Source organism: Gavia stellata, chromosome 12 (genome assembly GCF_030936135.1).
Source record: "Gavia stellata isolate bGavSte3 chromosome 12, bGavSte3.hap2, whole genome shotgun sequence".
Classification (NCBI taxonomy): domain Eukaryota; kingdom Metazoa; phylum Chordata; class Aves; order Gaviiformes; family Gaviidae; genus Gavia; species Gavia stellata.
This window is the reverse complement of record NC_082605.1, coordinates 8,965,908-9,031,470: the sequence shown is the minus strand read 5'-3', so window position 1 is coordinate 9,031,470 and position 65,563 is coordinate 8,965,908. Positions and strand designations below refer to the sequence as shown.

At 67.1% G+C, this 65,563-nt stretch overlaps 7 protein-coding genes across 8 annotated transcripts in view; 5 read left to right on the top strand and 2 right to left on the bottom strand.

The window, feature by feature from the left end:
• The window catches only part of GRM2 (glutamate metabotropic receptor 2), a 7,093-nt gene extending 5,289 nt beyond the window's left edge, over positions 1-1,804 (top strand). The window contains exons 3-5 of one of the 2 annotated variants that reach the window (XM_059823086.1): positions 1-170; positions 1,057-1,231; positions 1,731-1,804. The exon at positions 1-170 is cut by the window's left edge and continues 894 nt beyond it. In XM_059823086.1, the coding sequence (XP_059679069.1) occupies positions 1-170; positions 1,057-1,231; positions 1,731-1,804 (419 nt within the window). Of the gene's footprint in view, positions 171-1,056; positions 1,238-1,730 lie in introns of both variants that reach the window. The other variant, XM_059823087.1, reaches the window with a different exon arrangement.
• Positions 1,805-17,774: 15,970 nt separating this feature from the next.
• NAA80 (N-alpha-acetyltransferase 80, NatH catalytic subunit) lies at positions 17,775-21,059 on the top strand. Its single transcript, XM_059823469.1, is given in 3 exon segments — positions 17,775-17,995; positions 18,660-18,955; positions 20,071-21,059. Coding segments are annotated over 3 exon segments (1,245 nt in total). The 3' UTR covers positions 20,799-21,059.
• Positions 21,060-21,732: 673 nt separating this feature from the next.
• HYAL3 (hyaluronidase 3) lies at positions 21,733-23,491 on the top strand. Its single transcript, XM_059823264.1, has 3 exons — positions 21,733-22,676; positions 22,780-22,869; positions 23,043-23,491. The coding sequence occupies exons 1-3, from the start codon at positions 21,780-21,782 to the stop codon at positions 23,385-23,387; spliced, it is 1,332 nt and encodes a 443-aa protein (XP_059679247.1). The 5' UTR covers positions 21,733-21,779; the 3' UTR covers positions 23,388-23,491.
• A 394-nt stretch (positions 23,492-23,885) lies between these two features.
• Positions 23,886-26,022, top strand: LSMEM2 (leucine rich single-pass membrane protein 2). Its single transcript, XM_059823115.1, has 4 exons — positions 23,886-23,954; positions 25,146-25,286; positions 25,371-25,580; positions 25,677-26,022. Exons 1-4 carry the CDS (start codon positions 23,933-23,935, stop codon positions 25,811-25,813), a joined length of 510 nt encoding a protein of 169 aa, XP_059679098.1. The 5' UTR covers positions 23,886-23,932; the 3' UTR covers positions 25,814-26,022.
• Positions 26,023-26,056: 34 nt separating this feature from the next.
• Positions 26,057-30,103, bottom strand: IFRD2 (interferon related developmental regulator 2). Its single transcript, XM_059823114.1, has 12 exons — positions 30,076-30,103; positions 29,623-29,739; positions 29,398-29,482; positions 29,141-29,265; positions 28,900-29,057; positions 28,620-28,670; positions 28,133-28,302; positions 27,914-28,019; positions 27,520-27,657; positions 27,241-27,369; positions 27,071-27,166; positions 26,057-26,929 (listed from the first exon to the last, which is right to left on the bottom strand). Exons 1-12 carry the CDS (start codon positions 30,101-30,103, stop codon positions 26,849-26,851), a joined length of 1,284 nt encoding a protein of 427 aa, XP_059679097.1. The 3' UTR covers positions 26,057-26,848.
• A 3,120-nt stretch (positions 30,104-33,223) lies between these two features.
• LOC104255679 (2'-5'-oligoadenylate synthase 1) lies at positions 33,224-35,359 on the top strand. The gene is made up of 6 exons (XM_059823179.1): positions 33,224-33,415; positions 33,590-33,884; positions 33,964-34,139; positions 34,222-34,463; positions 34,551-34,683; positions 34,763-35,359. The coding sequence occupies exons 1-6, from the start codon at positions 33,224-33,226 to the stop codon at positions 35,267-35,269; spliced, it is 1,545 nt and encodes a 514-aa protein (XP_059679162.1). The 3' UTR covers positions 35,270-35,359.
• Positions 35,360-37,062: 1,703 nt separating this feature from the next.
• Positions 37,063-49,528, bottom strand: SEMA3B (semaphorin 3B). Its single transcript, XM_059823310.1, is given in 19 exon segments — positions 37,063-37,503; positions 37,592-37,731; positions 37,805-37,860; positions 37,972-38,129; positions 38,233-38,274; positions 38,445-38,536; positions 38,626-38,845; positions 38,954-39,098; positions 39,181-39,250; positions 39,343-39,457; positions 39,552-39,697; positions 40,015-40,134; positions 40,234-40,327; positions 40,402-40,521; positions 40,608-40,670; positions 40,750-40,907; positions 41,773-41,906; positions 49,375-49,448; positions 49,451-49,528. Coding segments are annotated over 19 exon segments (2,466 nt in total).
• Positions 49,529-65,563: the final 16,035 nt, after the last annotated feature.

Genomic DNA, 65,563 nt, shown 5'->3' with positions numbered 1-65,563 from the left:
TCACCTACAATGTCCTCTTGATCGTCCTCTGCACGGTCTATGCCTTCAAGACACGGAAATGCCCCGAAAACTTCAATGAGGCCAAGTTCATTGGGTTCACCATGTACACGACCTGCATCATCTGGCTGGCCTTCCTGCCCATCTTCTACGTGACCTCCAGCGACTATCGAGTAAGAGCCTGAGTTCTGGGGGGCTTTATCAGGACCTGACCTGAGTGGTCCTGGTGATCTGGGCTCCGTGGGGTTTGTGACCTGGTGATGGTCATCTCTGCATTGGGGTGTTTGGGACCAGGTGAAGTGTGACTGAAGGGGCATGACTGAAGGGGCAATGAGTCCTGGGGAAGATGAACGCCCAACGCCCCACTCTCCCACACTCTTGGCAGACTTTTTGCTAGGGTGAGGATAGGAAATGTCCCTGAGACCTCCAGAGACCCCCCCCGACCTGACCGCGGAGGAGCGATTGCCATCCTTCAGCCTCGCAGCGTGAAGGCACAAGAGACACACACACCCCACCCCCTCTCCAGGGCACGAGTGCCAACCGCAGGGCCAGCCTGGTCCCCAGGGAGCCGAGAAGTGCCGGGGACAGGGGCGCACAGGGTGCACCCTGCAGCACCTCACCCCCTCCCCGGGGCAAGGGTGCCCAGCCACGTTCTTGCTGGGCCTGGAGGACTCGGTGGGGGTGGCTGCGGCTGGGGGCTTCTGGAGAGGCACTGCATCCCCCAGTGGGAGCGGGCACGGGGGTGAGGGGTGCCCGGCTCTGGCCCTGGGCACTGCCCCAAAGCAGCACGTTGGCAAGGCTGGGGGTGCTGCTCAGGGCGCACCCCCCTTTGCAGGAGCAGCGTGTCCCGATCAGGGCAGTGCCCACCCTCTGCCCGTGGGTCTCCAGCAGACCCACCCTGATGGAGGGACCCGGGGTGGGGTGGGATGTGCCTGTGGGGCACAGGCAGCAGCCTCTGCCTGGTGGGGGTTGGCCGGTGCCACAGCGAGGGCTTCATCCCGCCCTGCTCGGGGCAGAGGGCGGGTGGCAGGAGCACCTGACGCCCACTCCTGTCTCCAGGTCCAGACCACCACCATGTGCATCTCAGTGAGCCTCAGCGGCACTGTGGTCCTTGGCTGCCTCTTCACCCCCAAGCTCCACATCATACTCTTCCAGCCCCAGAAGAACGTGGCCAGCCACCGCGTGGGCACCACTCGGTTCAGCGTGGCGGCCGCCGGCTCCAGCCAGTCCCACGGTGAGTGCAGGGGGGCTGGGGAAGGGCTGGGGGGCAGGACCCCGGTCCCAGCAGGAAGATGGGGGCATCCCAGCACGGGCCCCTGAAGGGAATTGGGGTGTGGGGTAGGGCACAGCTTGAAACAGGAGGATAGAGGATGCTGTCCCCCCACTATGGCTCATCCCTGGCTCTGCCCCAACCCCTCATCTCCCCCACCTCACGTGGCTGTGAGCCCCAAGGCTGCAGCACGGTGTGCTGAGGGGGCACCACTCCCAGGGGCCCGTTGTCACCCCAGGGGGACATGGCCACCCTGGGCACCCTCCACCCCAGCCCCAGGGGATGCAGCCGACCCAGGCCCCTGTCACCAACCCAGGGGGGAAACAGCTGCCCTGGGCACCCTCCACCCAGCCCTGGGGGATGCAGCTCCCCAGGCACCCATCACCCACGGCAGTGGGATGCCCTGGGGGGGGCTGCTGCTGCCAGACCCCAACCTGCCCCTGACTGCTGCCTTCCTGGCCAGGCTCGGCCTCGCAGTACGTGCCCACAGTGTGCAACGGCCGTGAGGTGGTGGACTCCACGACGTCATCCTTGTGAAGGATGGGGGAGCCAGGCTGTGGTGCCACTGCTCCTGCCCGTGGCCACACTGCACGCCGGCTCCCTCCCCAGGGAGAGCAGCGCCCGTGGCACAGCCCGCTCCGGGGCCAGAGGCAGCTGGGAGGCTCAGCCCCCGCCCCAGCATGAGCTACACGTCCCACGCGCTGGGTCACGGTACGTGTCATCCTTCCCTTGCACTGAGCCACGTTACACATCCCTTGTCCCCTGCACTGAGCCCTGGTGCACGACCCCCTCTCCCTGCACCGAGCCATGGTGAACATCCCCAATCCCTTCAACTGAGCCGTGGTGCACGACCCCCCCCCGCCCCCTGCACTGAGCCATGGTGCATGTCCCCCCAACTCTTGCACCGAGCCATGGTGCACGTCCGCTGTGTCACCTGCACTGAGCCATTGAGCACATTCCCCGTCCCCTGCACCGAGCCCTGGTACACATCCGCCTCTCCCTTGCACCAAGCCATGGTCCAACTCCCCCCGTCCCTCGCACTGAGCTGAGGTGCACATCATTGCCCCCGACCCCTGCCCCGAGCCATGGTGAACGACCCCCTCCCTTGCACTGAGCCATAGTCTACCACCCCTGGCCCTCGAACTGAGCTGTGGTGCACGTTCCCCATCCCCTGCACCACCTGTGGTGCAAGTCCCCTGTCCCTCGCACCAAGCTGTGCTGCACAGCCGACTCCTTCCCAAGCCACACCAAGTCATGCTTCGCTTGCGCCGAGCCACGCTTCACCTCCCGCTCCCTCCCCACCGAGCCCTGTGCCGGCACACGCTGCCCTCGCCCTATCGCCCACCCCGCTTGCCTGGTCCAGGGCCTTTCACCTCCCTCCCTGTGCCAAGCAGTGCCCCACGTCCCCCCTCCCTGGGCCAGCGGAGCTCCCCCCCCTCCTTGGGGCCTTTGCAGTTTCACCTTTTCCTCCTCATTTTTGGCCCTGGGAAAGCCACTAAGTGCTCCCTGGCTGGGCCCAAGCCCCCTCCATCCCTCCCCTCGCTGTGTGTAGTGCTTCTCACCCCTTCACGGGAGACAGGGCAGGAGCGGGGGCAAATGCTCACTGCCCCCCCGCCCCAGCCCCTGCAGAGCTCAGGGGAGGTCGGGCAGGGGCTGAGGGCAAGTAACAGGACCCAGGTATTTGAGCCCAACCAAGTTTTTAAGAGATTTTTTTCTGTGAGCAAGAGTGTGATTTTTATTTTATTTTTTTTGGTAATTTATGTAAATAAAATGGTTTGGGGTTTGTGGTTTTTTGATTTTTTTTGTTTTTTCTTTTAAATGGACTCTTCCAGACCTCAGATCCGGCTGAACCTGAGGGAAGGGGGCAGACCCTCCTAGAGGGCAGAGTCATGTCATGATATGGGGCCACCAGGGCCAGGGGGCCAGGCGACACCCCCTGCTCACGTCCTGCTGGCCCCAGGAGGGTGGCTGCACAAAGGACGCAGCTCCAGGGACAGGGGTTTAATGACCCGGCTCCAGTGGCTCGGGGGCCAGGAGGCTAGGAGCTGTCGGAGGCTTCAGGGCTGGGGGCTGCAGCCCTCCGCTTCAGGGGGATGATGCAGATGCTGTTTTTGGCTTCTTTGACTCTCCACCACCGTCCAAGCCTGCAGATGAGAGAAATGGGGGGGTCACCCTCCACCAAGCCCTGGGGGAGATGGGGCTGTGCCCCCAGGCAGGGCCAGGGTGGGGGAACAGTACCGGTGCTCCTGCCCGAGGCCGGCCACCAGGAAGTCACCGGCTGTAGAGAACTTGAGGCTGTTGACAAAACCCACCTGGAGGGGACAGAGCAGGGTAAGGGGCTCCTACAGCCTCCTCCGGCTGCCTGGGGAGAGGCCCCCCCAGTGAGGGACCCTCCTGGCCCAGCTCCAGCATTCCCCAACCTCCCCATCCATACCAAGGGGATGTCCCAGAGGGGCTCCAGCTTCCGAAATCCCTCACCACACTTCCAGAGCTTCACGCTGGCGCTGTGGGAGCCTGGGGCAAAGAGAGTCTGCCATGCACCCCAAGCCAGGCAAGGGAGCAGGACGCCACCCTGCACCCCCAAACCCCTGGTGCGAAGCAGCTGCCACACACCTGTAGCCAGGAGGTCACTGTTGCGCAGGGCAGCCACTGCCGAGATCCAGTATGGCTGCTGCAGGCCCTGGGCGTCCTGCATGCCGTGCGCCTGCCGGGCCAGTGCCAGCGGCTTCTTCTTCGTCAGCCCCCACAGGGCTACGGAGCTGCCAGGGAAGGGAGGGGTGAGGGGGCCATGCAGGCACCGCCTGCCCACCCTGGGCCCCATCCCAACCCTGTGCTCACCCGTCATCAGCGCCCGACACCATGTGCTCCTCATTGATGAGCTGGATACAGTCGATGGAGCCCCTAGGAAGGGAACAGGCAACTACCATCAGTTACGAGCATGGTTTAGAATCCCACTTAGGGCTCACTGGGGCATCAGCATCCCCAGGATGCTGGCAGGCTCCCGGTGATGCTTGGCACCCACACACCGCTGCCCCAGCCAGACCTGTGGGCCCACAGCCCCCTCTCCCACCCCAGACCTACTGGTGCCCATAAAACACGAGCTGTGACTCCTCAGGGATCTTCCAGAGCCGCACGGTGCCGTCCCGTCCCCCTGCCGTCACGCAGCACTCCCGGCTCAGGCTGTCCAGCCCTGTGATGACGTCCTGGTGCCCGAACCTGGAGGGAGAGATGGGAAAGAGCTGCAGCAGGCACGGTCCTCTGCTGCCTCACATTCCCCGGGGCTGCCAGAGCATCCCATGGCAGCAGGGCGTCCCCCCCCAGGTCTTACAAGGTCTCCACATATGCATTCTCTGCCACGTTCCAGACCTTGACGCAGCGGTCATGAGAGGCACTGTACAGCTGGTGCGTGCCCTTCCGGAAGGACAGGCCCTGCGGACGAATGGACGGATGGACCCAGGGGCAGCGGCAAGGGGCGCTGGGGAGGGCGGTGCTGCCTGGCCCCGCAGGCGTTGCGGCTGATGCCCCCAACTCACCGAGACAGCATCACGGTGCCCGGTGAAGATGTGCAGGCGCTTGCATGTGGCTGCATCCCAGATCATGATCAGCTTGTTCCTGTCTCCCGTGGCCTGGCAGACAGCAGGGGATCCCAAGACCTCCCCATCGGGGACCCACAGCCCGCCCCAGCCTCCGCTCCCGCCCCATGCACTTTGGGGCATCCCAGGGACCCGTCCTTGACGGTGAGGGTAGGGGTTGCTTTAACCCAGCAAGGTACATCTGGGCATGAGACACTGCCCCCCAGGGCCCTGGAAGGAGATGCACCCCCCCATGGCCACCTCTCCGCCCCACATGGCAGCGCCAGCCCCCTCTCCCCGTACCAGGTACTTGCCGTCCGATGAGATGGCCATACAAAGGATGTGAGACGCGTGACCCATGTGCTGCTCCTCGGTGCCCTTCTTCCCCCCGGGCACCACGCACAGCCTCTTTCCGCTCTCCACCTCCCCTGTGGGAAAGGCATCACCGTCACCCCCTGGGAGCCTCCCACCACCCTGGAAAGCACCAACAAGCCTCCCACAGAGCCTGAAACGATGCACGTGCACATCCCTGGAGGGGCTGAGGGCCAAGCCACCTCCATGGGCACCTGCGGTCCTGCTGCTGTGGGGTCCCCTGGCTGGGGGAACAGCCAGTCGCAGCCCCAAAGGAACACTTGCATTTGATGAGGGAGCCATCCTTGGAAGCGGAAAAGATGAACCTGTCATCCGGAGAGATGACCAGGCAGGTAACAGGCAGCTGGTGCCCCCGCAGCACACGGATGCTGGCTGGATCTGGAGGCTGCACCTGCAGGGAGAGCGGGATGTGAGCTGGGCTGCCCTGGTCCCCTCCCCAGGCACGGGAGTACGTGAGCACAGCACCCTCCCTTCGCCGGGGTGCCAGCAGCAGGCACCCCGGGCAGGAGAAGGGCCCTAGTCCCGCAGCTGGCACGGCAACCCGGTGTGCCTGCCGTGGCTGTGCCCGAGTGTCCCCCAAAGCTGGCACTTACAGTCCGGCACCCGCCCCGGCACCCCCAGCGCTGGGCACTTACGTCTTTGGCAACCAGGCGCTGCAGCCGGCCCTTCTGCTCGAGCTGGGGAGGAAGCGGGAGGCTCAGTGGAGGCAGCCCCGGCCCCGCGGGAGGGGGGCAGAGCCCCCCGCCGCCACCGGGACAGAGGGGACGCGCCCGCCCCGCTGCTCACCACGTCCTCCTTCAGCCGGTCGCCGATGAGATCTGCCGGCTGGGTCTCATCCTCCTCCTCTGCCGCTGCCCGCTCCTCCTCTGGGGCGGACACAGGGTGTGAGGGCCAGGCTCGGCACCGGGGGCTGCCCGCCCCTCTGCCCCGCCGGGGCACCGGGGGCCGGGCGGGACTCACCGTGCTGGCGGAGCTGCTCCAGGTACAGCTTGGCCAGGCGCAGCTTCTTCTCCTGCGGCGTCTCCTCCACCTCCTCCTCTGCCGCCTCCCGCCGCCGCCGCCCCAACGACGGGCTGGGGGACAGACGTGAGCACCGCCACGGCACCCCCCCCGGTACCAGTACCGGCACTCCCCGCCGGCGCAGCCCTTACCTCTCCGGCTCGGAGTCGCTGGACACCTCCTCGTCGACAGGCCGACCGGCCGCCGCCCGCGGCCTCCCCTCGGCACCCGGGACCTGCGGGACGAACCGGGGTGATCCACGGGACGGGGACGGGGACGGGATGGGACGGGACGGGGACGGGGACGGGACGGGGACGGGGACGGGGACGGGGACGGGGACGGGACGGGGACCCCCGCCGCAGCGACCCCCGCCGGGGCAGCCCTTCCTCGCCCCCCTCCCTCTGCCCCCGGCCCGGCCCTCACCGCCGCCCGCGGCCGCCGCCGTCCCGCCGCCCCGCGCGGGGCCTTGGCCCTCCTGCCGCCCGCCGCCGCCGCCGCCGCCATGCTGCTGCCGCCGCCGCCGCACGTGGTGTCAGCCCCGCCCCGCCCCGTCGGCTGCAGGCGGCCAGGCCACGGCCCCGCCCGAGCCTATTGGCTGCAGGCGGCCGGGCCCCGCCTCCCACGGCCCCTGCGGCCCCGCCTCCGCTTCCCCGGAAGCGCGCTCCTACCCGCCTCCGCGTCCTAGCGGCGGGCCCTGCTGTCACTCGGGTAGTGACGCCATTCGCTCCGCGGCGTCCCCGCCCCTCAGTGCTGAGTCCCGCCCTCTCCACGCCCCCCTCGGCGCCATGCCCCGCCCCCGGTGCTGTCCCCGCCCCCTCCGTGGGCCTCCTCCGCTTGGGGTCCGCCCCTTTCCCCAGGGCCCGGGGCTGGGGCCCTCCGGCGGCGTGGGGGGCGCGGGGCTTCCCCGCTGAGCCCCCCCCGTGCTGCCCCAGCGGCGGGGCACGGCCTCTGGTCCCGTCCCACGGCCTAGGGGCGGCCCCGGGACCCGTCCCGGGCTGTGCCGGCGGTGGTGGCTGTCTGGGAGGGGTGGGCGCGGAAGGGCCTGTGCTGGTGATGCTCTAGAGAGCGAAAACCTGCTTTGGGGCCCAAACTTCATTTCGAGTGCTCAGTCTCTTTGCTCTTTGGCACCTGGGGAGGCGTGGAAGGCCAGCGGGAACACCCTTCTGCTGGCGTCTGCAAGGGGACAGGCTCGCTTCCCCGGGGATAAGCAGCCAAAGAGCATCGCCATGCGTGCCCAGAGCACCCTGGAGGGGCTGCTGACTGCCGGCGGGTGGTCTCCCTTTTGGAGATTGCTCAAAGGCGGCGGCTCCACAGAGGGCTTGGTTTTGCAGAGTAACCTCTTGCCCTTCCTCTTGTGACTTCGGACGTCCCCGGGCAGGAGCGGCTGCGCAGCCGGTGGGGACGGGTGGCGTGGGCAGGAGGCAGAGCTGCCCTTCCTGCTGGGGACATGGAGGGGACGATGCTCCTGGAGCCGGAGCATCAGTGGCTTTGTAGCTCCTGGGCTCGGCCATGTCGGCCCGGGGCAGCACAGGCTCCTTGGACAGTGGGAGGCAGAAAAAGTGATTTATCCCAGCGTGGCCCTGGGGAGGGAAGGCTTCAGTTTCAAATTAAGCTTCGGCTCTGGCTTGGGCTTCTCCTTCCCTCTGTTTTGCAGCCCAGCAGAGCACCTGGTGCTTTGTGGCAAAGACGAAGCGTGTGGGCAGGCGTTGCCCTGGACCACTGGCTGTCCTGCTGTTCTCCGGAGGATGCCAGCTCCTCTGGGGCTGAGGTCTCTTCTTTCCTTTTAGACTTTGGGAAGAGGAGATACGCCTGCAGAGCGTCCTAGGGCTGGGGCTGCTGCTTCGTCTCTGCCTAAGCAGAGTCCTCGCGAGGGGCCGAGCAACACCTTGTCCATGCCCTCCGCAGCCGTTGTAGGTTAAACCTCGACTTCAGCCTTCCTTGTCCGAGGATAAGGACCGTCTGAGTCGCCAGGGAGGAGACCAGGTGGCTGGTGTCTTTCTGTGCATCTTGAAGGACTGCGGGGACAAGGCAGCAGAGGTGAGGTGACAGCCCTGTGTCCCCTCCAGGCAGGGCACATTGCACCCCGTGATTCCCAGGGCCAGGAGGGAGCCAGGGCGCAGGTGGCTCATCTGGAGGCTGCTGGTCAGGAATACCCCCCTCCAGAAACATCCCCCTCCCCATAGACGCACTGGGAGCTGAGCCCCCCCTCACCCGCGCTGGGAGGGAGCCTCCGTGCTGGGGTCCTTCCTCCTCCCCACTGCCCTCACTCACCCTCTCTGATGTCCTCCATCATCTCGTGCTCATCCACCTGCCGTCCGATGAGCCCTGGGGGGACACAGCATGTCAGGGACCCCGCGGCGCATTGGGGACCCCACCACCCAGCCCGCCTGGCCGCACAGCTTCCCAGGGAGGGCTGACCCTGGGGTGCAGCATCAGGGAGGGGATGGATGAGCCTCCTGCCAGCCCCACCTGCACAGGCAGGGGTGGGAGGGGGTGAAGAGGTGCCCCACAGGTCCTGCACCAGGACACAGGGACCCTGGGAGAGGGAGGGACCTTGGGGCTCATGGCTCACCGATGAACCTGACAGCCTCCAACTGCAGGGGCTCCTGCGGGCTCTGCAGGTAGGGCTGGCTCTGGCGCAGGTAGTCCTTGGCCCTGCTCCTGTTCCTGGCCAGCTGGAGAGGAGAAGGGCACAGTGTTGGCGCAGAGCTGCCCCAGAGTCGGGACGTGCCCCCGCCCAGGGCCACCCTACTTCCCCCCAGCAGGACATTCCCAGCTCCCTGCTGTGTGGCATCAGGGTTTGGAGGGAGCAGAGGGCTCCCCAGGGGTGCCGGGGTGCCATCCTGATGGCAAGGACCCCTTTAGGACCCCAGGGGCAAGGACAGCCTGGAGCAGAGCCTGCTCCAGGAGGGTGTGTGCAGCCGCGGGTGCACAGCCCTCCGTCCCCCCTCCCCGGGCACAGGGGGATCACGGTGGATCACCCACGGCGGATCCTGGGGGCGTTGGGGCTGTGTTTACCAGGCACTCGCTGATCCTCCATGCCTGCGCGGTCTCAGCCAGCTGCACCAGCTGCCTCCACTTCAGGAACCGGCCAGCGCTGCAGAGGGCTTCCTGGGCGGCCTAGTGAGCAGCAGAGATGCCACCACCACCGGGGTGACAGGACCCAGTGTCCCCCCTGTCTTGGCAGGGCCCAGAGCCTGCCCCAGCCCATGCAGGGAAGACGCACCAGCCAGGGACTGATGCTGCCACCAGGTTCAGCACCTTAGGGGAAGACAAGGGTAACCACCCTCTCTGGCTGGAAGCCCGTCGGGGCTTCAACATTTTGGCCTTGGTGGCCCCAGGCTGCTGCAGAGCCATAGCCCAGTCTCTAGGGATGCAGGGACCCATGCCAGGGGCTGTGCGGAGGAAGCTGGGTGGAAAAGGACCCACCTCCCCATCCATCCAGGCAGCAAGACGAGAACAGCATCAGTGGGCAGGGAGGGGGGTTCTGCCTGGTCCTAGGGAATCAGCAAGCTAGACCTCATGGTGACACACATTTGAAGGGTCTAGTGTCAGCATTGCCCTGCCTAAAGGACCGGTCAGGTTGGGATTCCCACCTTGGCCACGCTCCTGTTTTGATCGTGCAGGTGAAAGAGCAGTGGTAGCAGGCTGTCCCACACCTCCTTCTTCATCATCCTCTTTTCGGCACCCACCACGAGCCCCATCATGTTTTGGAAGAGACGGATGGAGAGCTCCCGCAAAGTGTCCAACTCCTGGAGGAGGAGGGGAGGAGGACCTCAGCCCCAAGCCCATGGCAAGCAAGGGGCTGACGTGGAGATGGATGTCCCCAAAATGGCCACAGGCAGCCCTGCTCCAAAAGGGAGCGAGCTGCAGCGTGCAGAAGGTCTGCCCAGGGGCCTGGGGTCCCCAGGGCGGGGGCCGGAGAGGGAGACCTGGTGGAGGGCTGGGGAATACTGCCAGGGTGGGGTGAGCATCGGTGGGGCTTAGCATGCCTGCCGCCGTCCTGCCACCACCGTCCCCCACGCAGCAGGGAGGCCAAGCTGGGGTGAGACCCTGCGGGGGGTTTGGGACACAGCACGGAGCTGCCGAGGGCAGTGATGGGGTCTGGGGGCTGCAGGACAAAGCATCCCCCTGCAGAACATGGGGGCTGCAGTGGGAGGCATGAATGCAGGTGCATGGTGAGGGGGGCACGGAGCTCTCCCCCAGCCTTACATTGTAGAAGAGTGGCCGGAGCTTGTCGGCCAACGCCAGGGCGGTGAGGCTGGGCATCTTCCCCTCCAGCAGCCGGATCATGTTGTCAAGCACAGGCAGGGCCACGGCGCTGGCATCACTGTCAGCACCCTGCAGCCGGTCCATGACGTACGGCAGCAGGACGAGGGTTTTCCTTGCCTGTGTGAGACACGCCACCTCCTTTTTGTGAAGCAGTGACTGATCACAGGGGTGAAAACCCTCTCTGCGAACACTAGCCTCCCTGCTGGCTTCTCAGCAAGCAGCACAGGTTATGAGGGCAAGGTCCCACCAGACAGGGCTCACCGGCATGGCCATGGGAAGAACAGGGTGCAGAGGGGGAGGACAGACAGCACCGGCTCCTTGCCAGCCCCTTGGCTGCCACCTTCTCTGCTAGACCCCCTGGCCAGGCTGGTGGGTGACCAGCACGGCCTGGAAAGCTGCCCGAGCTGCCAGCAGCCCCCACCTCGGCCACTGCATTTCACACCTGGGCTCAGCACCCCGTCGTCAGGCTCTGCAGACCCCACGCTTGGGCTGGTCCCTCTGCCGCCAGCATCCCTGCCGGGATGTGCTGGCAGCAGGAGCGCATTCCCTTCAGCACTGCTGCCTCTATCCTTGCATGGCACAGCCATGGAGTAGAGGGTCAGGGAGCCAGGAGAGCTGGCAGCAGCTGGCACAGCTCCCGATGCCCAGAAAAGCCCGAGCTGCCGCATTACCCACTAGCCGCTCCTCCACCCTGGGCTGCTGTCCTGGCTGCCCCCTACTCACTGTGTCAGGCCTCTCGGTGAGCCTGAGGATGCCCCTAAGCACCAGGCTGGGCATCCCCAGGCACTGGCTCCGCAGGTACATGGGGAAGATTTCCAGGGCATGGTCCAGCTCTTCACTGAGGTCGGTGCAGTCCAGCATCTGAAACACACACAGCGGAAGCTTGGCGAGGTGCAGTGCTGGCTCCAACCATCAGCTCAGGGCAAGGACGCCGGGGCAAGACCAAGCCCAGGTGGAGATGGCAGGGATTGTGGAGAGCCACCATGCCCCACACCACACTGCACTGGTTTCTCTCCTGCTCCTCCACGGTACCAACTGGAGCCCACTTACCACCCCAGCTCCCCCTGCAGCGGTGGGCATGGGAGAGCCGAGCATCCGAGAGACCTTGGAGTGGTGCCATCAGGCTCACCTCAATGAGGAAGACCATGGCGACCATCTCCCAGGTAGGATCCTCCACGCTGAGGAGCTTTGCCAGATGGCAGAAGATGGTGGAGCGCAGGGGTCTTGGGGTCTTCATCATCTCCCTGGCAGGGGGAAGGAGGCACCGTCAGGCCTGAGCCAGGTGGGCACATCTCTTTGGGGTTTGCACCAGTCTGGACATCACCAGTCTGCGGCACTTTCTCCAAGCAACAGGGACCCCCCTGCCACCAGCCCCAAGGGAGGGGGTGCCCAGTCCCCAAGGAGCAAGGAGAAGAGGCTTTCACCTGGCCACGATGCGCACTCCCATGAGGTGCGTCTGGGTGCTGAGTAGGGCGTCCCAGCCACCCTGCTCTGCGATGGCCAGCACCTGGATCTCAAAGCCCATGCTGCAGAGCAGCACTTTCATGGACTGCACCACAGACCTGCACAAGGAGAAATGCTCAGCTCCCACTAGGACCCCTGGCTTGGCTCCAGGTGGCTGTCAGGGATGAGAGAACAGGGATGGAGCACCTGATGGGAGTGAGCAGATCCTGTTGGTGCTCCCTCCAAAAAATGTGCACCTCCTGCAGTGTCAGCTCCGTGGTGAACGACACTTGGAAAAGCAGCGCCAGGAGAAGCTGGGGGAAAATCTTCTCCACCTCCTGCAGGCAGGTGGGCTGCAGGAGGATCTCACTTACCGTCCTGGCTGCCTGCAGAAAACACCCAGACACCGAGATGTCCCCACTACTCCCCTGCAGAGGCCAAGGCTTGGGGTGGGCAGGGAAAGGGAGGAGGGGCCCCAGACAGCTGAGAGGAGCCCCAGAGGTCAGTGAGGCCTCGTCTAGCAACTCACAGCCAGGGAGAGGATGCGTGGGTTGTCCTTGGTGGAGGTGGAGGTCTTGCGCAGCGACTGGTTCATCAGCATTCTGAGCAACTCCTGCAGCACCTTCTCCACAGCCTGGGGTTCAGAGAGCATCATCTTCCACATGGCTATGGCAACACTGTGGGGACCCAGGGCTCTGTCAGCAGGGACAGCCCGGAGGACGGCCAGGCTGAAGTCCCTTGGAATGGCCTTGGGGCCCGTCTCCCAGTGTGAGACGAGCCCCAAAGGGTGGTGGGCCCCGTACCGGCTGCACATTGGGGAGCACTGCAGCAGACTGGCCACCACCTCACTGGGGTGTTTGTCTGTCAGCACCAGCAGGGCCCTGTCCAGGCTGTTGAGGGCTATCACCGCCTCGATGGAGGGCAGGTTTCTGTAGATGGTCCACACGATGTTCAGCACCTGGAGGGGAGACACGGGTGGGAGTGGGGATGTCAGCAAGACAAGCACGGCCATTTCCCCAGCTCCCACTGGGAGCTGCTTCTGTTCCTGTTGCGGTATGCCTGCTTGAGATGGCGTCAGTGCTGGCCAGGTGCAGAGCCAGGGGAGAAACGGTCCCTCAATGGGCTGGAGCATCAGCCGTGCCACCCATGGACTACTCACCTGCCCTGGCTGGAAGGCAAGGTCTGCCACAAGGACATCCACCATGTGGGTAGCCATGCTGATGCTGTAGGCGCTTGGGGTTCTCAAGTTCTTGATGGCCATGATGATGATGTCTACCCGGTCAGAGGTCTGGAGGTATTTCACAAACGTCTGCGGGATGAAGGAGAGATTTGCCACCTAGAGCATCACCCAGAGCATCTCAGCTGTGCAGTGAGAGCAGGACACAGAGCCAGACTGCACTGGGAAGGAGACCGATGATGGAGGCCAGGGTCCTGTGGGGAATGGGAGCCTGCTGGAGGCCTTTGCCTAGCCCCTGCTCAGGAACAGTGCGAGCCCCCGTCATCCCCATGCACTGGATGTCCCTTCACTCACACTGACCCCCCCGGCCGGGAGGCAAAGGCACTTCTTACCAAGAAGACTTTGCTGGCGCAGATGGTTTGTGAAAGCTGCCAGGGCTGCCACACTTGCCAGTTCTTCTGCAGCAGGAGCTGCCCTGTGTCATGCAGCCAGGGCCACCTGCCTGGGGAGGAGCAAAACCGGGGTGTTCAGAGAGAGGGTGCAGAGCTGGAGGTACAGTCTGAGAGCATCAGGCTAAAAAGTTGCTGGCAAAGAAAGAGGGCACCCAGACACATCCAGGGAGCAGATACCCAGGGAGGGTCCAGGGCTATTGCAAGCCGGGATGAGGGGAAATGGCTCTTCAGACTGCAGGCAGACAGGCAGGTTGGATCAGCTTTTCTCTCTCCAAGGAGAGTGGCCCCTGGCTGCCCATGCCTGAGGGGACCCAGCCCGACATGGCTTCTCTTACTTCTCTGCTGCAGGATGAAGGTGTGCAGGTGGTGGAGAGCTTCTGCAGCCTCATGGTGGGTCCCCTTGTCCTTGCAGGTGCAGCAGAGGGTGAGGTGCCCCACCAGCCTCCCCAGCATCGTAAAGTGATGTGTCTTGGAGCACTGATGTCTGAGGACTGTGGCTTGTGCAAAGCAGGGGCAGACCTGGGGGAAGAGAGGCAGCACAGGCACAAGGTGAGCCCCGGCACAAGGTGAGCCCCAGGTGCTCCCGGAGCAGCCAGGCAGCAGCCCAGAGCAGGGCAGGGCTGCCAGACCCAGGTTCCTGCCTGTGCCTGGGGCAGCCCTGCCCTGTCCTGGGAGAAACCATGGACAGGACAGGGGCAGGGCAAAGACCCCTGCTCCCGACCTCCTGCTGATTGGGTGCCCAGCTTCCCCCGGGGGTGTTGGGGCTCAGGGGCACAGGGATGGGGGACTGGGGCTGTCCAGACCGGGAGCTTGGTACCTGTGGCAGGGGGTAGGTGGTGATGAAGTCGGCCAGCCTGGCAATCCGTGCCACGGCCCTCTCCTGCACCACTGCCAGCCGGGAATTGGTGAAGGGCAGCAGGAGCTGGGAGGAGAAAAGATGCTGATGTGCCAGGGAGGTGGCATGGCAGAGCACAACACGGCCAAGCTTGCTCTGGGGCAGTGCCTGGGATGGGGCATGTGTCCTTCTTGCCCCTCGCAGCAACCTGCTGTGGCCAGGCAAGTTGCCACATCCCACTCCTGCTGCTGCCTCTGCTGCCTTCCACTCACTCCCCCCAGAAAAAAGTCCCTCTGCCCCCCACCCAAGGACCCCAAGGCTTTGGGGTGACTACCTCCCTGGAGACCTGCAGTGGGGGCTCTGGGATATGGCCCATGGTGAAGCTGGAGGGGGAAAGCCCCAGGCCTGGGCTCCTCTTGCCAGACAGGCAGGTCCATCTGGGAGGGAGTGTTGGGCAGGACAGGCAGCGGGTGAGGCTGCAGGGGTGGGTTGGGCTGGGACAGGAGGAGAAGGGGCTCTGGCAGCAGCCAGGAGGCATGGAGCTGGGACGGGGGGCACAGCAGGGAAGGAGGGACATTCCCTGCCTCCCTCCTTGCACCAGGTACCGGGTGTGGCACCGCTTAAGCCGGAGGTCACTGTCTAAGGCCAGACCTGCAAGATGTTCTGCAGCTCCAGGATGCCAAGGGTGCCGGCGCTGCGTACCAGCACCTGCAGCATGCTGTCCATCGCGGCCAGCGTCTGTGAGGGGGACAGAGTCTTGGGGGCAGCTCTGGAAGCCTGGGAGGGGATGGCCATGGCCATGTCCCTGCAGTGCCCAGGAAGGGGCCTCAGGGTGGGGGAGCTCCCCGTTGTTCACCCCGTGGCATACCTTGGAGTAGAGAGGAGCCTTGAGGTCCTGGGTGTCCTCCTGCGGAGGCAGGTGGAAGATGCTGCAGAAGCAGGCTTGGAGGAGGCTGTTCTTCTTCTCCTGCAGAAGCAGCCTTGCTCTGCTGTGGGGACAGAGAGGTGCTCTTCGGACCCAGCAAGGAAGAGGAAGACCCTGGGGCTGGAGACCTGGGCTGATCCCCCACACCATGGGGGACATAACCCCCCATGACACTGACACTCGCCTTTGGGGGGAAAACCCTGTGGCACCTCCTGCCCTGCAGTCTGCCTCCCTCTCGGACCCAGGACTGGGAATGCCCCCCACCTTGGCACCAGGAAGGCCAAGCTGGGGGCTGGGGCAGGTACCTCATGGAGGTGATGGCCAGCATGACTTGCTGCCGCACTGGTCCCAGGTAGTCAGCGGGCTCCTCTTGTAGCAGCACCTGTGGAGCACAGCGGGGTGGGATGGATTGGAACGGCACAGTGTCCCTTGCCCAGCAAGAGCCCACAGGGCTGGCAGAGCCCAGGTGCCCCCATCCAAGCACCCCCTCCCCACCCAGCACCCCGTGGTTCCAAGCCCTGTGGTGGGAAGGGCTTTGCCCATCACAGAGCCACGGGCTGGCCGAGAGACCTGCAAATGTTGTCGGGTCCAAGCCCCGGCTCCAGCCGGGCCACCCGGGTGGCTTTGGAGCATCTCCAAGAATAGAGACCCAGAGCAGCACTCATCTGAACCCCACTGCCGGGCCAAGCCTTCTCCTGCCCCCAGGGCTGTGCCACTGCCCGCTGCCCCTGCCTCAGGCTGGCTGGCCGTCCACTTACCTCGATGGTCTCCACCAGCTCCAGCTGGCAGAAGTAAAGCAAGTCCCACATGGTGAAGTCCATGCTGGTGGTGCCACAGACGGTGCAGACGGAGGCCAGAAACCTCAGCTTCTCAGCCTCTTGCTGCCAGCCAGGGAGGGGACAGATGGACAGACAGTGTCAGGGTGGAGAGACAGCTGGGGGGAGGCCCAGCACAGCCCCCAGCACCTGTGAGCACAGGATGGGGGCAGAAAGACCAGCCAGGAGACACGGGTGCAGCCACGTAGAATTGGCCACAGATACCTTTGGTCTGCTCCTGAGGAACGCTTGGATGATGTCCAGACTATTGTCTTTCTCCCTGGCCAGAGGCAAGGTGGAGCAGCATGGATCTGGTCAAGAGAAAGCAGGCAGGGCTGGGGGGCAGGCAGGGGGGAAAACGCAAACCCTCTGCCCAGCTCCCAGGGATGTCACCATCCCTGGCTCAAGGCTGGGACACTGGTGTCCCCTGTGCGCCCCAGGGGTGAGGGCGTGATGCTGGAGGGCAGCACGGGGAGGGGGCACCAGCATGCCCCGGTGAGGGACGTGCTGGCACCAGAGGGCAGGGAGGGCTCCTGTCCCAGGGTGCCATGATGAGGCTGGCTCCCTGGCCACTGCGCAGTGAGAGCCCCGATGCCAGCCTGGCTGGGGGACGCGAGCCTGGGACAGGGCTGGGCAGGGTGGGCAGCCCCACCCACACCTCACCTGACTGCGGCAGCTGGACCTTGCACATCTCCATGGTTTTTGGCCCAGAGCTGGGGGCCGGGGCAGCTCCAGCCTCCTCCTTCCAGGTCTGCTTGGGATGGCCAGGGGGTGTCCCCGCCATCCTGCAGAAGGGAGGGAGGAAGGGGGTTAGGGGGACCCCGCACCACGCAGGGCTGCCCTGCCAGGGGTGATGGGGCAGAGGTAGCTGCACTCAGGGGCTCCTTGCTCCCACCCTGTCCCAACACTGTCTTCCCAGACACTGTGGGGCCAAGGCCAGGTGACACAGGGTGTGACAAAGTGCCCCAATGTCACCCCCCCTCAAGCCCCTGATCCCCCCCCCCCCCCGCCCCAGGACTCCTCCTTGCCCCGGGGGAACAGGACTGACTCCCTCTTCCTCCTCCTCCCGCTATGGGGCTGGGGTTCATCTGTACCGGGGGCGTCCCCCTTGTTGCAGGGACCGCTCTGTCCCCTGTCTCCTCGCTCCCAGGGCCTGGTGCCCCCCCGAGTTGTGGCCAGGCCGAGCCGGGGCGCAGCCCCCAGCCTCTCAGTGGAGGCTCTTCCCTCGTCCACGAGGCCCGCGGGGCTCTCCTCGCTCAAAGGCTGCTGGGCACACAGGGACGCCAGACGCCCTCCTGCGCGCTCAGCCTGTGCCCTCAGCCGCAGCCACAGGGACCCGCGGCTGCTGGGGTCGGCTGGGTCCCCCGGTTACGGTTGCCATGAGACGTGGGAGGGTTCCACCAGCGCTGGGCTGGCACCAGGCACCGGGGCCTCCCCGCCCCCCTCCCCGGGGCCCACCGCCCCGCTGGGCCCAGCCCGGGCCTGCTGGACCGTAGGCGGGGGAACGGGGGCCCGGGGGGCGGCGGTGCCCCGCGGGTTGGTGGGGCCGGGAGCGAGGGGGTGTGGGCACAGAGGGGTCGGTGTGCGGGGACGGGCGGGAGCGGGGCGAGAGGCCCGCGGGCAGCGGGAGGCAGCGGGGCAGGCCATGGCGGCGGGCTCCGCTCGGCCCTCCGCCACAAGGGGGCGACCCCGGGCTCACACCGCCCGCCGCATGCGCACAGGCGGTGGGGCGCGGGGACGCTGCCTCCGGCCGCCAGGGGGCGCGGTTCGGGCGCCCAGATGTGGCGGCAGCGGAAGTGAGCGCTCGACGGCGGAAGTGGCGGCGGCGGCGGCGGCGGCGGCGGCGGCGGAGGGGCCGGCGGATCGGTACGGGCGGGACGGGGCCCTGGAGCGGGGGAGAGGGAAGGGGAAAAGGGGTGGGGGAGAGGGAGAGGGGTCCGGTGATGGGGTCAGTGATGGCTCAGTGATGGGGTCAATGGTGGGGTCAGTGATGGGTGAGTGGTGGGTCAATGGTGGGGTCAGTGGTGGGTCAGTGGTGGGGTCAATGGTGGGGTCAGTGATGGGGTCAGTGATGGGGTCAGTGATGGGTCAGTGGTGGGGTCAGTGATGGGGTCAATGGTGGGGTCAGTGATGGGTCAATGGTGGGGTCAGTGATGGGTCAACGGTGGGGTCAGTGGTGGGTCAACGGTGGGGTCAGTGGTGGGGTCAGTGGTGGGTCAGTGATGGGGTCAATGGTGGGGTCAGTGATGAGCTCAATGGTGGGGTCAGTGGTGGGTCAATGGTGGGGTCAGTGATGGGTCAACGGTGGGGTCAGTGGTGGGTCAACGGTGGGGTCAGTGATGGGGTCAGTGGTGGGGTCAGTGGTGGGTCAGTGATGAGCTCAATGGTGGGGTCAGTGATGGGGTCAATGGTGGGGTCAATGGTGGGGTCAGTGGTGGGTCAATGGTGGGGTCAGTGATGGGTCAGTGATGGGGTCAGTGATGGGTCAATGGTGGGGTCAATGGTGGGGTGGGGGCCGTGTGTTCGGGAGGTGCAGCTGTGGGGTGGGGGCAGTGATCAGCTGGGTGGTGCCGTTCAGGTTTGTGCACTATGTGTGGGTGCCGTGTGGTTTGGAGTGATGAGGTGCAGGCAGGGTTGGGTGCTCTCTGCAGGGGTGCAGCCTGGTTTGGGTGCCGCGGGGGAGGCGCCATGTGGGGCCCTGGACAGACGTGTCATTCACGGCGGGGAACCAAAACCGGGCGCTGCGGTTGGCCATGAGCGTGGGGTGCTTCCTGCCGTGCTGCTGCGCAGGCATCGAGGGCGCGGGAGCCGGCAGCAGCAGGCAGGGTGAGTGTGAGCAGGGTGACTGTGAGCAGGGTGAGCGGTGGGAGCAGCGGGCAGGGTGAGCGGCGGGCAGGGTGAGACGTGGGCAGTGTGAGCACAGGCAGCATGAGCGGCAGGCAGGGTGAAGAGCAGGCAGGGTGGGCAGCCCTGCATCCCTGGGCAGGGACTGGAGTGGGGTAGGCATGGGACGGAAACAGGGCACTGGGGTGGGCGAAGCTTGGTGGGGCACCGCAGGCAGAAGGGCAGGTGTTGGGGGGGCTTTCCCCCCCCACTCAGGGCCCCCTCAAGTGCAGAGAGGTGCAGGCAGGGTCCCAGCAGGGGTTTGCTGGGGACATGAAAGGAAAAGTATCATCTGCCTGGGTGTGCTGGTGGGGCCTTGGGGTGCTGCCTGGCCTCTGAAGGGGGGAGTGCAGGCTGGGCTGGGAGCCAGGGGTCATGGAGCTGGGGGATGTGACTTTGGGGGGCACCCTGAGGGTGCGGGGGGCAGGGCCAGGCCCTCCACCTCCCAGAGGGGGAAGCAGGGCAGTTTGCTCAACCCCAGCTGATAAACCGGCGTGGCAGTTCCTCCTGCCCGCTGCCTGCGGCTTCTCCTTCGCAAGGGGAACGGCCCTGGGCTGGGAGAGGGGTCCCCGCCACTCACCAGTTGTGGCAGGGGGTTCCTGGGCCCTCAGAGGCCAGCAGGGCCCCCCTGAGCCCCCGTGCCAGCATGGCATGGCTGGGGTCTGCTCAGCTTCATGACGCTGCAACCCCCTCTTGCAGGCTGGGGACATGTGTGTGATGAGCTGGCTGGTCTCAAGCAGGTGCCCAGGTGGCAGGAGCTGGCGGCAGGGCTGGGGAGGGGGCAAGGCCAGCCCTGTGCCTCCTGCCCCTGCCCCTCTGCCAGCTCATTGGTGCCAGACCTGCCCACGGGTCTCACGGCACAGACACCTGGAGCAGGCACCATGCGCTGCTTCCCTGCCACGGTGCTGTCGTTCGATCTCGGACCCGCCGCTAACCCCCACGAACCCATCTGGCCATGCCGCTGGGGAGCCATGCCTGCACCAGGACTGCACTGGGGGACATATACATGGTCTGTCCCTTGCTGCCCCTAAGCTGTGGCCTGCTTGGTCTCCCGTCAGTGAGAAGAATGGGCTCTGTGTCGGAGGAGCTCAGCCTGGTCCCCCTGCACCGGAGGCCGGAGCTGCTGGAGGCCTGCGCCAAGCTGCTGGGCGAGGAGTGGGGGAAGAGCCGGGCATCGCGGCTCCACACGCTCCAGCGCTCCTCGGATGCCTTCCCCACCTGTCTGCTGCTGCTGCGGAGCCAGGGCCCCGCAGAGGCCCACGCCACCTGGGAGGGTCCCTGCCAGCTCGTGGGCCACGTCCGGCTCTCCCGCGTGGCTGGCCATCCCCGTGACCTCTTCGTGGAGAGCGTGGTGGTGGCCCGGGCACTGCGGGGCCAGGGCTATGGGCGGCGGCTGATGGAGGCCACTGAGCAGTGGGCCCGAGCCCGGGGCTTCAGCTGCCTGCACCTCACCACCCACGACAAGCAGCATTTCTACGCCCACCTGGGCTTCGTCCTGGGTGAGCCGGTGCAGAGTGTGGCTTTCCTCAGCCCCGCCATACCTGCCGAGGTGCTGCGGCTCTTCTCTGCCCCTCCTGGCACTGCCAGCGCCATCACCACTAGGCCAAGGGTGCACTCTGCCCCCCCGCCTCCCCTCCCACCCCCTGCCACCCCCCCACCACCTCCCCCGCCAACCGTGGTCTGGGCAAGGGGAGTCCTGGCCGAGAGCAGCGGGCAGAGCCTCCTGGAGACCCCCCACCGTGACGCCAAAGGGTTGCCCATTTTCTGGATGAAGAAGGACATCTGAGGGGCCGGGGCCCCAAGCTGGTGATTAAAAGCAAGTGCGGGCAGGAGCTGCCCTTGGGACTGGTCCCAGGAGCGCCGCCCAGTTCCACCAGTGTCTCCCCCACCCAGGGGACTCACTGTGGGGCAGCTGCCTCTGCCAGCATGCTCTGTCTGCCAGTGTGGCTGTCGCTCTCCCTGCTGAGCAGCCTGGAGAAACTGAGGCACAAGTTGGAGGGGCACCGGGGGGGAAGTAGGGCAGGGCCATGCGGGCTGCAGGGAGGGCAGGTGGCCAGGCCCCCCCCCCCGAGGCAGCCAGCAGCAGCGAGGGCCAGAGGCGCAGGAGTGGGAAGGTCATGGAGCAGCCGGGCCCTGTGCCGGGGGGATTAGCGCTGTCCTTGCTGTGTCATGCGGCCTCAGAGCCCATCTCCTGCCTTATCCCCTCGCCCCAGGTGGCTGGCTGGCACCGGGCAGGGGCACCCGGCCCCCTCTGGCTCTCCCCGGGCTGGGGGGCACAGAGTTGTCCTTTTGGCTCCACCGTGCCTCTCGGGGGGGCTCAGCCCCTCAGCAGGGCGCTGGGCCTGGCTAGGCCTTGCTACGAAATGGGGAAGAGGGGGTCATGGTGCCCCCGCTCCAGGCAGGGCTAGGAGCCAGCAGGAAACTGAGACACCAGGGTTGGCAGCTTGCAGTGCCACACCAGAGCTGTGCCATGGCTGTGGTGGTGCAAGCAGGGGCTCTGGGCACTGGGGTGCAGCAGGCAGAGGCGTCCACTGGCGGCACTGAGGCACGAGGTGTCTGAAACCCCCGTTTGCTGAGTCCTGTGGGATTTTGGGGTGGGCAGCATGTGCCTGTGGAGCAGCCCGGCCCCCGTGGCCGATCCCAGCCCACAACACGCCAGGGTGGCAGCAATGGCATGGCCGGGGTGCCCACTGCGCCCTGCTGCCTCACCCCTGCCGCTTTCCTTTACCCGCAGGGTGCCGGTCCCCCAGGCAGCCAGCGACACAGGATGGTACTGGCACTGGCACTGTGGGCCTGCCTGGCGCTGGGCACGGCTGGTGGGGAGAGTCCAGCACCGGAGCCCCTGGTGGGCGGCCAGCCCTTCGCCGTGGTGTGGAATGTCCCCACCAGCCGCTGCCAGCGCCGCTTCGGCGTGGGGCTGCCCCTCAGCGACTACGGCATCGTGGAGAACCAGGGCGGCCACTTTGCCGGCCAGAACATCACCATCTTCTACAAGAACAAGTTTGGGCTGTACCCCTACCTGTCACGGCAGGGCGTCCCCCGCAATGGGGGCATTCCCCAGCGGGTCCCCCTTGGCGCCCACCTCGCCAGGGTGGCTGGGGACATCCGCCTCCTCCTGCGCCCCGCTTTCCACGGCCTGGCTGTGGTGGACTGGGAGGAGTGGAGGCCCCTCTGGGCCCAAAACTGGGGGGCCAAGCGGATCTACCGGGCATCCTCGGAGCAGTGGGTGCGGGACCGGCACGGCCTGCTGCCAGCGCGGCAGCGGCTCCGGCTGGCACGGCGGGAGTTTGAGCGGGCAGCGCAGGGTCTGATGGAGGAGACGCTTCTGCTGGGCCGGACCCTGCGCCCGGCAGGGCTCTGGGGTTTCTACCGCTTCCCCGACTGCCTCAACGGCAACTGGGCCAAGGAGGCCAACTACACCGGGCAGTGCCGGCCGGCGGAGGTGCAGCGCAACAACCGACTGAGCTGGCTCTGGGCTGCCTCGGCTGCCCTCTACCCCAGCATCTACCTGCCACCAGCGCTGCCGCCCGCGCTGCGCCGCCGCTACGTGCACCACCGGCTGCGCGAGGCCCAGCGCGTGGCTGCCTTTGGGGCTGAAGGCCTCCTGCCCGTGGTTGCCTATTCCCGCCTCTCCTTCCGCCGCTCACCCCGATTCCTGGAGCCGGTAAGTGCCACGGGGCTGGGGTGGCAGGCACGCCAGGGTCCCACTGGGTGCCAGATCATGTCCTGTGCCCTCCAGCCCAGTCACATCTCTCTCTCCCTGGCAGGCTGACCTGGTGCACACCATCGGGGAGAGCGCAGCACTGGGTGCAGCTGGACTCGTGCTCTGGGGAGACATGTCGTACTCCCGCTCGGCTGTGAGTACGGCCCCTCGCTGCACCGGGGCACTGGAGCCAGCATGTGGTGGGCAGCAGGAGGTGGTGCAGGCATGGGACTTAATGGAACGGCCACATCCCCTGTGCCCACCAGGGAGGGGTGGCTGGAGGGACCCCTGTGTCAGGGTGGGTTCTCACTGGTGCTTCCACCCCAGGAGAGCTGTGCCAGCCTGCACCACTACCTCGTGTCCACCCTGGGTCCCTACGTGGCCAACGTGACGGCAGCAGCTCAGGAGTGCAGCTATGGGCAGTGCCACGGGCATGGGCGCTGTGTGCGCCGGCAGCCCCATGACCTAGGCAGCCTCCTGCACCTTGGTCCCGGCGCCGGCCCGCCAGCTTCTTTCCGTTGCCACTGCTACCGCGGCTGGGCCGGCGAGGGCTGTGCCCAGCGGGTCCAGCCCAGCCCTCCCACCTCCTGCCTGGCACCCACCCATGCTTATGGCCTCTATGGGCACAATGACCTCCTGCCCCCTGACACCTGTCTGCCACAGGGCATGTGAGGCTGGTGGCCAGGGCCAGGGACTGCCACGGTCCCCTACCCCAGCAGTGCTGCTGCCCGGCACTTCCTATGGTCTCATTAACTTAAATAAATCCTGGCACAGCTGGCATGTCCTTGTGGGCAAAGCTGGGGGGGGGTGGGGGTGGTCTCCAGGCTGGGCATAATTGCCATTGCTGCCAGGAGGTAGCAGACACGCCAGTTTGCCTCCAGCCAGGCCCACCCGTGCTTCAGTTTCCCCACGCGGGCTCTGCCCTGTGGTCACCCCAATCCCACAGCGAGCTGTCAGCCCCTTTACCTTGGGAGGGGGGTACAGGGCACTGCCACAGGCTGCTCTACATTTGCCACGCTGGCACCATGCTGCCGGCAGCCCTGACCGCGCCGCCGGGCCCCCCTTCCCACAGCTATTTTTATCCCCCCAACCATATTTCTCACTGTCCTATTTTAAGGAGCGCAGTTGGCGCACCGGGAGCCCAGTGCCCAGCTCCTGGGGGCCCCGCACTGCCTCGCTGCCCGTTCACGCCGCCTGGGCGCAGGGCGCAGGGAGCCATGCCCAGGGAGGCTGGAGAAGGTAGGCTGGGGAGCTGGCTGGGGGCTGGCAGGGGCCCTGGCACCCCGGGGGGACCGGGCAGTGCTGGGCCGCAAGGTTGGGATAGCGGCAGCGGCCCAATGCTGCCCTCCACCGTGGGGGCTGTGGGCAGAGATGCCCGCCCAGGGAAGCAGGGGTCCTGGAGGGCTGCGGGCACAGGGCAGCAGGGTTTGGGGAGGGGGCAGGCAGCTGGCTGGCACAGCCCATGGCATCAAACTGACACGCCTGGCCGTGCCCCCGAGCTGGCAGGGGGGAGTGGATGCAGCGGTGATGGGGGTACCTGCAGGCCAGCCCCCAGCCAAAGCCCTTGGGAGGGTCTGGGGGGACCCTGGGCACCAGCCGAGGCCCCCCCCCCCAGCCCTGATGCCTGCCAACCGTGCCAGCAGCGCGCACTGCCCTGATCGCAGCAGCGTGGTGCCACACTGCCCTGCGACACACTGCTGACCCCGGGAGGCACTGGGAGCAGGCATGGGGCCACCCTGCCCTGCTCCACCACCGGCACAGCGCCTGGGCCCTGCCCGCTGCTCAAAAATGCACAAATGCCCTGAAAAAAAATCATTTCCCTCTGCCCCAGCATTGGGTATGGCCACTTCCTGAGAGGGTGCTGGAGCCATGCCTGCTGCCAAAAAGCCCCCTCACTCCCACAGGGCATGTGCCCACCTGGGCAGCGGGCAGCAGGAGGCCCTGGCACAGCATGCACCCCACACCCCCATCCATGCACCCCTAAGCAGAACACAAGCACAGTGCCCACAGGGCAAGCCAAGCTGTGCTGCAGGCTGGAGCTGGCACTGCCCTGCCCCTGCCTGCCGGCTCCCAGCTGGCCCAGGGGAGCCCCAGCCAGCCCGGGCTACCCAGGCTGGGGGTGGCACATTCCTGCCCCCAAGCCAGGGCCAGATTCCGGTCCCACTAACGAGATCGTGGCCGCTGGGCACTCGCTAACTGCTCCGATGACAGCACGGGGGCTGAGGGGGACACAGCCAGAGCTCACCCGCCCACAGCTGCAGGGCTGTGCCAAGGGAACACCAATGTTGGCTGCTCGCCCTGGCACAGCACTAGGCTGGTGTCAAAGCTGGGGTCACTTCTGGGAGGGGTCTGGTGGCCGCAGAGGGTGCCTGGGGCAGACAGGGGCTGCAGGCAGGGCCCACACTCACCCTCTGCCTCTGTTCCTGGCAGATAGCATGGGAAGAGCCCAGGGTGCTGCGCCAGCAGAGCCTGGGGACCCCGACGGCAGCGAGCCTGGAGCCATCAGCCTGCGCCCCGTGGAGTCCATCAGCGACCTGCACTGGGCCTCGGGCGGGCACAAGGGCACAGAGGGTGAGAGCAGGCCTGGGGGGATCCCGTGCCAGCCGTGGCTGTGCTGGCAGCTGGGCTCTGACCTCTTCTCTCCCCTGCCTGCAGGCAACGGCCCAGCTCCCTCCAGCAGCCTCCACCAGCCCCTGCCTCGCCTGGTGCCCCCCGGCCCCCCACCGCTCCTGCCCACGCTGCGCCCCATGCCTGCTGCCAACCCCTGCCCCTGCTTTGGCCCTGGCCACCCCCTGCTCCTGGCCCTGCTGGGGCTCCTGGCACTGGCGAGCCTGGTCCTGGCCACACTGGCCATCTACCTGAGTGGTACGTGGCATCGGGCAGGGTCGGGGGGACCGGGAGGGCTGTGGGAGGGCCAGGCCACCCGTACCCACCCAGCATTTCTCCGTCCTCTCCCTGCAGTCCTGCAGAGCCAGTCGGTGCGGGCGCTGGCCCAGTGGCTGGAGAGCCAGGAGGATGCTGTGCGTCAGCTGCGGGCAGCCAGCAGGCAGCTCTGGGCTCGCCTCAACACCAGTGCTGAGCCCGGTGGGCACCGCTGAGCTGCTCCTGACCCCGTCACGGGCACCGGGCCACCACGGGAAGGGGCACCAAAGAGCAGGAGGAGGGAACGGGCAGCCCTACTCCCTCACATCCTGCTCAGACCTGGCAGCATTACCCCACAGGGCGCAGAGGGTGGCGGGGGCAATGCTGGTCCCCACCCCAGGCTGCAAGAGAAAGGCACAGGGCTGCAAGGACGGCACTGCCCTGGTGACAGCCCTTCCTCTTCACAACAAAGCAGAAGGCACCCTCCAATTAGCCTTTTAATTACCTCCCATAATCAAAGTCTTAGAAAATCACCACCATAGATACATTCCTGGGGTGGCAGGCACTCCCAGCTAGCGTGGCCCCATGCCCGCCCAGGCTGCAGCCCCCAAGGCTGCACGGGCAGCACCGGGACTTGCCTGCTGCGCCACCCCCCCATACTTAATTTCCCACAAGAGGACTATTACATATAAAGCATTTGGCTGGAAAAGGGCTCAGAGCGGGCAGCTGGCAGGGCTGGGCAGCACCTGCCACCCTGCACCGCTCTGCCACCACCCCTGGGTGCCAGGCCAGCTGTGGAAGCAGGGGCTGTGCCCAGCATGGCATGGGGGAGCAGGGGGAGCACTCCTGCCACAGGCACAGACACCAGGGCCAGCCGTCCTGCAGCCCTGCAGAGCACTGCCCTCCCACCCAGCCCTTCAGGCTGTGCCAGGCCACCCCAGTGCCCCCACAGGACCAGGGAGAGGGGACATGAGCCCTGCCTCCAAAAGGGGCTGCAGGAGCTCTGTGAGACCCCCTCCCACCCTGCCACAGGGAGCCCCAGCCGCAGAGCAGGCACACAGCAGCACGCCACCACCTCCCCCCCTGCTCTTCTTTTATCCTTCTTTCTTTTTGGTTAAAAAAATAAAAGAGGGGGCAGCCCCCGGCGGGGCAGCTCCAGGCATTAAATACTCTGCTGTACATGAATAAAAGCCCGAGGGCGGGGGCACCTGCCCCTCACAGTGCTGGGTCTGCAGTCCAGGTGGGCCAGGGGCTCTGCCCCCCTCCGCCCATCACAGCACGTCCGCCCGCTTGTCCCGCACCCGGCTCCGGGCTTTCGTGCGGGCTTTGAAGGCAGCCGAGTTGTAGAGGTGCTGGGAGGGGAGGGAAGGAGACTTGGGTTAGGGGGTGCCCCTCTGCTCACCTCCCCACTGGCGCCCACCACAGGTGCTTGGCTGGAGCCCATGGCGGCACAGGAGGGGACTAGGGTCACAAATCTGGGTGGGGGCACCCACCTTCTCGAAGCGGGAGACCTTGCTGGCTTTCAGAGCAGCCGCATCCAGCACCAAGGGGGGCCCGAGGCCGAAGATCTCCCGTAGCAGCTCACTGTTCTGCAGAAGCAGGGGCCTGTCAGCACCTGCCGGCACTGGCTGGGCACCCCCTGGCACAGCCACCTGGCCCCTACCTGGAGGTGGTGGCGGATGCCAGAGCCCAGCACCTCTTTAAAGGCTTGGTAGGTCCGCTGGCGTGCCCAGCTGTCCAGGTACATGCACTCCAAGCCAAATCGGATGGTCTCCTCCTGGTACTCCCCGCTCTGAGCAGAGAGAGGGGCATCAGCAATAACCTCGGCACCAGCCCTGTGCATCCCCCGGCTCTCAGCAGAGAGAGGGGAATCACCAGGCATCTGGGCAGCAGCCGCACGGCCACGGGCTCAGCAGGAAAGGGCACCACCAGCCTCCGGTACCTCAATGAAGCGCAGGATGTCCCGGAAGATGGAGCGCTGCTTCCGTCGGTCCATCTTGGCTCGGTACTTGTTGCTCTCGGTAGCCAGGACCTTGAGCTGGGCACGCAGGAACTCTGTATCTTGGTGGCACAAGTCCTCCTGCCAAAAAAATGGGGGTTTGGAGAGGACGCAACTCCAGGCAGTGCCCACCACAGCCACTGCCAGGACAGGGCTGGGGGATCACTGGGGCTAGCCCCTCTGCCTGGGCACCTGCTGCTGACACCAGCCTGGAGCATCCCAACGCCCTAAGTGCCAGCTCAGCCAGAGCACAGGCAGGGTGCCGGTGCCAGCAGCTCCCTGCTGCTCTGCTGCCTGCCCACCCGCTGCCTCCTGCCGCCGCAGCACCCTGCCATACCTCCATGTCCTGGGCCAGCTCGAAGACCAGTGCGATGGTTTCCCCAGCCAGGATGCGCAGCGCGACGCTGCTGCTAGACAGCAGCGGGGGCAGCTTCAGCCAGCGACTGGGACAGGAAGGCAGGAGGGGAGTCAGGGGGGCCAGGCGCCACCCCAGGGGCTCCCCCCTCCACAACCAGCTGCCCCACACCAGCCCCCGCACCCCTCACGCCTCACTCACTTGTCCAAGATGCTCTTGATGTGGGAGGGGGGACAGATGGTGAGGAGCAGGGACCACGACTGGAGTGCACTGCAGTGCAGAGGGCCGTGCTGGGTGGGTGCTGAGCCCCCCTCGCCTGCGCTTGTGGGGCTGAAGACACCCTCCAAGCAGGACAGGCATGAGACCAGGTCCTGGAGGGGGGAAACTGGCCTGTCAGACCACAGTTGCCAGGAAGACACCAAAGCAAAGCCACACACTGGGGACCGAAGGGGACCCACCCTGCCCAGGGGCACCAGGAGCTCCCCAGGACAGGAGGGACTACTCCACCCGAGACACCCCATCTCTTCAAGGTGGGCTTCCCCCCCGCCAGCTCAGCTCCAAGCTGCCTGGGGAAGGGGCCTGGCCTGTCACTGAGGTCCCTGTGCCCCTTCCCCAGCTCAGCTCCAAGCTGCCCTGGCACTGTGGGCTGAGGGTGGGTGGCACAGCAGGCCCAGCCGGGCGCAGTTACCTCGAGGTCAGCAGCGGCAATGTAGCAACACATGCCCAGGGCCGTGGCACACTGGCGAGAGATGTGAGCAAAAGGCAGTCAGAGAAGGCAGCGCCAGGCCAGATCCAGCACCCGCCCAAGGGGAAGCAGGATCAGGGTGCCCCTACTTTACCCCACTGCTCCCCACAGCACCCAGTCCTGCCACCCTCCTGTGACTGCAGGGGCTCCCAAAGGCATTGCCTGGGCTCTCCCCATCGCTGAGGTGCCCCCTGCGCCCAGGAGGAAAAGGTCTGGGCCTTACGCTCTGCCGGGCACCAAGGCTGGCCGTGCTGTCTGTCAGGACGCTGATGAGCAAGGGCTTCAGGCTGCGGAACACCTCTTCCCCCTCTGGGCCGGAGCCCATCTGGAGGCAGAGGAGGGTGAGGACGGTGCCCGCTAGTGCCTGTTCCTCCCCTTTACCTGCGGGCAGCATGAGAGACCTCCCTCAGACACTGGTCACCAGCCCTGCCACCCCCAACCCCGGCGCCTGCCTGTGCCCAGACCTTTCTTGAGACACTTCTCCAGGGAGTCAGTGAGCATGAGGCGGCGCTCCAGCAGGAACTCAGAGAGGGTTCTGGAGGAGAAGGCCAGGCGCAGGCTCTGCAGTGCCGCTTGCCGCGTCTTGGCACTGCAAGAGACCGTGGGAGGTCAAAGGGTAGGGTGGCCCAGGACAGGACACGTCCCTGCCCCTGGCTGGCAGTGCCGGCAGGGACGGGCAGCGCGCCAGGCGTGCCCACAGCGGGTAACAGCTGCTCCTCACCTCTTGTCCAGGAGGTTGTCCATGTGCTCCTTCAGCCTGTCCTCCGCCTCCTCCTCCTGGCCTTGCTCACCCGCCGCCTCACTCCCTGCCGGGGCGGCACCCACGTCATGGAGGTGCCCGGCGCGAAGGCGGGGCGCCCACGGGTGGGGACACACACCAACAGCACCGCCACCCCCGGGGACATGCAGCGGGGACGCGGTGGAGCGGGACAGCCCCGGGGCTCACCTGCGCCCTCCTCGGCGGGGCTGGCCCCCTCGCTGGCGCTGCTGCAGTGGCTCAGCACCTCGCTGCCGGCCTCCTCCTCGCTGGTGGGCGAGCCCGCCCGGGCGCCGCCGGGGCCACCTGCGCGGGGGTTGGCGACAGGCTCCTGTCAGCCCGGCCCCGGCCGCACGGGGGAGAGGCGGCGCAGGGGCCGCCGAGGCGGAGGCCCGAGGCCTGCGCGGGCCACGGGGCCTGTGCGGGACATGGGGCCTGTGCGGGCCCCCGCGCCCCGCTGCCGGCAGGGCAGGGCAGGGCAGGGCAGGGCAGGGCAGGGCAGCCCAGCCCGGCCCGGCCCGGCCCGGCCCGACCTGACCCAGCGGCCCCGCCGCAGCGCGGCCCCCCCAGACCCTCCCCGCCCCGCCGCCCTCCCCGGTCCGCCGCCTTCCCGCCCTGCACCGCGCCCAGGCCCCCACTCACGGCGCGCGGCTCGGCGGGAACGCGGCATGGCCGGCGCGCGCGGACCCCGCGCCCCTCCCCGGGCGGGAGGCCCCGCCTCCGACTCCGCCTCCGGCTCCGCCCCCTTGCCCCGCGGCCCCCTGGGAGCGCCCGTCGCCATCTGCGCATGCGCCCCACGGTGAGACGCGGACTGCAACTGCTGGGGCGCGCCGCGCGGGGCGCCGGGCTCGCGCTGGGGGGGGCGGCCGGCGCTGGTCTGGGCCTGGGCCCATATCCCTGCTCCTGCCTGTGTCCCTGCTCCTGCCTGTGTCCCTGCTCCTGCCCCTGCCCTGTCCCTGCCCCTGCCCCTGCCCCTGCCCCGTCCCTGTTTCCACCCCTGCCCTGTCACTGTCTCTGCCCGTATCCCTTCTTCTGCCCTTGTCCCTGCCCCTGCCTGTATCTCGTTAGGAAAACCTCATTCCCTAACTATTGTACCAATTAGTCGTTATAGCATGAAACTCTATGAACTTTCCTAAGAGAGGTATATCTATCGTTTACGTTGTATGCTGCGTAGTTACGGTCCCGGAGGCATGGCTACAGGACCCCAGGTCATTGCGAGGAGGAGGAGGAGAGCCCCACCCCAAAGGATGAAGGCCACCCCATGTCTCCAGAGATAAGGCCAGCATCCCAGCCCCTCCAACACCTCCCTGAGACCCTCCCGTTGCCTACCTTCACAGATGGGTACCTGTAGCGAGGCCAAATCCAGGGATGCCTGGATGAGGAAAGGATGATGCTGCCATGGAATCGCAGTGGCTTTGCAAAGCAGGTGTATGGGGGGGGAAGTAGGGATTGGTCAAACCATGGTGTACCCCGGCGCTCGAAGGGCGTGAGAGCCATGTGTGACACCACATTTGGGGTGCCCTTATTTGGCTGGGACACCCCATGGGTGCGAATAAAGAATGACTCTTGTTCTTGCCTTGGCGTCCTGGCCTCCCTCCTTGGGCTGCACAGGACAGGCGCGAAATATTCGTGACATCTGTCCCTGCCCACAGCCCTGCCCCTGCCTGTACCCCTATCCCTGCTGCTGGTCCTGTCCCTGCCCCTCTACCTGTCCCTGCCCCTGCCTGCATACCTGCCCATATCCCTGCTTCTGTCCTTTTCCCTGCTCCTGCCTCACTCCTGCTCCTGCCTGTATCTCTGCTTCTGTCCTTGTCCTTGGCCCTGCCTGTATCCGTGCTCCATCCCTGCCCAAATACTTGCTCCTGTCCCTATTTCTACCCCTGCCCCTGTCACTGTCCCTGTCCATAACACTGCCCATATCCCTGCCTGTATCCCTGCTCCCGCCTACATCCTTGCCCATATCCCTGCCCCTGCCTGTATCCCTGCCCCCGTCCCTACCCCTGTCCCTGCCTCTGTCACTTCCGCTGTCCCTGCACATACCCTTACCCCTGTCCCTGACCCCGACTGCACCCCATGCCCATCCCCATCCTTATGCATGTCCCTGCCCCTGCTGCTGCCCTGTGCCTGTCCCCATCCCTGTCCCCATCCCTGCCTCTTCCTGCCTCCTCTCCCTACCCCCTGCCCATCTCCTGCCCATGCCCTGACCCCCTGCCCCTTCCTGCTCCTGCTCCCTATCCCCTTCCTCTTCTTGTTCGTGCCTGCACCTGCTCCTGCCCACCCCTCCCCTGAGTTTCCAGGCCTGGCTTTCGGGTTTTTTGGCTTTTCCCAGTTTCCCGGGATGACCCAGAGCAGACGAGGGGGCTGCTCGTGGGCACCTGCTCCACGGCACCCCATGGCCCCGCGCAGGGGATGGAAGGGACCGGGAAGGGCGGGGGGGGGGCAGAGCCGCCGCGGGGGCCTCTTCGCACTTTCGTTTCCAGTCGATGGAGTCCGAAACCGAAACAGGGGCAGAAACAGAAACTCCCGTTTCCCGGCTCCGCCGCAGCCGGCGCTTAAGGTAGCGCGGGCAGCAGCGTCCTGCCCGTACAGCCTGCTGCCTCCCGCTGCCGGGGGGGCACCGGGGGCTCCGATGATGCTGGCACTAGCCATGTCTCATTGCCGGGGGTGACACCAGGATGCCTGGTGATGCTGGCACCAGCCGTGTCCCATTGACGGGCATGACACCAGGACCCCTGGTGACGCTGGCACCAGCCGTGTCCCGCTGCCAGGGGTGACACCGGGGCCCCCAGTAGCACTGGCACTGGCTGCATCTCATTGCCTATAGTGATACCAGGGCCTCTGGTGACTCTGGCGCCAGCTGCATCCCATTGCCTGGGGTGACACCAGGGCCTCAGGTAGCACCGGCCACATCCCATACTCTGTGGTGACACCAGGGCCTCTGGTGGCACTGGCAGCGGCCATGTCCCATTGCTGGGGGTGACACTGTGCCACCAGCACGAGCCATGTCCCAGCACTGGCTGCGCCCCAGCCCAGTCACCTGAGCCCCCCTGGCGTGGGCACGGGCAGGGCACCCCCAGCCCCCGGGCAGGGCCTGGCACAGGGTCCCCGTGGTGAGATCCTGCCTCCAGCCAGCTGGGCACCCAGGGGAGACCCTGGGCCACCGCAGACACCCCGAGCTACGAGGTCCTGCAGCACCCCAGACCCAGCCTGCAGGCAGCTGCCTGCACTGCCACTGTCGCTGCTGCCCCTCAGCTGGATGACAGGGCGATGGCAGTGCCATGCAGCACCTCCTGCCCCCTCCCAGCCCCCGCAGCAGTGGCACCGGCGGCACCCGGGGGACCCTGTGGGCAGGAACCCCCCGGGGAGCTGGGGCCGGGGGCTGGGGAGGGGCGAGTCACCCTCCCTGGAGGTATTCAAGGAGCGTGTGGATGTGGCATTGTGGGATGTAGCTTGATGGACATGGTGCTGTGTGGTGTTGGGTGGGTTGGTTTTTGGTGTGTTGTGGCTTGTTGTTGTTGTGTGGTGGTTTTTTTGGTTTTTTGGTGTTTGTTTGTTTGTTTTTTTTTTTTTTTCCAGGTTGGACTTGATGATCTTACAGGTGTTTTCCAACCGTAGTGATTCTGTGATTCTGTGATTCTGTGAAGCCCCCGGTCCGGGGCCACCTTAACTTCCCGGCGGTGACGCCATCGGGGCGGTGGCCCGGGAAAGTTTAAAAGTCACTGCAGGCAGGAGCAGGCAGAGAGACAGCTGCAGGCAGGAGAGGGCAGAGGGAGGGACCACAGCTGGCAAGATGGATGTGGGGCAGGTGACATCCGCGAACGACCTGAGGACGGTGGCCGCCAACAGGCTGGATGGCTGGATCGCGGAGGTCCTGCAGCCCAGCACGGATTTCTGCAGGCAGGTGAAGCAGACGGTGAAGCAGATCTGCGACTTCCTGAAGGAGGACTGCTTCGAGACCATCCACGTCCAGAAAACCGTCAAGGTGAGTGCTGCCCAGCTCGGGGGCCAGCCAGCACCCTTGCTGCTACCCTTTCCTCTGCCCTGCTGCTCCAGCTCATGCCCTGCCTCAGTTTCCCCTGGCAGCCCTAGGAATGGGGACAGGCAATCCCTGTGCTGAGGGGCAGCGGTTCTGAGAGGGCAGGGCATCTCTCCTCAGGGTGGCTCAGCAGGCAAGGGCACAGCCCTGCGGAACAACTCCGACGCCGACGTGGTGCTCTTCCTCAGCTGCTTCACCAGCTACCAGGAGCAGAAGCAGCAGAGAAAGCAAATCCTGGATTTGATCGAGAGGAGGCTGCACGCCTGCAGGCGCAGCCTGATGTTCACCGTGAACATCAGCGAGCCCCGGTATAAGGGTCCCGGCAACACTCCGCGCTCCCTCAGCCTCACCCTCTGCTCCAAGGAGTCCTCTGAGTCCATCGAGGTGGACATCCTGCCTGCCTATGACGCCTTGGGTAAGGGGTGCGAGCCGGCATGGGGCCAGGCTGGGGCGTCAGCGCTGGGACGGCTCTCACCCTCCTTCTCACCCTGCAGGGCATGTGAGCTGGGACGCCCAGCCAGACGCAGGGGTGTATGTGGGGCTCCTGAATGCCAGCAGTGACCCTGGGGAGTTCTCCCCATGCTTCACTGAGCTGCAGAAAAAGTTTGTGAAGCGTCACCCCGCCAAGCTGAAGAACCTCCTACGCCTGGTCAAGCACTGGTACAAGGAGGTGAGGGGCTGCCTGGCCTCCCTGGCACCCACTGGGCACCTGCCCCGGCCAGCTCTCACCCCAGTCCCTGTCTTCTCCCCAGCTGCTGAAGCCACAGTACCCCTTTGCAGACCTGCCCCCCAAGTATGCCCTGGAGCTACTGACCATCTATGCCTGGGAGGAGGGCACAGGCTCCTGTGAGTCCTTCGTCATGGCTGAGGGCTTTCGTACGGTGCTGGAGCTGCTGCGTCGGCACCAGGAGATCTGCATCTACTGGGAGAAGTACTACTCGCTCCAGCACAGCCAGATCGGTGCCCACGTGAAGAGGCTGCTGCGCAGTCCCCGGTGAGGACCATGCCCAGTGGGACCCGTGCCACCTGCCCCGTGGCGCTGTCCCAGGCTGATGGCAGTGCCCGCCCTCTGTGTTCACAGCCCTGTCATCCTGGACCCCGCTGACCCCACGGGGATCCTGGGCCAAGGCAAGAATTGGGACCTGGTGGCACGGGAAGCTGCCCGCCACTGTTCTCTGCCCTGCGTCAATACTGCCCAGCCCTGGGGTGTGCAGGTAAGGCTGCCTGCGCCTGCGGGCATCGTGGCCCCCCCGCTCCTGCCGGCTTTGCCCACCTGCTCTCTTGTTCCCGCAGCCAGCCCGGCCCGTGACGATTGAGGTGAAGCAGCTGGTGGGCACCAGCCTAAGCAGGACCATCAGACCAGACATTACCATCTGGGAGCTGAAGGAGAAGATCGAGCAGGCGTGGGGCATCCCCTGGTACAGGCAGCGCCTGGCACAGCAGCAGCCAGGCAGGAGCACCCTCATCCTGCATAATGACGAGACCCTGGCCACCCACGGCATCTTCTACAGCACCACACTGATGCTGCTGCAGACCGAGCCCCAGGCGATGGAGATCTTCGTGAAGGATGACAAGAACCGGACCACCACCTACATGGTGCAGCCCACCAACACTGTCCGGCAGCTGAAGGAGCAGATCCACGCCCGGCAGGGGCCTCCTGCCGACCAGCAGTGCCTGACGTACGGCTCCAGGGAGCAGCTGGAGGACCGTTACACACTGGCGCACTACAACATCAAGCCCAGGAGCACCATCTTCATGCTCCTGCGGCTCCGGGGGGGTGTGGGCTCCTGGCACCCCTAGTTTCCTGCCGGCTCACCCCCCTGAACATTGCCCCTGGCACCAGCCCATGCCCCTGTATCCCCCCTGTCGTGCTGGAAATAAATGCCTTGGTAGATCCTCATGCTGCTCGCTGGGTTGGGGACAGTGCCAAGTGGCACAGGGGGTGTGGTCAAGGGGGGACGCCCATCGGGATGAGGTCAAGCGGGGACCCCCATGGGGATGAGGGGGAACCTCAATGCCACCAGCTGCTGGGATGGCACAGGGACACAAGGGTGCACAGCAGCAGTGCTGCCTGAGCCCGGGGTGCCCGGTGGGGTCAGGGGTGCCAGCTGGACCTCAGGGAAAAACCAGCTCCGTCCTCTGCCTCCTCCTGCCTGCTCAGCTTTCAAACCTTCCCGGGCCACCACCTGCATCACAGGTCACTGCCAGGCAGTTACGGTAGCCCCAGGGCTTCTCCTCTCCCCAGCCCCAGCTCCCCAGGGGACTCCTGCCCAGGGTCTCCCCTGGGTGCCCAGCTGGCTGGAGGCAGGATCTCACCACGGGGACCCTGTGCCAGGCCCTGCCCGGGGGCTGGGGGTGCCCTGCCCGTGCCCACGCCAGGGGGGCTCAGGTGACTGGGCTGGGGCGCAGCCAGTGCTGGGACATGGCTCGTGCTGGTGGCACAGTGTCACCCCCGGCAATGGGACATGGCCGCTGCCAGTGCCACCAGAGGCCCTGGTGCCACCACAGAGTATGGGATGTGGCCGGTGCTACCTGAGGCCCTGGTGTCACCCCAGGCAATAGGACGCAGCTGGCGCCAGCGTCAACCAGAGGCCCTGGTATCACTATAGGCAAGGAGATGCAGCTGGTGCCAGTGCTACTGGGGGCCCTGGTGTCACCCCTGGTAGCGGGACATGGCTGGCGCCAGTGTCACCAGGAGCCCTGGTGCCACCGCAGGCAGTGGGAGGCAGCAGACCCTGAGGTCACCTCCCGTCACTGCCTTAAGCACTGAGCTAGCAGCGCTGGGGAAGTCATGCCAAGTCATTTTGGTTTTCCTCTTCCAGAAACGAAAGCGAAAGCATGGGGATCTGTAAGCCTGGGGGGACCCCATCGGCCTTGGCAATGTCCCTGCAGGACTTGGCCCCCCCAGCCCTCCTGGGTGCGGACGAGTACCCTGATCCTCTTGGCTCAGGGTGCCTGCGGGGCTCCCCGCTATAGGGCACCGGCCTGCCCACCCCCAGTGCTCCCTGGGGGAGACGCAGGACCCTGGGCTGAATCCTCTGCTTTATTGTGCTCAATTAGTACAAGCCCCGCCGCGCCGCTGCTCTGCACCCGGGGTGCTGGGCACCACCTCTGTGCCCCCCCACATCTCCCCCCCGGGCACCCCTCCTCCTGCCGGGCCCCCCGCATCCCACCAGCATCTGCCCTGCTCCTCCAGGGTCCCATTCCTTCCTGCAGCCCCCCAGGACCCGAGGGTGGCCCAGCTGCCCCATCCCTCCGCAGTGCCATGCCCGGGGGGGTCCACAGCTTGGCCCTGCTGCCCCCCCACTGGGGCAGGTTTACATTCATCCGTAACAGTCGTTAATAAGTATTTCTGTGACTCTGCGGTGCCGGCAGCTGGCTGGGTCCCCCCACTGGTGGCACGAAGAGCCAGTGGCCCCTCATGGGGGGCGGTCAGCCCAGCTGCCCTCCTGGCCCTGGAGCTGCAGCCCCCCGCCGCTGCCCGCGCCCAGCTCCGGTGCTGCCGGCGGGGCGGCCGAGGCCGGCGGGGGACTTTGCCCCTGCCTGCGGCCCCGCTCCTAGGCAGAGCCCGGCACCCGGGGCTGGCCCCAGGGTCACCAGGGGGATGCGCTGCGGGGACCTCGCTCGGCCCGCGGCCCCTCGTGGGTGCGCCGGCGGCGGGCTTTGCGCGGCTCCTCACCCTGCCCGTGGCCGGGGGGTCCGGCGTAGGCGCGGGGGGGTGGTGGGGGTCTCCCTCGGCTCCAGAGCCGCTGGCAGACCCTGTCCGCCGCCCCCAACGGTGGGCGCTCCACCAGCTGGAGGAAGTCCCGGTACCAGACCTTGCGGCCGGGGGGCCCAGCGGCGAGCTGGGGGTCACCAGCGGGGGCCATGCCCGCTGCCTGCCGGGTGCCAATCACCTCCAGGGAGAGCCGCAGCAGGGGCTGGGTGAAGCCATGCTCGGTGGCGTGGCAGAGGTAGAGGCCGGCGTCGGCGCCCTGCACGCTGCGCAGCAGGATGCCCCGCTCTGTCCGCACCACCCGCTCGTCCACCTGCACCTGTGGCACCCACGGGGACGGGCAGTCAGCTCTGCATGGCACGGCACATCGTGGCCCTACCAGCAGCACCCGGCTGGGGAGAGCCTACCTCTCGCTGGGGGTCATCTGGGGTGCGCTGGTACGTCCAGAGGATGCGGGCTTGCAAGGATTTGGGGACGCACTCCAGGAAGGCGGTGCTGCCCTCGACCCCATAGAGCTGCTTCTGGGGCACGCTGCCCCGCCGGGGGTCTGGGGGGACACGGCCCGGCTGTCAGCCCCCCACCCCAGCAGGGCTGACCCCACCGGCCGGGTCCCAGCTCACCTTCGGAGCAGAGCACATTGGGGTCACCGTTGCGGACATCCTGCCGGCGGAAACGCCTGTGGGAAGGTGGTGGAGGAGTGGGGGCTGCAACAGCACGACCTGCACCCCTCCCCGTGGCCTCGGGGCAGGCTGGCCGCCCCAGTGCCGCTCCCCAGTACATCACCTACCTCTTGGTGTTGGGCACGTAGCGGGTGCAGGCAGTGCCATCCCAGGCGCAGTACGGGTCCCGGGCCAGGCAGCACTCAGCGCAGGCTTTGCCGTAGGCACCGCAGCGGTGCAGGGGCAGCTGGGCCAGCGCCGTGGCCGAGCCGGCGTAGAGCTGTTGCTGGGGAGGGCACGGAGAGCGGAGCTGAGCACCCCGGTGCTGCGGCACGGGTCCAGGCAGAGCCACAGCGGGGCATGGGGACCCACCCAGGGTCCCCCCTTACCCGCTTGGAGGAGAGCTTCAGGCTGGTGATGGGGGAGGCATCCTGCGGGCAGAGTGCAGGTGGGAGTTAGGGCATGCGGGGGGATCCAGGCATTCGGGCTGCCGGCTCGCACGTCCCGGCAGCTGGAGTGCCCCAGCACGACCCAGAGTGCAAGCAGCACAAGAGGGTGCTGGGTGGGGTCCGCCTGGGGGGGTGCGGAGCCCCCCCCTCACCTCGAAGACCTGCAGCTCCTCCAGCAGCAGCGGCTCCATGCGGTGCCAGCTCTCCTTGGGCACCGAGACCACCTTCAGCACCGTGCCCACATCTGCAGGCAGGAAGGGGTGAGGCCGGGGGTCCCAGCCCCGGCATCCCCCAGCTCTGCCCCCATGCCCTAGCCCCGGGGTCACCACGTGCCTGTGCCAATGAAGAGAACGTCGTAGTGGCCGTCAGCAGCAGTGACACGGTCCACAGCGATGCGGGTGAAGGTGTAGGGCACGGCGGCTTGCAAGAAGAGGGGGCGCTGGCTGTGGGGCAGCACCGGGTTGTACATCAGCGGGTGGTGCCGGGCAAATTGGATCACCTCATCTGGGAAATCCTTGGTGGAGCCGAAGGTGCCGAAGGTTTTGCTGGGGCACTGCGGAGAGGCAGCGCTGGCTGAGCGGGGTCTCCCTCTTCACAGCCCCCACCCCGGGTACCGGCATCCCATTGGCAGCACCAGCCGGGATGCCCCTATGCCACGTACCATGCCTGGGCGGGGGTATGGCACGCGCCCCTGGTACGACACCCACTGGTAGTTGGGACCCTCCTTGTGTGCGAAGGGGCCCAGGAACGCCCGGCGGATGTCGGCCATGGTGTAGACGCAGACAGCTGAGCCCTGGAAAACAGAGCTGGTGGGAGAGAGAGGGGGTGATGTGAGGGGCGAGGGGGGCACCGCCAGGCATGGGGGGGCCGGTAGGGAGGGGGCTCAACCTGGAGGTGGAGAAGACGGCGTAGACCAGGGGGTTGCGCTTGTCCCTTGTCTGCAGCAGGAAGACGTCCCCTGCAAGCAGCCAGGAGGCTGTCGGCGCTGCCCTGACGTGCCAGGGCTGCCCATGGGCACCCTGGGGGGGCCATCCCCACTCCCCCACTCACGGAGCTCATCGAAGTGGGTGTCTGCCCCGTCGGGTCCCGGCACGGCGCAGATGAGCCGAGCCTTCAGGAAGGTCGTCCACTTGTTCACCAGGCTGCGCTGCCCACCCACATCGTTCTGCCGGGAGAGGGAGGGTACCGATGTCAGCAGTGGCGGGTGGCACCCGTGGGCACCCCCGGCCCCCAGCCCACCTGCCCACGGATGCTCTCACCCGGCAGATCTGGCCGATGCGGGCAAAGCTGGTCTTGCCCAGCCCCTGCTGCCGCTCCACCGCCGTCTCACGGAAGAAGAAGTAGATCTTGTCGTCATCAGGGTCCTCACTCTCCGGCACCCAAAAAACGGCCACGAACTTGGGCTCTGGGGGCAGAGGGGTGCCGCCTCCAGTGTCCCTGCCAGCTCTGCTCCCCGGGGACTCTGGGGCACCCACCAGGGTCCCAGGAGGGCGCAGACCCCCCCCCGCCCAGCTGCAGGGCAGAGGGAGAGTGAGGGTGGGACCCCACCGGGCACCGGGTGTCTGCGGGGGGCATAGGGACGTCCCAAACCACCCTCTGCAGGCAGCAGAGGACGGGGTGCGGCCGAGCCTGGAGGACTCGTTGCCCCGATGCCTCCAGGGAGCAGCGATGCTGCACCGGGGTGCCGGCGGCCCTGCTGCCCTCCCGCTCCCCGGCACTGACCGTTGAGCCAGCGTGAGTCGTGCTGCTCAGTGCGGATGGAGGGACGCCGGCCCAGGCTGCGGAAGATGGTAAAGTCACGGCCCATCAGATCGGTGGCCACCCCGGAGTAGAGCTCCTCGCCTGGCAGGCACCGAGGGAAGTGTTACAGGCAACCCCCTGGCACCGTCCGGCACCCCCCTGCCACACTGACCCCCAGCACCGGGCTCAGCTCTCTCTTACCCACGAGGATGGAGGCGGCTGCGTGCCGGGGGTCATATGGGCTCTTCCCCTTGCCGTCCTCAGCGCGCCGGGGGTCCAGCTTGAAGATGGGCTCCTGGAGGGGGGTAAGAATGAGAGGCAGGCGGGCGGCAGCAGCCGGGGGCCATGGCGGTGCTGGGGGGGGCTCACCTCCGCGTGCTGGCCGGCCTCCACGAAGGCGCAGACGGGGTGGAAGGCGCCAGTGCCACAGGCATACAGGTGGGTCCGGTTGTAGGGGTGCAGGATCTTCACGAAGTTCATGCACTCGGCCTGGGGGTGGAGGGCACGGGGAGGCGGTGGCGGGGTGGCCCCCCCAGCACCCCCCTGGCACCCCCCCGACACCTCCTGGCACTCACGGTGATGTCCTTGCCGGCCCAGTTGCACTCCTCCCTCCACTCCACCGGCGCCGGCCAGTAGATCTGTGGGTGGACAGGGGGACGCTCACAGCCCGGGGGGCACCTGGGGCTGCCCAGCGAGTGCGTCCCCCCCCTCCTTTACCTTCCTGTCCCGCTGGCTAATGTCATCCAGGGCCAGGGAGAGGAGGTGGTTCTGGGCACCAGCAAAGAGGCGGCCGCGCTCCTCGTCCAGCAGCAGGGCCTCGTAGCAGCATGAGCGCTCCAGCACGAAGAGGCGCAGCCCGTGGCGAGCCCGCAGCTCTGCTGGGACCCGTCGGCACTGCTCAGCCCAGTCCCACCGCGACACCTGCCGTGGCCTGGCACGTTCCCGTTCCCCTGCCCCAGACACATGCCCCGGGGGGGACCTGGGTCTGGCCATAGCCCCCCTGCTGTGCCACCCCCTCCCCCAAACCTGTCCCACTGGCTTGACCGGGTTCACCAAGCCCATGCCGGCCCAGCACCCATCCCCACACCACACAGCACTCAATCCCTGTGTCGGCCCGGCACCCATCCCTAAATCACCCAGCACCTATCCCTGAACCACCCAGCACCCAACCCTGAGCTAGCCCAGCACCCATCCCCGTGCCCCCCAGCACCCACCCTGGCGGCAGGCAGGGGGGAAGAAGGGGCCATTCCCTGCCCCACGGAGCTAATCCCACCGCAGCGGGAACAAACAGCCCTTTGTCAGGCTGGGAGGAGAGCGCTCGACAGGACCTGCTGCCGGACAAAGCCCCCTGCGCTGCGCTGGAGCCCCCGGGGCGGCCAGTCGGGACACGGCACTGCCAGGACTGGGGAGTGCCACCACAGTGCACCGCAGGGGGACGGGCACCTGAGCTGGCACATGCCGGGGGCTGAGAGCAAGGGCCCAAGCACAGGCACGGCCCCGAGGGCAGGCAGGTGGCCCTGGTGGGGCTGGCACCAGGCGAGGAACCCGGCAGCCCATGCCAAAGCCTGGCAGCCTGTGGGGAGGGCAGCGCCGGTGCCGGTGAGGCGGCAGTGTGGGGGTTTCGCACCCCTCCCACCACGCTGCCCCCCACCCCCCAGGACGATGCTGGGTGCTGAGACAGCACCAGCGCACGCACGTCTGACCCTGCATCCCCCCACCCTGCCCGTGTCCCATGCTCACCAGGGAAGGCCAGCTTGAGGCGGGGGGTGGCAGCAGGCGGGGGGCGGCCGGCGGTGGTGGCGGGGCCGCGCAACAGGAGCAGGAGCAGGAGCAGCGTGCGGCTCATGGCCGGGGCCTGGCTGGCGGCCCCGCGGCTGGGGCAGAGAAGCGAGACCTGAGGTCGGGTTACAGCCCCCTCCCCGCAGCCCCCAGACCATGATCCCTCCCCAGCGCTGCCGATGGGATCCGGAGAGCCCCCTGGCACCGCACGAGGGGACCTCCCCACTGGGCTTGACCTGGTGATTATGGGGGGACACGGGCCAGCCGTGTCCCGCCCTGGTTTTTAAGCCTCCATTAATCCGACCCCGAACCAAACAGGCTCCGGGAGCAGCCAATGCGCTCTGGGAGCATCCCTCCTGCTCCTGCCCGAGGGAAAACTGAGGCAGCCCGGCTGAGCAGCATCCAGCCCTCCCCACGCCTGCCGGAGCCCTGCAGGAGCCCGGCAGGCAGGAGGGCCCTGGGCTCTGCCTGTGCCTGCCTGCAAGCACAGAGCTGTCCTGCAGGGATCGGGCGAGCACCAGCGTGGTGCCAGTCAGACAGGGCACCCCGGACAGGCAGCGGGCTCCCAAGCACCAGGCAAGCTGGCCATCGTGGGAGTCACAGGGTCCCGTGCCTCAGTTTCCCCCACTGCTACAGCCCCTGCTCTTTGGCCCCCAGCCCTTCTCGTACCACCCTGTGAATGGGAGCTGGGTTTGGGGGGGCTCTGGCCAAGCAGGTGCCCACATCCCCCTGAGGGGCCCACACCGGTGTGCCCACCACCCTCATGGGTGCCCACCATGTGGCAGGGGAAGAGCTCCTCTGGCTCTGGCACCGGCATGCTCTCCCCCGGGGAGCGGGACTCGACAGTTATCACAAGCATCTCGCCCACACGCAGCTCCCCACCTTGCCCGCCGGCCACACCATAGCAGCCCCGGGCTGCTGCAGGCAGCCAGGACATGCCAGCCGGCACCTCCCTGCGCCGCGTGTGAAGCACAAGCCCAGCCACGCCGGCCGTCAGCCGCCGGCGCAGCCACTGGGTTTCACCTGTGCCGCAGCCACCAGGGCTCGGTGCAACCGCCCCAGGTTCTGCTGCCCCGCTCAGGCACAGTGTGAGCCAGGCCATGGTGGGTACCAGGCCAGGGGGCACGTGTGCATGGCAGTGCCCGGCACAGATCTGGGCACGTCTGCCTGCTGCCCGGCACAGCGGGCCGGGGCTTGCCCTGGGCTCCTGCAGGCGAGGGGCAGCCCCTTCCCGGGCTGGGAGGGTAGGGAGCGGGTCCCGGGCAGGCAGCACGTAGCAGGCAGCGGGCAGGGGCCCGGCTGGGCGCAGTGCGCGGGGCTGGGCTGCCCAGCGGCCTGGCGCGAGGGCAGCAGGCGCTGATGGTATTTCCAGAAGCGCCGGGATGAGGCGGGGGACCCGCTGGGCTCTGCCAGCCCCCCCCGGCTGCCGGTGAGCGAGGGCCGTGGCGGGGGTACCAGAGGGTCCTCCCGCCTGCCTGGCACCTGCCAGTGCCCGCCGAGGGGCCAGGGCAGACCCCCGGGCACGGACCCCCCCCCACGCCGGCTGCCCCGGCCCGATGCTGGCACGGCAGTCAGGCTGGGGGCGGCGGGCAGCAGCGGCAGCACCGGAGACCCCCGGCGCCAGCACTGGCCGATCCAGCCCCCCGAGACCCCCGGTGCCAGCCCCCCCCCAGCGCCAGCCCCGGCACGGACCCAGCCCCCCGAGACCCCCGGTGCCAGCTCGGGCAGACTCAGCCCCCCCCCCCAGCCCCCCGGTGCCAGCCGGGACACGGACCCCGCCGCCAGCCCCCCGGTACCAGCCCGGGCGGACCCCCGACGGCAGCGCAAAGACCCCGGCTGGGGACACCCCCCCGTACCGGCCCCGGGACCCCCCCCGGCCCCGGCAGCCCCCGCACCCTGCCCGGCCCCCGGCACCCACCTGGGTCCCGGCTCGGCTCGGCCCGGCCCGGCCCCGCCCTCCGCGTCCGCCGAGAGGGAGCGGGGCGGCCCCGTCGGGGCGGGGCGGGGCGGCGGGGGCGCGGCACGGCCCGCGGGGGCACGCGCACAGGCGAACACGCGTGCACACGCACACTCGTGTGCAAACACACACACACGTGGAAACAGACGCATGCACGAACAGCCAGGCACCCTCAGACCCCCCCGCACGTGCCAACACGCTCACAGACACTTGCACACGCACACACGTGCAAACAGACGTGTGCAAGAACACACACATACAAAAACACCCAGGCACCCTCAGACATCTGCAAACACACCCACTCACACCCAAGCACGAGCGTGCAAAATCACCCAGGCACGCTCACACATGCTCATGCACACACACACACCCCCCCCATGCTGCTATCCCACCAGGCCCACGGTGACACCCGCGGTGACACCCGCTGCCCCCGCGGCAGAGTTGAGCACGCCATGCTCAGCACACGAGTGGCTCAGCACACGAGTGGCTGGGCTGCCTTGTCCCTGGGGCAGGCAGCTGCCAGCCAGGTGCTGCCTGCCCGGGTGTGGGGTGCCGGGATGCGTGCTGGGGCCATGCCGGGGGGCACCAGGGGCCATGCCAGGCGTGGTAGGGTCTGATCCCGCACCCCGCTCAGCTGCAGCCCAGATGTCTGGCCCGGGCCCAGCCCGGAGCAAACAAAATTCCTCTGCTGCCTCCCATTTTCCAGCCGCCACTGCCAAGAATAGCAAGTGCCGAGCGGTGCCGGCAGCAGCGCCACGCGCGCCTCGGCAGGCAGGGCTCGGGGCGGGGGGGGGACACGGGCTGCCCTGGGGGCCACCCCCTGCCTTATCCCCCCCCCGCATCCCTGGCTGTCCCTACCTGTGGGTGCAGGAGTCCTGGAAGGCAGGTCCAGCATGAGTGGAGAAGCAGGGGGTGCAGGCAGGCAGGCAGCGGGTGCAGGCAGCAGCATGTGCAGGCAGGTGCAGGGTGAGTGGGGAGGCAGAGGGTGCAGGCAGGCAGCGGTGCCAGCAGGCAGTGGGTGCAGGTGGGCTGGCAGCGGGTGCAGGCAGGCTGTCAGCAGGCGCAGGCTGGCAGCAGGTGCTGGTAGCCCGGCAGTGGGTGCAGGCAGGTTAGGTGCAGGCAAGTCAGGTGCAGGTGCAGGTAGATGGCTGGTGCAGGCAGACTGTGGGTTCAACAGGCAGTGGGAGCTGTGTAGGCAGGCACAGGCAGGCCAGCAGCAGGCAGGAGGAGCCATGCCAGGCAGGGTGCCCAGGCCATGCCCTTCCGTCTCACTGCTGGTAACCCTCCTGCTGCTGGCCCGGATGCACTGGCATGCCGACAGATTGGTGGCACCCTCCGCCCCAGCATCGCTACCCATTCCCCTCCCGGTCACGCCGTGGTGCCAAGCACCAGCCCAGCGTCACGGGCAGCGAGGGGGACAGGGACAGCGAGGGGACGGGTGGCAGGGGAGCCACTGGCACCGGTACGATAGGGGTTACTCTGCTGCAAGACTTTGCCCGGGTGCCGCAGCGGGACTTTGTGCTGGGTGGCCCCCACAGGGTTTGGCACAGCATCTCTCTCCCCACCATCGCAGCCTGCTATCCCAGCAGGGCACCTTCCTTTGCTGTGCCAGCACCGTGCCTCAGTTTCCCTCCACCCAGCTGGGACCTCTCCACCTGGCACCACTCCTGGCACACGTCACCATCACCCCAGCCCCAGAGCCCTGTGGGGACCTCACCAGCAGCAGCTCTGCCTGGAGAAACCATCAGGCGTCAGAAGGGCCGGGCTTCCATCCCAGAAAAAACGGCGCGGGAGGGATGCGCCACGTCGCCCGCTGGCCACCCCTTCCAGCCCCGCCGGGTGTTCCTGGCAAGCGCTGAAGCCGCCAGGCGCTGACGCGGTGACAATCCCCAGCTGGGATGGGCATCGCCACCGGCATCCCGCCCTCATCCCCGCACCCGCTGCCGGCCCCGTGGAGGGCAGCATGGCCGGGTGCTGGTGGCCTGGCTCCCCGCCAGCGCGGGGGTGTCGCCGCCGGCGGCGCGAGCAGGTGCTGGCACCTTTGCTCTTTGATCCCTTCCCTGCCATTGGCGGATCTGCACCCGGGATCGCTGCCTCAGCCAAATCTCCCCCGGCAGTTCCGGCTCCGGTGAGCATCGGTAGCTCCGCCGGCAGTGCCGGAGCCCCCAGCGGTGTTTGCGGTAGGAAATGGCTCCTCTCCGCCTCCGCAAGGCTCCTGGGGGGCGGCATGGCTGCAGGCAGCGGCCAACGGCTCCCGCACCTCCTGTGCCGGCAGGAAAGCCGCACAGCGCAGGATGTATCCATGCTATCGGATGAGTGACCAGGACCAGCGGCTGCTTTAGAGCCGACACGGAGGGAGACAGGCCAGGATGGGCAACTGCTAGCCACCGGGACGGGGACAAATCCTGCACCCCAAGCGGGAGTGGTACCTTGCCAGGAGAGCCCTGGCGATGCTGCGGGGACCTGTGGGATTACCCAGAGCAAGGTGGCTGCAGCGTGGCCCTCCATCTCCCTGGGGGCTGGGGAGCATCCTGGTGGAGCCATCATGGCCAGGGCCAGCCAAAACCCAGGGGCACAAGGTGAGCTGCATTGTGCCAACTGGTGCCGTAGGTGTCCCTGTGCCACCTGGGCGTGGCATGGCCCTGCTCCCCAGCCAAGAGATGTGCTTGTGCAGCGGGGTGGCCTTAGCCATCACTCCCGGTGACACTGCCGGCTTGCCAGGGAGAGAGAAGGGAGCAGAGGGAGGAGAGGCATCATCACCCCACCCCACACCCACAGCCTGGGCATGGGGATACCCTCCCTGGGCCTGGCCACCCCAAAAAGCCCTCGGTGGTTTGCGATGGCACCGAAAACGTGGCTTTAGGGCTCCTTTGGGAGTCCCCCCGGCGCAGGGCCCCTCACTGGCTGCCTGCGTGGCTCCTCCATCCCTGGCCAGGCTGGCTCCCCGTCCCAAGCCCCACACTCCACCACTGCCTCAGCTGTGCACCAAGGCAAGGAAGTGGCTGTGTGCCCCTGTGGCACATGGTGTTGTGCCACGGGCTGGCATCAGGCCTCGGGTGGCCGCCGTGTCCCTGGTGCAAGGGGAGGATGTGCCAGGCAGGGGATGCAGCCCATGGGGTGCGAAGCATGGCCGTGCGAGGGCCTAGGCTGGTGGCGAGCGAACACGCCTGAGCCAGCTGCATCCTTGTAGCACAGAGTGGTGACGATGTCCCGGAGGGACACCAGCTCAAGGCTCACACCCCATCTACAGATACACCCCCCTGACCTTACATCCACCCCACCATCACAACACATTGGTGCGAGACCCCCACAGCAGGGACCCGCGTGGCCCCGATGCATTCCTGCCGGGATTAGGTACCAGCTCCCGGCAGCACCATGCCGGTGTAGTCCAGCTAATCCCTTTTTAATTGTCCCCACCCTGCACCAGGCTGAGCCAGGCTGCCCAGGGGACGTGGGGTGCTGGGTGCACCCCAGTGCCTGAGCACATCTAGGGTGCCATCACTGGGTGTCCCTATTGTGGGACCGAGCTGTGGGGTGCGTGGTGAATCTTTGGGGAAGAAGGAGGCATCCATGCTCCTGGTGCAGTGCAATGGCTTTTTGTGAAAGGGAATCCTGGCTTTGGGAATTGGGACCCTGTGCTTCTAGGATCCCATCCTGCTGCCCCAGGGTGGCCATCTGCCCTCAGCTTCGTGGCCGCTGGCAGCCAGGCTCCGGGACAGGCAGAGGGGCTGCATCCCATGCACTGAAAACCGCTGAGCTTGAAGCTCCTCAAAACCATCCCACTGGGGCAAGAGCCTCAGCGGAGCCACAGAGCATGGGACACGGCACACAGGCTCTCTGCCACCGGCCCAGCCCTCTCCCTGTCCCAGCGGGAGGGCAGGAGAGATGCTGGCTGAGCCCCCCTGCCTGCTGCCCTGCCCCAGCCCCTCCGGCCCTGCTCTGTGCCACACCAACTGGCGGCATGCAGCTTCTCCAGGCTTTAAAAATAGGCTGGTGTCCCTGCCACGGGGTCGGTAATTTTAGCTGGGGCGTGTCTTGCCGAGAACCACACACGACCGACCGTTCATCTGCTCCTGATGGCCCAGTGGCATCCGTGTCCAGGGCTGATGTCAGCCCCTCGCTGCCCACTTGCTCGTCCCTGCCCCAGGGCAGCACCTGGCAGCGCAGCCGGGCCGTGGCCACCTCAGGCACGGGTGATGCCAGGTGGGACAGCGAGGGCAGGGTAGCGGGGACAGGAGTGTCCAGGTGCCCCCTGAGCCTGTCCGCCCCCCATCCAGGGCATCTTGTCCCCAAAGCTGGTGGCACAGGGGAGCGCCGCATCCCACTGCCACCGCACCCAGCAGCACCCAGCCAGGCGGTGGCGGGGGGGTCCCAGCACCCTGGCCTGCCCACCCTCCTCCTCCTACCCCGGCCCCCCAACACAACGGCCACTTCACATCGCCTCCCACGGTGCTCCCGCAGAGCCGCGGCGGCTGGGAAGGCTGGGGGGGCCGCCACCGAGCATAATGCGGCTATTGACGGGCAAGCCGGCGGCCCCGGCACAGCACAATAGGGCCTTGTCTGCCGGCCCAGCTCCCACTCCTGCCCAGCCCGGTGCCCGGCGTCAGGCTCCCCTCTTCCCCGAACAGCTCAGAGCTCGCCCAGGTGCCAGCCAGGGCAAGCCCTGCCCGGGGCCGAGCCGGTAGGAACGGTGAAGGAGCCAGGGGTGGGAGGGCACCGGCTAACCCCCCCTTTCCTGTGAAGGAGTGCCCTGGGGAAGGGGCATCGCTTGGGAAGCCCCCCAATGCGGCCATGCTGGCCCTGGCTGCCCCGGCTGGGACAGCGCTCGGGGGTCCCCACTTAGATGCGGGGTGATGGGGACAAGGAGGTGGCGTGTGCCCGGCATTGTCCCACTTCTCTCTCAGGACCATGTCTGAGCACACCGGCACCCAGCACCCACCAAGGGGAGACAGGGACCTGGCAGGCCCCCTGGGGAGCTCCACTGCCCTGGCCCCCCAGCCCCGCGGCCCCCTCAGCACGGCAGCCCGGTGCCCCACGGCCACCATCTCACCTGCTACGGCGTGTGGGCTCTGCCGGAGCTTGCCTGCCTCCTGGCCCGGTGGGTGATCCGGGGCTGCGGCTGCCGCCTGCTCTTTAAACCCCAAATCCCCGGTGCTGGGCGCCAGTCCCGCCGGCGGCGGGGGCGGAGGGAGGGGACGCAAAGCCCCGGTCCCTGCTCCCGGGGCCGGCACCAACAAAAGGCAACTGTGTCCGGTGCCCTCCCCATGCACCCAGCAACCCGGCCGGCTGCTTGGGGACAGACCCTCGGGACCCCGGGGCTCCCCAGGGTGCTGCCACCCCCTCCACCTGCGCTGGGAAGGTGGGAGAGACACAGGCAAGCTCTGGGTCCCCGATCGCAGCTGCGGAGCATCCCGAATTCCCCAGGTACCCAGTCCCTGGCGGCTTGGTCCTGTCCCTGCCTGGAGGGGTGCCAGGGCGAAGGCGCTCGTTGCCGCCCCCCTGCCTCATCTGCTCCTGCAAATCCTGGCCCAGCGGGGCTGGAGGAGGAGGAAGGGGACATGGCTGCCACTGCGGTGACTGTGCCCGGGGGACTCACCCCACAGAACCCCCAGAGCCCTGCCCTGCCGAGGCCGCGGGGCCAGGTGGCTGCCTGTGAAGCATCCCTGTGGTCCGAAGGCCGGGAGCAGCCCGTGCTGCCTCGTTAACGCAGGGTAAATGTGTAACGAGCTCTCGGCCGGGCCGGGGCAGTTAGAGCCGCATGGCTCCTCTCGCCCACCCGGCATGCTGGGAGCTGGGGATGTGGTGCCTTTCTCCCGGCGGGAACCGCACAGCCGGGGCAGGAGGGAGAAGAAAGGTCTGTCTTGTGGCCAGATGTGCCAGGGTGACTTCAGCTGAAAGGAGCGGGGCAGGCAGCGCGCTGGGCTGGGACGGGAAAAAGCCCATCCCCGGAGGAGGGAGGCTGACCCCCACCCACGCCTGCCCCTGTCTCCAAAAGTGAGGCTCAGGCTCAGCCCAGCAGCGGGCTGTGCGGGCAAGGGAGCCGGGCTCTGCTCTGCGGTGCCCGCCAGCACGGGAAGCAACAGGCACTAATTTAATGAAAAAACAACATGGGAAATTCCATCTGCAGGCAAGAAAATGTTTTTTTTTCTGCAGCAACAGTGGCCAGGCACTTGCACAGCTGGCCCAGAGGCTGTGGAGCCTCCAGCCTTGGAGATAGGCAAACACGGCTGGGCGCAGGCAGCCCGCGCCAGCTGAGCCGCTCCTGCCATGGGGTGGGAGCAGGGGAGCTGGGGGGCTCTGCCAGCACTGGCTGCACCAGGGGGTGTGCCAGGCCCCAGCCTCCCTCCCCGGGAGCTGTGCCCCATGCAGGAGGAGAAGGGCTGGGGGGACATGGAGCCTGGGACGTTGCCCGTGCAGAGCTGGGCTCTTGCCCATGCGGCTGCAGGCCAGCACGTCCCGGAGCTGACAGGGTGCAGACGCATGGCACACCGTGCCGTGCCGCCGTGCAAAGCTGCAGGGCACCGTGCAATCTTCAGCTCCACGGGGATCTTTCGGGCCTGGGGGCCCCAGGGTGCGCCATGGCCACCCCTTCCCGCAGCAGAGGCTGAGAGGGGCCAGGGCTGCCCCATGGTGGGGCAGGCAGCTTGCCAGGGTGCTGGGGGTCTCCCCAAGCCCCCTCTGCTGCCAGCCCCCAGCTCCGGGAGGGAAAGCCGGGGGTTGCCAGGCCCCTGCCTGCCCCCCTCCTGCCTGCCCTGCCCCACACCCTGCCTGGCCGCAGGGACGGACAGGAGCCCCCTCCCCTCCGCCCGCAGCCTCGCCGCCTGGTCTCAGGGAGGGGCGGGGGGCAGCAGGGCCAGCGCCGTCCTGCCAGCGCCCCCCCCCACGGGGGACAGGGGCAGCAGCGCTGCAGGGAGGTGGGGAGCGGGGGGGGAGAGAGGGCGTCCGGGGATACAGGGACCGGGGGGGACACACGGGCCTGGGGGTGGGCACAGGAGTGTGACGGGGCGGCGGGTCCCGGGGGAGCCCGGCGGGGCCGGGTGCCGGCCGCGTGAGGCCCGGCCGTGCCGCCGGTCTGCCGTCAGAGGGCGGTCGGGGCCCGCGCGGTCGGGCCGGGGCGGGGCTGAGCCGGGACGTGGCGGCGGGCGGGGCCCGGCCTGGGGCGGGGGCTGAGCCCGGCACGGGGCAGGCGGAGCGCGGTACGAGGCCGGCTGGCCCTGGTGCGGGGAGCAGCCGGGGCCCGGTGCGGGGCAGCCCGGTGCTGCTGCTGTGGGGCTGGCGCGGGCGCTCCGGGGCCAGGACTTCTGCCCCCCTCCCAGCCATGCCCGAGGTGGCGGGGCAGGGCCGCGCTCCCGCCGGGCAGCGGGGCCGGGGTGGGTGCGGGGTGCCGACACCGTCACGGGATGGCGGCGTCCCCGCGTGGGCGGAGTGCCGGGTCACCGGCGCTGAGCCCGGTGCCTCAGCCGGCGGGAACCGGGAGCAGCTGGCCGGCGGCAGGGGCGGCAGCGCTGGCCGGTCGCGGTCGCGGCACCGCGCTCACCTTGCCGGCGGCGGGGCCGGGAGTGGGCAGCGCTCTCGGCAGAGCCGGAGCAGCCGCCTGTGCCCTGGCACCCACGCCCTGTCCGCCCCCAGGACCAGCTGGAGCTGCCAAGAGGGCGGCTGGAGGCCTGTGTCTCCCGTCCCCCCCGGTCACGGTGCAACCGTGAGCAGTGCTGCCGGTGTTGGTGTCCCCCGCGCCCATCCCAGCCGTCTTGTCCAGGCTTCTCTGGCGTTGGTGACGGGTGGGACCTGCTGCCTGCAGGCAGGGTGGGGGTCCCAGAGGTGCCACGGAGCAGTCAGGGGGGGCTTTGGGTGGTGTGGGACGTGCCGAGGGGGAATGGGACCAGAGCTGGCCTCCACCATCTCCCTGGCCTCCGGCAGAAGCAGGGTGCCCCTCTAATTGGGGGAGCTCTGGGAAGGGGGCCAGGGGGGAATTTCCATGAAGTGCCGTACTCTGCCGATGGGGAAGGGTTTCAGGGAATTGGGCTGTGTGGGGAACACGTGGGGCAGCTGGGCAGGGCCAGGACACGTGCCCCTGGCGCATGGTGGCTGCCCGCTGCCAAACGGCTGGCCCCAGCCGGCCCACAGCCCCCAGGGACTTGCCCAGCCCCACAGCAAACAGCGCTGAACCGGGCAAGCCGACCCCTGGACTGGGCAAGGAGGGACTGCTCCGCACCTGGGGCCAGCGGTCACGGGGCAGCCCCACCTGCGCCTCGGCACTTTTGCCGCCTCGCTGGCTGCTTGACCACAGCCCCTCCGCCAGCACAGCGGTCACTTACGCTGCTTCCTGCTCCCTCCTCCCAGCTCCCGGCTCAGCCCCTGCAGCCCCTGGGCTCTTTCCCGGCTGTGGGGCAGGTGGATCAGTACCATTAACCGCCCCGGCAGCCCCGGGCAGGGCAGTGCTGCCAGCTCTGCTCAGTGGCGGGGGTCCCGGGGATGGGAGTGCCGGCGGGTGCCGGGTGCCTGGCCGCATGCCGGCAGTGGCGGGGGCCGGCTGGGGCTGTTTTCCTCTCTGTTTGCTCAGCCGTGGGGACAGCCAGCGATGCGGATCAAGGCCGGCGTCCCCTGGGCAGCCAATTGTTGGCCAGCTCGGAGGGGAGGGAGAGGGGCAGCTGCCCCAGGGCTTTCCCAACCGTGGAGGGGGCCGCCATGCCAGCGCTGCCCAGCCTGAAACGGTGCCAGGCTCAGCCCACCCAAGCGCAAGGCTGGGCGATGCCAGTGGGGACCTGGGGGTGCCTGCCGGGACCCTGGCACCCAGTGCTCCCCGGCTGCCCCCTGACTGGAGCAGCCGCCCCCCACGTCCCACCGCTGCAGGAGCTCAGGGACCCCGGTGCTGGGGGACATGGTGGCCTCAGTCCTGAGCGCTGGCACGTCCTTTTGTGCTTCTCCTGCTGAATCCATTTCCCTGGCGGGCCATGAAAGGGCCTTTATCCCCTCTCCTCCTCGTGGCTGGATCACACCCGGCAGGACCCTGTGCCGCTGTCTGGCCCCGGGACCGCCAGTCACCCTGGCGAGGGTGGGGGGCCGGCACGGCCCTGCTGGTGCCTCCCATGTGGAGTCGGAGCAGCTTCACTGGGGCCGCATGAGCCATATCTGTTCCTGGACCGGCTCTGGACTGACCGCCACCCCCAGGGGAGAGGAGGGACATGGCTGTGACCACATCTCCGTTTTTGGCCTGGCTATTTATATCTTTTAAACAAGGATGCTACAGTCGTCTGGGCCGAAAGGCGTCCCCAGTCCTCCCCTGCTCCCTGGTCCCCAGCTCCCCAGCCATCTGCCGCCCCATTGCCCAGGCCCTGGGCAGCGCGCCCAGCCCTCTCCCGGGTCTCCCCCAGCCGGCTCCGCGCTCGTGGCAGCTTGCTGGGGAGCTTGGGTTTGAACGGGACACCCCCCTCCCCAGGTGCTGCGGACCCTGCAACACTGCCCCACATTTCCTTCTGCTGCCCCACATCGGGGCCCTGCTCCTGCTCTGCTAAACATTAACTGCTTGCCCCAGCTGTGGCTCGGCCCTGGACCTGGCATCCTAGGGGGGTTTGACTGGAGGTCTTGCCCTGTTCCCAGCCCAGGCGGGTTTTGGGGTGTAGGGCAGCCCAGCCCGGCTGTCCTGCACTGCCGGTATTGCCTTGTGCCTCCTCGGAGGCTCTGGGAGCTGCTTGGGCTCCCTTCCCATCCCCGGGGAGCCTGGGTGGCTGCAGTGCAGGATGCTGAGCTCCCTGTGGGATGGAAGACCCTGAGGCTCAGGGAGCTGATGGAGGGCAGCTCACAGCACGGAGAGCCTCTGGCCCTGTGCACATGGGATTGTCCCCTGCGGGCTGGCAGGTCCCCCGGGTCCCCCTACGAGCAGGGGTCCCCCAGCAGAGTGGGGCCCTGGCACCCTCCTGAGGGATAGCTGCCAGAGCATCCCTCAAGCAGCTGGTACCCAGCGCCTCTTTGTCCGCTCGAGGGAAAATGCTGCCGGCCCTATGCCGGTCTTTCCAGTGGGATGTGGGGTGCAATGAAGCCCAGCAACTGGGGACACTAGGAAACAGGCCAAGACCCAGAGAAGCTGCCCCAGAGTGGGTCACTGGGCACCGGACATTTCAGGAGCATCACAGCCATTGGGCTTGTTTGGCTTTAAAAGCACTTAAGTTGCATTTAAAGGCATTAAAGTCCTTGCTAAGTCCTTGCTTAATTGCCTTAAAGGCATTTAAGCCCTTGCTGCAGGACAGCAAGCCCTTGGGAGCAAAGCCCCTCGCCCCGGTGGGGCTGTGGGTGCTGCCAGCTGGGACAGCGGGGACATGGCTGCCCTGCCTGGCTGGCAGAGATGAGCAGGCTGCTGCCGGCACCTCCAGGGGTGACAGAGGGGACGGTCCCCCTACGCCAAGAGGAACAGTTTGTCCCCGTCTCTTAGGGCTCAGGTCATCCTCCCGCCCTCGAGCACTTCCAAGTGGACTTGGTGCTTGATGGCTGGAAACACGGGACCGGTGCCCCAGTGGGGGCTGCGGAACCTGGGGGGGTCCCAGACCCCCCTCCAAACCCCACAGTGCTGTGGGGAGAAGCGGCAGGGTTACCCCGGGGCTCGTCCTCGGGTCCTTGGTTCCCGGTGCTGCGCTTGGCAGGGAAGCGATTGAGCACAGAGATAACCTACCCTTCAGGTCTGCTGAGCAGCGCTTTGCTTCTGGCTTCTGTAAAGTTAATTGGTTTCGAGGTTCCAGGAACAAACGAAGGAGAAAAACCCACTCTCCCGATGTGCGGGATCATTGAATGCTCTCTGGTGAGTTATAATTGCAAATCATGTTTTGAAATCACATTAACCAATTAGTCCTTGTTGTTGTTGTGCCCTGCCACATGACAGCATGTGCCGCAAGGGAGCCGGCAGTCAAGGGCAAGAGAGGGGGCCACGAGCTGCTGCTCCCCTGCTGCTGCCGGCTCTGGGCCCAGGTGCCATGCTGCCGGGACTGGGGGGCTTTTCCAGAAGGGGAGGCTGGGGGGAGGAAGGGTCCTGCCCTGGGCACGGCCTCGGGCAGGTGTCACCCCCGGGGTCCCTCCATCCCACGCTGTCGGCCACACCCCGGGGTCCCTCCATCCCGCGCTGCCGGCCACACCCCGGGGTCCCTCCATCCCGCGCTGCCGGCCACAGGCATCCCTCTCCTCCTGCCACCAGCATTCCTGGCCCCTTTCTTCCCTCACTTGCTCCCTAGCGATGGGGTTGGGGGGCAGCAGGACTCTCAGAGCCCCCGTGGGTGCTAGGGCCACGCCTGTGGGATGGCCAGCGCTGGGGTCCAGGGGCACCTGCCAGCGTGTTCCCAGCAAGGAGAAATGCCAGGAGGCTTCTTTCTCGAGAGGCCGGGGTGGCACCATGGGGGGAACACCGCTTTGGATGCAGATCTAACTGTTACCTCTGTCACATCTTCCTGCCATCTCCCGTCTCTGCCCTGGGAACAGCGGGCAGCGGCAGGCAGCGGCAGGCACAGAGGCCAGGTGTGGAAACCAAGCGTGACAAGGAGAGCATGCCCTGGCCGTGCATGGCACCCGCTCCTTCCTGGCTGGGTCCTGGCTGGCCTCGTCCCGCGCCAGGACGCTCTCGAGGCCAAGGGGTTTTATGGGCTCACTTTAATCTGCTCGATCTCCGAGCGTGGCCAAAGAATAAAAAATAGGGAAGGTTTTGGCTGGGGGGCTTGGTGAGAGGGCAGATCCCACAGGGTGGGCTGCGGGCGAGGGCTGCCAGCACGGCACGGCCGGCATGGCGCTCAGCTCCCTGCCACCAGCAAGGCAGGATGCTGCCGGCGGGACGCGCCGTGCTGTGCTGCACTCCCCCAAAGGCTCCTCACATCCGGGAATCCGGCGTCAAACTTTCCAGCTGGCCAGAGAAAACCACACGGCTGCAGTTTCGCAATCCGCTGGAGCCCAAGCACAGGCCTGAACACCCCCGGAGCCAGCGGCGAAGCTGCCCTGGCCTGTGCTGGGGAAGCACCGTCGGCCGGGGGGTTTGGGGTGCCAAGAGAAGGGTCTTAGCCCACCCAAGGCAGCCCCCGGCCGTGGGAAGGGGAACAGTCCCCGTGTCGGCTCCCCCCTGCATGGCCAGCCCGGCTGCACAGGGCGGGAGCCGCCACGTGCCGGCTGCGGGGTGCGGGGACCCTCTGGGCCAGGCTCTGGGAGGTTTGGGGACATCTTCGCTCCCTTTCCCTCCTCTCCTTTTCACAGCTTTGATTTTCTGCAAAGCTTCAGCTGGGCTTGGTGGGAATGGCTGGGCATCTCCTCTGCCCAGCTGAAAAGGGGGAAATGATGGAGAAGGGTGTCACGCACCTGAGGACAAGAGAGGGGACGATAAAAAGGAGGCATGGCTTCATTTGTGCCAACAGGAGAAGGGGAAGGGCAGGATTTGGAGGCTGGGTAGGAGTAGGCAGGCTGTGAGCCGCTGCCTGCACCCCAGCCCCGCAGCGTGCCCACCCCGCAGCGTGCCCACCCCGCAGGCAGGCACTGAACCCCGTGCCGCGGGGCCGCGCTGCCTGTCCCCATCCCCAGCCGCCTGCGCTTTGTTTACTTACAGGGCGGCACCTCTCAGCCTCCTTTTACAACCCCTTGTGAGGCGCGTTGCCACCCATCCCCGGGTACGTCTCCGCACCGGTGCCACGTGGCTGGCACCCGCCTGCGCCAGGGCAGGGGAAGAGTTAAGCGTGTGGCTTGAGCCCAGCCATGCCCCTGGCTCTGGGTGCCTCTGACTCCCCCCTCACCACCCTGCCAAACCTGGCTGCCCTGCATGCCAGCCAGCGCTGGTTCAGCACTTACGCATGCTGCTGTTATTAGAAATTAGTTAATGGATGTCTCTGGCCGAAGGAGAGCGGCAGTAACAGGAGCCATGGGATTGCCAGGAGCGCGAGGGCAGAGATGCCGCTGAAAATTTAACGTCCCGCAACGGCTGGGTGAGAGGGTGCCGCTGCTGCTGGCGGGGCAAGGGGAGGTTTTCCTCCTCCCAGCCCGATGGCGACACTCACTGCTGGCTGGCGGAGTCATTTCAATCCCAGGCCGCCCAAGGCTTCCCGAGGATTTATGAAAGATATGCGTAACACAAATAAAGCCTCCCAGCAACGTGCGGAGCCATCCTGCCAACATGCAGCAGCGGCCGTCCAGCTCCATCCCACACGCTGTGCAGGGCTCCCTGCTCTGCACAGGGAGGTGGGTGCATCGAGCCCCCGCTTTGCTGCTGTGTGGACCCCAAAGATTTTCCTCCGAAGTAAAAGCCAGGCAGGGCAGAGGAGCAGGGTGCCCTGCTCAGCAGAGCAGGAGGTGGTTTGGGGGTGACAGCCCTTTGGAAGGGGCAGGGAACCTGTGGGGACACAGCTGGTGGCTGGCCAGGAGCTCTTGGCTCTCCCTGCAGCATGTGGGATGCTCTTGGGAGAAGAAATTTCCTCTTTGGGGCACTTCCATGGGGATAGACCCCAAAATTTTGTCTCCATGAAAAAAGAGGTGTTTCAGCTCCAGCAGGAAAGTTTGATGGAGACTGCAGGAGTGTTCCCCCTACTCTGGGTCATACTGGGATGGTCGCACCCAGATTGTTTGCTCCCACTGTTGGGAGGTGCCAGGGCAGTCACTGCGGATGCAGCAGGCACCCCCAAGCAAGGCAGCCAGGTGGGCTGGTTTAACACGGGGGTGACTTGAACTTCCCAGGCTGGGGAGAGAAGCTGGCTGTGGGGGGAGCTGGGGAGGACCCTTCCCTGCTGTCGGGTGACTCTGCCCCTCGCTAAGAGGGGAGAAGACCCAGCGCCTGTAGTCGACGCCTGCGGGATTTAGCCCTTCAGGTTAGGTTAGAGCAAGAGTGACAGCCCTGTTTCTTTGCGTGCCGGCCATTGGCCTCCGGCAGCAGCCCCTGGGTGCTCCAGTAGTGATGCCCGGTGGCGTGGCAATGCCCAGTGGAGTAGTGATGCCCAGTGGGGCGGCGATGCTTGGTGGGGCAGCAATGCCTGGTGGGGCACTGACCCTGGTGGGTGGGTGATGCCCGGGGGGTGGCCATGCCCGGTGAGGTTGGGGTGGTTGGTTGGGTACCGATGTCTGGTGGGGTGGTGATGCCCAGTGGGACACTGATGCCCGGGGGGGTGGGTGTTGCCCGGGGGGGTGGGTGATGCCCGGGGGGTGGCCATGCCCGGTGAGGTTGGGGTGGTTGGTTGGGTACCGATGTCCGGTGGGGTGGTGATGCCCAGTGGGACACAGATGCCCGGGGGGGTGGGTGTTGCCCGGGGGGGTGGGTGTTGCCCGGGGGGTGGCCATGCCCGGTGAGGCGGCGATGCCCGGAGGGAGGGTGACAGCCGATGGGGCGGCGGGCGAGGCGGGGCCGAGGCTGAGGCCGGGGCCGGGCGCACTCCCCTCCGCGACCGGTCCCTCCCCGGCGCTGCCCCGGCGGCGCGGAGATTGGGAGCCGCCGCGCTGGGGGCGGACCCGGCTCCGGTTTAATCTCCGGCTCCGCCGGGATTACGGCCGCAGGATAGTCTCTAATCCGCGGCCCCGCGGAGCTGGCTACCGGGGGCTGCTCGCCCCAGCCCGCAGCAGAGGCACCGCCGGAGAGGGGGGCAGGTAAGTCCCTCCCGGTCTCCCCAGCTGCACGCACCCCCGTGCTTTTTGCCTTCTCCTTTGGGGAACTCCGGGGCGGAAGGCTGCCGGGGGCTTGGATCCCTCGCCCCCCCGCTCCCAGTTCCGCCTGCCCCCCATGCTACCCCCCCCACACTCCGTCTCCCGTCGCCCCCCGCTCTCCTCCCGCAGCCCGGCGCTCCCCGCAATCCCCTGCTCCCCTCCTCCTCCTCCCGGAGCCCGACAACTCCCCCGCCACCCGCGGCAGCTCCGGGGGAAAGCTCCGGGCTCCGGCAGCCCTGGCAGGTGGCAGCGCCCCGGGGCTGTTTGCTTTGCTTTCCTCCTGCCACTTCCCTCTCCAGCTGCTGACACCCTCCCACGGGTGGGTAACAAATCCCGCGGGGGCAGGGGGAAGGCAGAGCCCTGCCTTGCCGCCTTCCCACCCTAACACCCCGGGCAGAGCTCCTGCCCACGGTGCAGTGCCAGGGGGGTTTGGCATCACCGCCCGCTTTGCTGATAACACCACCAACTCCCAAACCCCCTTTTCTTTCCCTTTTTTTCCACTTTAATTTTTAATTGCCCGTGGGAATGACATATGTTTCTTAAGGCTGGAAGCGGTCGCGGCCAGGATCGGGTGTCAGGGTGCCAGGGCGAGGAGTAGTGCGCGGCAGGGGGCACAGCTGGGGAGAGCGATGCCGGCCGCCGCTGCCGGGGCTCTGCTTGGCCGTGCGCGCAGTGCTTCTCCAGGCCAGGGTATTTATAGAGCTGGCTGGGACGGTGGTGCGAAAAGACAGGCGGCACATTGCGTTCCCGCCGGCCACGCGTGTCCCATGTCAGCCGGCGTGGCGGCCTGCTCTGCCCGGGGCAGCTTGCAAATGTCCCGCTGGAGAGAAACCTTCCCCAAAGGGAAACTGAGGCATGGCAGGTGGCTGCTGACCCCAGGCTCCCCATGCCGGGGGCTGGCTCTGCAGTGGCACGGGCAAGCCAGGGGACCTGGCAAGTCCCCAGCAGGTGGGATGGAGGGGAGGCAGAGCCCCGGTGTGGGGCTGAGCCCTGGCTGGCCTCGGAGGGCACGGCTGCACTGAGCCGCCACGGAGGAGACGGGGAATTTTCCACTGGTGTTTGGATCCGGCCCAAGCTGAGCCGTTAGACCTGCCCGGTCCCTGCTGCCAGCCGGCACATGCATTCACCGCCCGGCTTCATGGGGAGGCACCCCAGAGAAAGCCCTCCGTGCCCCAGGATGCTGCCCTGGCCCCCAAGGACTGAGTGCCGGCATGGCCTGGCTCTGGTGGCCAGGGATGCTGGGGGGCAGCAGGGGCACCCCAGCCAGCCCAGGAGTGGCATGGGGGGGTGCCGGCACCATGGGGGAGCCTGGCCAAGGCGCAAAGGGCCCCACAGCACCCGGCCGTGCTGCAGCTGTAATCACACGCCGGGGCCACAGCCACGGCAAACAAACAGGCACCGGCAGAGCCTATTTTCCTTGGCGCGTGGGGACGGGGGGAGGGCGCGGGATCCCACGGGCTCCTTTGGAAATGCAGCCCTTGAGAAAATAGAGGCAGGTCAGGGATGGGACAGGCCCCCGTGCCCCCTGGCCCTCCTCGCCGCGTGGGTCTCGGCCGCCACACGCCTCCCCAGCCAGTGACGCAGGTCTGGGGCCGGCTGGGTCCTCTGTGCTGGCGGGGGGACAGCCAGCGTGGTCCTGCTGTCCCCGGGCCGGGGAGGACATGCCAGGCTGGTGGGATGGCCCAATGGCGAGAGTGGCAGTGTCAGGGGCAGCGGTGGTCCCGGGGGCTTGGGCAGGTTGTGGCCCCGATTTGGGATGGGGTGCTGTGCTGAGGGCGTCAAGGTGTCGGGCGTACACGAGGCCGCGGCTGAGGCCGGTCCCTCCCGGTGTCTCCAGCGCTGCCTGCAGCAAGTGGCAGCTTGGATTTTTTGCCATCGACCCCTCGGTGTTGTCCCACCAAGGCCGGGTGTGTTTTAGGGCCGGAACTCCTGGAAAGCACCTCACTTCCAAGGTGAAATGCATCTCCAGAGGTGTGATAGAAAACCTAAAGTGGTTTTTTTTTTCAAGCATTACCTGCCCATCAGTCCCTGCAGTGCCACCATCCGTGCCACCGTCCTCCCTGGCTGGCCTTGAGCTCCTGTCGGGCAGTGCATTGGCTTTAAGTTTAAAGCAAAACCCAACATCGAGCCTAGAGCTGGCTGAGATGCTTTGGGCTCAAGCTGCCGTCTCACCCGGCCTCCTCCAGAGCCGTGCTCGGTGCCACTGGCCTTGTGCTGTGCCTGCCCTGTCCCCATCCTCATGCTGCCGGCTGTCTCTGCTGCCTGATTTGTCTCGCCATGGGCTCAACCCCTTCCTTCCACGCCAGGTTGTGTCAGCGGCAGCCCAGGCTGTCCTGGTGCTGGCCACAGCTCCCCTTGCCTGTCTTCAGTTTCCCCACTGCTCTTCCAGCTCGCCTCGTACCGGTACTTGGATGTGGGGGACGTGGTGTGGTGGTGGTGGCTGGTACCCACACTGCAGCCCCCTTCTCTCTCCCCGTGGCCCCATCCTGGGGTGTTGGCAGGGGATTGCCGTGGCCGAGCCGTGCCATGGCTCTGGCGCTGGCAAACCATCCCCGTGGCCCCCCCTTGATGTTTGGCTGCGCCACCCCCTTCCCTGCGGTGCCTTTCCCCCCCCCGGGGTGTCCCAGACCCTGTCATGTCCATTGCTGTGGGACGGTGCTGGGGCTGGTGGCCACAAACCAGCCCAGCCGCCGGCACGCTCTGCCTGCAGGCACGTCCCGAGGCTCGGGCAGAGCCGTCCCCGAGGACATGGGTGCCACTTGTGCTCTTCAAGGGAAGTCCCCGGGTGGGCACGGCTCCCAGCACAGCGTGGCGGGAATGGCCTGGAGCTGCCGGAGTGGGTGTTGGTGCCCGCTGGAGCCCTGCTAGCTGGGACAGCGCCTGCGAGAGCCACTTGCTGCCAATTCTGCCCTGGCCAGAGCACTGGGGGCATCGCCTGGCCTGAGGCTGAGCCATGGTGGGGCATTTGGGGTTGAAACCCCAGGCTAGGTGAGCCCAGGAGTGGTGACCACACTGCCCAGCTCATGCTGGGACCATGAGTGGGGCTGACTGGCATGGCTGTCTGGTGGGGCTATCTCATGAGGGTCCGTGGTGGGGCTATCCAGTGAAGGTCCCTGGTGGGGCTATCATCTCATGAGGGTCTCCAGCAGGTCTGTTTGGGGAGGGTCTACAGCGTGGCTACCAAGGGAGGCTCTCCAGCCATGCACTGGGCAGGTTGTCTCCAGTCGTCCCTCCCTGTGGCTGCTGGTGTCCCCGTGCACATGGGGGTGCACCCCAGAGCCCTCACCCCAAAGCTGAGGTGCCCGGCCATGCCCCTGAGTAGCCAGATTTGCCCTTCTGGGTGCCTGCCGGCCCCGGGGGAGGTGGGATGATGGCAATGCCTTCGCTTGGCTGGGAGGTGGGGGGAGAGAAATGCCGTAGGTTTAAAAACAGGTTTGGGGTGCTAATTTTAGGAAGGCAGGTCAGGGGGAAAGCCATGTCTGTGTGTGCTGGGGGGGAAGGGCAGGCCGGGCTCCCGCAGGGTTGGGCTGGCTCTGCTCGCAGTGCCTGGGCTCCCAGGGCTTGTCCCGGGGGGGTTTATCTGTGGAGGGGCAAGGGGAGGTGGAGGTGGGTCCCCGCTGCCTGTGCCCGCCCTGCTGGGGCCACCTCCCTAGGAAGGCGATGCCCGGGGACCCCCGAGGTTCGGGCTGTTGCCCCAGCTCTGCCTGCATGCCCACACACCCCTGTGCCCACGGCGGTGCTGGGGGCTGACCAAGGACCCCAAGCTGGCCCATCCCCAACAGCAGTCCAGGGGACTGACAAGGAACTCCAGGCTGGGGGTCACCGTGTGCTCAGCAGTGGTGCTGGGGGTAACCCCAGGGCTGGGGGCTGATGGCAGTGGGGGGACACGGCTGGCGTCCCTGCCCGCTTGCCCATGGTGCCCGTCTCTCTGGGAGGGCTCTGTCACCAGCGCAGCCCCAGGGAACGTGAGACCTGTGCCTGCCGCGTCCTGCTGATACACGAACAGCCACCTGGGCAGGCAGGCACAGATCGGGGGGCCTTGCTGCCGGCCCCCCGGCACACACCAGCAGCAGCAGGGTACCTGGCTGGGAGCACGCAGGCCGGCAGCTGCGGCAGGCTTGGCGCTAAAGCCGGATTACCACCCGGAATAGTCCCGCGGCCTCGGCCCCAGCTGCGGCGGATTAGCGGGGATTCATCTGTGGAGCAAGAGGAGATGGGGAGGGTGTCTCTGCCCTGTGGGGGTCCCCGGCCCCGGGGAGCACCCACTTGTTGCCAGGGAGACCTGGTGCCTTCGTCCCCCACGGGTGAGAGCAGCAGGTGCCCATGGATGGGTGTCATGGGCTGTGGGGACACAGTGGGTCGTTGCACCCCGGGCTGGTGCCACGTGGCGCAGGCAGTGGCTCTCAGTCCCCCTGTGTGCCGTAGTCCTGCCGGCGTGGGGTGCTCCAGGGGGGACTGTGGCCAGGCTTGATCGGGGGAACCAGTGCAGCACAAGGGCTGGGCTTTCCCAGGGTGATAATGCATCCTCCTCGCCATGCTGCTGGGTGCGATGGTACCCCCCCATCTGACGTGTCCCGCTGGCATTGCCGACAGAGCTCTCCTGCCCTTCCCATCCCGCTCCTGGCTGTGCCTTGCTCCCAGCTGGGATTTTCCACCTTTTAAATAAAGTCCAGGTCAAAGCAAGGTGTCAGGCAGCAAGATGCAGCCCCTTCCAGGACCAGGTTCCCCTCCATGGTGCCCCAGCCCCCAGGGAAGGCTGGCAGGAGGCCGGGGAGAGCCCAGGGCTGCCTCCCGCCTGCCTGCCAGGACAGGGAAGGGATTTGGGAGCCCTGCCGCCCCACACACGTGTCCCCATCCTGGTGGGGGGGGGCAGGCATCCGTGCTGGCAGGGATGTGGCGTGTGAGACCAAACGTAGCCTCTCCTGGCGCGCAGACGTGGCCGGCGGGGAGGTACGTGCCGCCCCACGCATACGGCTCGGTGTTCCCCGCGGGGGGGCTGCAGGACGGCACTGGGGCCCAGCTCGGGCTGCCTGGCCACACTGGAGGGCTAGTGGGGTGGACGAAGTCCCTGGTGTCACCGAGCAGTGGGACAGCTGGAGCAGCCCCCAGGAGAGCCGGGGCTGGGTAGGGAGAGGTGGGAGGTCTCAGTGCAGTGGGGCTGTCACTGTCCTTGTCACCCGGAGCCAGCAGGCAGCGGAGAGGCGGACGCCAGGAAATCAGTTCAGCTGGCTCAGCACCCCCAGGGACATGGCCCTGGGTGCCACAGCGGAGGGGGGTTCTGTGCCCGTGCACGTGGCCGTGCCCACGCCGTCAGAGTGGGCGAGTGGGCGCTGGGGCTGGCGGTTAGGAGGGGGATGATGCCAGGTGGCACATGGGCTGCCCAACGTGGCAGCAAGGATGGCAGCATCCCATCCGTGTGGCGGCACGGCAGCGCCGCGGTGGGCTGGGGTTCTCGGGGCCGGCACGCTGTGGGAAGAGATCCCTGGGGAGATGCTTTTTGTCTGGAGCGGAGGGTCCCCAACTGAGGTGGGCACACAGGGACAGGGGTGAACCCGCCACCCCCAGCCCTGGGGGGACCCACGTCACCCCCCCAGGGCCATCCGCCGCTCCATGTATTTGCTGTTCTGCCCAGCCTTATCGCAAGGCAAACAGTGGCAGGCAGGGCACGCTCTGCCCGATCGAAGTGTCTCCCGTTCCCTCCCCTTTCATCTCCCCCCCTTCCCCGGCTGCCACTGCCGGGAGACCCTGGCCGAGGGGCAAAGGCCGGGGCCAGCCGGGGAGGTAGCGGTGAGCAGTGCCAGGGCTGTGCCAAGGCTGTGCCAGGGCTGTGCCAGCGCTGCCCGGCGGGAGGAAGCGTCTGGGTGGCAGTGCTAAGCCCGGTGCATGCGAAATGAGCCCGGCCGTGCCGCTTGCTATTCCGAGAGGCGCTTGGGGGAAGAGGCTGGTATTTCCTGAGCCGCCTGGCGAGGTGTAATTATAACCTGGGAGAAGAAAGGGGCTGCAGAGGAGAGCGCCCAGCCTCCCTGGCGCCCGCGGGGGAGCGGGCAGGGGGAGCGGGGCAGCTCCAGCCCACCGCCGGTGGGATGCAGCGGAGCCCTGCCTGCGGTCCAGCGGTGCTGGTGGGGTTCGGGGAGGTGATGGAGCACGGGGGATCTGGCGGCCCCCCTCAAGCTGGGCACTGGGAGCAGCGGGTTCGGCGATGCCCGCCTGCGGCGGCGGGAAGGCGCAGAGTTAACGGCGGCATTTGGACGTGCTGGCAGCCGTGTTCGTGCCTGGATCCAGCCCAAGCAGAGGCCTAGCGGAGGGGATAAATTATCACCCAGGACCCGCCCTATGCTTCCCTCTCTTCCCCCGCACAGCTGAGCCTCCCTACTCTGGGACCAGCCGTCCTGGTCCCTGCAGGCCTGCGCCCTGCCTCAGTTTCCCCACCCGGCTGGGTGCCGCAGGTGGCTCAGCTATGTGCCCCCCGCCCCGGGCCAGCCTTAGGGCTTGCCCTCCCCGGCAGTGCCAGCAGCCGGTGCGTGGCCTGGGATGACCCTGCCAGGTCTCCTCGGTTGCCCGGACAGGCAGGGACAGGCTGGGCAGTGGCTCAGGAACCTGGAGGTGCTGGCACCCGCGCCCCGCCCTGGCATCCTTCCCCTGCATGCCGGGGGGGCTGCTGTCCCCAGCATCTCCCTGCCCTGGCAGTGCCATGGGAAGACTCACCTGGTCCCCAGCGCCACCGATCCCCTGGGAGCACAAAAACCGGCGCATGCCCTGCTCACCCTTTCGGGGACCCCAGGCACTGGAGTGACGGGGCAGCAGCACCCTCCTGGGGTCAGGGACCGTGCCCCGCATCCCGGCCAGCCCTCACCTCGGGCTGGGTGGCATCGTCCTGCGGCCTTGAGGTGGAGACCCCCGGCCAGAGAGGGAGTACCCCAGCCCCCTAGGGCAGCGGGGCTGGCGGGGGACCCTGCCCTGGCTGCCAGCCTGCCCCAGAAAGCCACCCTGCGCCATTTCCCAGCGGGGCAGGGAGGGCCGGGGCTTGCACAGAGGCGGCTTTGTGCGGCGTGCCAAGGCGTCCCGCGCTCGGCAGCCCGTCCGCCTTCCCCTGCCAAGGAGCTGTCTCCCAGCCCCACGCTCTTTCCTGCTCCGTTTGTCCGGCCCTGACGTGCC

Coding starts and splice junctions, on each gene's coding strand:
- HYAL3 (XM_059823264.1), top strand. CDS start 21,780: ATGGTACTGGCACTGGCACTGTGGGCCTGCCTGGCGCTGGGCACGGCT. Junction 22,677..22,779: donor CACCCCGATTCCTGGAGCCG/GTAAGTGCCACG, acceptor TCTCCCTGGCAG/GCTGACCTGGTGCACACCAT. Junction 22,870..23,042: donor TGTCGTACTCCCGCTCGGCT/GTGAGTACGGCC, acceptor CTTCCACCCCAG/GAGAGCTGTGCCAGCCTGCA.
- LOC104255679 (XM_059823179.1), top strand. CDS start 33,224: ATGGATGTGGGGCAGGTGACATCCGCGAACGACCTGAGGACGGTGGCC. Junction 33,885..33,963: donor GCCTGCCTATGACGCCTTGG/GTAAGGGGTGCG, acceptor CTCACCCTGCAG/GGCATGTGAGCTGGGACGCC. Junction 34,684..34,762: donor CCCAGCCCTGGGGTGTGCAG/GTAAGGCTGCCT, acceptor TTGTTCCCGCAG/CCAGCCCGGCCCGTGACGAT.
- LSMEM2 (XM_059823115.1), top strand. CDS start 23,933: ATGCCCAGGGAGGCTGGAGAAG. Junction 23,955..25,145: donor GCCCAGGGAGGCTGGAGAAG/GTAGGCTGGGGA, acceptor TGTTCCTGGCAG/ATAGCATGGGAAGAGCCCAG. Junction 25,287..25,370: donor CGGGCACAAGGGCACAGAGG/GTGAGAGCAGGC, acceptor CCCTGCCTGCAG/GCAACGGCCCAGCTCCCTCC.
- IFRD2 (XM_059823114.1), bottom strand. CDS start 30,103: ATGCCGCGTTCCCGCCGAGCCGCGCGCC. Junction 29,058..29,140: donor GGAGAAGTGTCTCAAGAAAG/GTCTGGGCACAG, acceptor TGCTGCCCGCAG/GTAAAGGGGAGGAACAGGCA. Junction 27,167..27,240: donor GCATCCGCCACCACCTCCAG/GTAGGGGCCAGG, acceptor CTGCTTCTGCAG/AACAGTGAGCTGCTACGGGA.